The 65,307-nt window shown below is 54.2% G+C and overlaps 1 long non-coding RNA gene across 4 annotated transcripts; it reads left to right on the forward strand.

Annotated features, from left to right (window-relative positions):
• The first annotated feature begins 32,088 nt into the window (after positions 1 to 32,088).
• On the forward strand, positions 32,089 to 60,247 carry LOC144590575 (uncharacterized). Of its 4 annotated transcripts, none has more exons than XR_013546446.1 (8): positions 32,089 to 32,243; positions 36,131 to 36,249; positions 38,018 to 38,154; positions 42,042 to 42,160; positions 49,895 to 50,031; positions 53,919 to 54,037; positions 55,866 to 56,002; positions 59,890 to 60,245. It is a non-coding gene; the product is annotated as an uncharacterized LOC144590575 (long non-coding RNA). The 4 variants fall into 4 exon arrangements; XR_013546448.1 differs by lacking the exon at positions 32,089 to 32,243 and adding an exon at positions 35,017 to 35,078 and having other exon boundaries at positions 59,890 to 60,247; XR_013546447.1 differs by lacking the exon at positions 32,089 to 32,243 and adding an exon at positions 35,027 to 35,180 and having other exon boundaries at positions 59,890 to 60,246.
• Positions 60,248 to 65,307: the final 5,060 nt, after the last annotated feature.

A 65,307-nucleotide genomic window follows, 5' to 3' on the forward strand; every position in this document is an offset into this window, starting at 1 on the left:
GGTCTTGTCCGGTCTTGTCCGGTCTTGTCTGGGTCTTGTCCGGTCTTGTCCGGTCTTGTCTGGGTCTTGTCCGGTCTTGACTGGGTCTTGTCCGGTCTTGTCCGGTCTTGTCTTGTCTGGGTCTTGTCCGGTCTTGTCCGGTCTTGTCTGGGTCTTGTCCGGTCTTGTCTGGGTCTTGTCCGGTCTTGTCTGGGTCTTGTCCGGTCTTGTCTGGGTCTTGTCCGGTCTTGTCCGGTCTTGTCTGGGTCTTGTCCGGTCTTATCTGGGTCTTGTCCGGTCTTGTCTGGTTCTTGTCCGGTCTTGTCCGGTGTTGTCTGGGTCTTGTCCGGTCTTGTCCGGTCTTGTCTGGGTCTCGTCCGGTCTTGTCCGGTCTTGTCTGGGTCTCGTCCGGTCTTGTCCGGTCTTGTCCGGGTCTTGTCCGGTCTTGTCTGGTCTTGTCCGGTCTTGTCCGGGTCTTGTCTGGGTCTTGTCCGGTCTTGACTGGGTCTTGTCCGGTCTTGTCCGGTCTTGTCCGGTCTTGTCTGGGTCTTGTCCGGTCTTGTCCGGTCTTGTCTGGGTCTTGTCCGGTCTTGTCTGGGTCTTGTCCGGTCTTGTCCGGTCTTGTCTGGGTCTTGTCCGGTCTTGTCCGGTCTTGTCTGGGTCTTGTCCGGTCTTGTCCGGTCTTGTCTGGTTCTTGTCCGGTCTTGTCCGGTCTTGTCTGGGTCTTGTCCGGTCTTGTCCGGTCTTGACTGGGTCTTGACTGGGTCTTGTCCGGTCTTGTCTGGTTCTTGTCCGGTCTTGTCCTGTCTTGTCTGGGTCTTGTCCGGTCTTGTCAGGTCTTGTCTGGGTCTTGTCCGGTCTTGTCCGGTCTTGTCTGGGTCTTGTCCGGTCTTGTCCGGTCTTGTCTGGGTCTTGTCCGGTCTTGTCCGGTCTTGTCTGGGTCTTGTCCGGTCTTGTCCGGTCTTGTCCGGTCTTGTCCGGTCTTGTCCGGTCTTGTCTGGGTCTTGTCTGGGTCTTGTCTGGGTCTTGTCCGGTCTTGTCCGGTCTTGTCCGAGTCTTGTCCTGTCTTGTCTGGGTCTTGTCCGGTCTTGTCCGGTCTTGTCTGGGTCTTGTCCGGTCTTGTCCGGTCTTGTCTGGGTCTTGTCCGGTCTTGTCCGGTCTTGTCCGGTCTTGTCCGGTCTTGTCCGGTCTTGTCCGGTCTTGTCCGGTCTTGTCCGGGTCTTGTCCGGTCTTGTCCGGTCTTGTCTGCGTCTTGTCCGGTCTTGTCTGGGTCTTGTCCGGTCTTGTCCGGTCTTGTCTGGGTCTTGTCCGGTCTTGTCTGGGTCTTGTCCAGTCTTGTCCGGTCTTGTCTGGGTCTTGTCCGGTCTTGTCCGGTCTTGTCTGGGTCTTGTCTGGTATTGTCCGATCTTGTCCGGTCTTGTCTGAGTCTCGTCCGGTCTTGTCCGGGTCTTGTCCGGTCTTGTCCGGCCTTGTCCGTGTCTTGTCCGGTCTTGTCCGGCCTTGTCCGGGTCTTGTCCGGCCTTGTCTGGGTGTTGTCCGGTCTTGTGCGGCCTTGTCTGGGTCTTGTCCGGTCTTGTCCGGCCTTGTCTGGTCTTGTCCGGTCTTGTCTGGGTCTCGTCCGGTCTTGTCCGGTCTTGTCTGGGTCTCGTCCGGTCTTGTCCGGTCATGTCAGGGTCTCGTCCGGTCTTGTCCGGTCTTGTCTGGGTCTCGTCCGGTCTTGTCCGGTCTTGTCTGGGTCTCGTCCGGTCTTGTCCGGTCTTGTCTGGGTCTCGTCCGGTCTTGTCCGGTCTTGTCTGGGTCTCGTCCGGTCTTGTCCGGTCTTGTCTGGGTCTCGTCCGGTCTTGTCCGGTCTTGTCCGGTCTTGTCTGGGTCTCGTCCGTTCTTGTCCGGTCTTGTCCGGTCTTGTCTGTGTCTTGTCCGGTCTTGTCTGGTCTTGTCTGGGTCTTGTCCGGTCTTGTCCGGTCTTGTCTGGGTCTTGTCCGGTCTTGTCCGTGTCTTGTCCGTGTCTTGTCCGGTCTTGTCCGATCTTGTCTGGGTCTTGTCCGGTCTTGTCCGGTCTTGTCCGGGTCTTGTCCGGTCTTGTCCGGTCTTGTCCGGGTCTTGTCCGGTCTTGTCCGGTCTTGTCCGGGTCTTGTCCGGTCTTGTCTGGGTCTTGTCCGGTCTTGTCCGATCTTGTCCGGGTTTTGTCTGGGTCTTGTCCGGTCTTGTCTGCGTTTTGTCCGGTCTTGTCCGGTCTTGTCCGGTCTTGTCTGGGTCTTGTCTCGGTCTTGTCCGGTCTTGTCTGGGTCTTGTCCGGTCTTGTCCGGTCTTGTCTGGGTCTTGTCCGGTCTTGTCTGGGTCTTGTCCGGTCTTGTCTGTGTCTTGTCCGGTCTTGTCTGGGTCTTGTCCGGTCTTGTCTGGGTCTTGTCTGGGTCTTGTCCGGTCTTGTCCGGTCTTGTCCGGTCTTGTCTGGGTCTCGTCCGGTCTTGTCCGGTCTTGTCCGGGTCTTGTCCGGTCTTGTCCGGTCTTGTCCGGTCTTGTCCGGTATTGTCTGGGTCTTGTCCGGTCTTGACTGGGTCTTGTCCGGTCTTGTCCGGTCTTGTCTTGTCTGGGTCTTGTCCGGTCTTGTCCGGTCTTGTCTGGGTCTTGTCCGGTCTTGTCTGGGTCTTGTCCGGTCTTGTCCGGTCTTGTCCGGTCTTGTCTGGGTCTTGTCCGGTCTTGTCTGGGTCTTGTGCGGTCTTGTCCGGTCTTGTCTGGGTCTTGTCCGGTCTTATCTGGGTCTTGTCCGGTCTTGTCTGGTTCTTGTCCGGTCTTGTCCGGTGTTGTCTGGGTCTCGTCCGGTCTTGTCCGGTCTTGTCTGGGTCTCGTCCGGTCTTGTCCGGTCTTGTCTGGGTCTCGTCCGGTCTTGTCCGGTCTTGTCCGGGTCTTGTCCGGTCTTCTCCGGTCTTGTCCTGTCTTGTCTGGGTCTTGTCTGGGTCTTGTCCGGTCTTGTCTGGGTCTTGTACGGTCTTGTCCGGTCTTGTCCGGTCTTGTCCGGTCTTGTCTGGGTCTTGTCCGGTCTTGTCCGGTCTTGTCTGGGTCTTGTCCGGTCTTGTCTGGGTCTTGTCCGGTCTTGTCCGTTCTTGTCTGGGTCTTGTCCAGTCTTGTCCGGTCTTGTCTGGGTCTTGTCCGGTCTTGTCCGGTCTTGTCTGGGTCTTGTCCGGTCTTGTCCGGTCTTGTCTGGGTCTTGTCCGGTCTTGTCCGGTCTTGTCCGGTCTTGTCTGGGTCTTGTCCGGTCTTGTCTGGGTCTTGTCCAGTCTTGTCCGGTCTTGTCTGGGTCTTGTCCAGTCTTGACTGGGTCTTGTCCGGTCTTGTCCGGTCTTGTCTTGTCTGGGTCTTGTCCGGTCTTGTCCGGTCTTATCTGGGTCTTGTCCGGTCTTGTCTGGGTCTTGTCCGGTCTTGTCCGGTCTTGTCTGGGTCTTGTCCGGTCTTGTCTGGTCTTGTCTGGGTCTTGTCCGGTCTTATGTGGGTCTTGTCCGGTCTTGTCTGGGTCTTGTCCGGTCTTGTCCGGTCTTTTCTGGGTCTTGTCCGGTCTTGTCCGGTCTTGTCTGGGTCTTGTCCGGTCTTGTCCGGGTCTTGTCCGGTCTTGTCCGGTCTTGTCCGGTCTTGTCCGGTCTTGTCCGGTCATGTCCGGTCTTGTCCGGTCTTGTCCGGTCTTGTCTGGGTCTCGTCCGGTCTTGTCCGGTCTTGTCTGGGTCTCGTCCGGTCTTGTCCGGTCTTGTCCGATCTTGTCTGGGTCTTGTCCGGTCTTGTCCGGTCTTGTCTGGGTCTTGTCCGATCTTGTCCGGTCTTGTCTGGGTCTTGTCCGGTCTTGTCCGGTCTTGTCCGGTCTTGTCCGGTCTTGTCCGGGTCTTGTCCGGTCTTGTCCGGTCTTGTCTGGTTCTCGTCCGGTCTTGTCCGGTCTTGTCCGATCTTGTCTGGGTCTTGTCCGGTCTTGTCCGGTCTTGTCTGGGTCTTGTCCAGTCTTGTCCGGTCTTGTCTGGGTCTTGTCCGGTCTTGTCCGGTCTTGTCTCGGTCTTGTCTGGGTCTTGTCCGGTCTTGTCCGGTCTTGTCTGGGTCTTGTCCGGTCTTGTCCGGTCTTGTCTGGGTCTTGCCCGGTCTTGTCTGGGTCTTGTCCGGTCTTGTCCGGTCTTGTCTGGGTCTTGTCCGGTCTTTTCCGGTCTTGTCTGGGTCTTGTCCGGTCTTGTCCGGTCTTGTCTGGGTCTTGTCCGGTCTTGTCCGGTCTTGTCTTGGTCTTGTCCGGTCTTGTCCGGTCTTGTCTGGGTCTTGTCCGGTCTTGTCCGGTCTTGTCCGGTGTTGTCTGGGTCTTGTCCGGTCTTGTCTGGGTCTTGTCCGGTCTTGTCCGGTCTTGTCCGATCTTGTCTGGGTCTTGTCCGGTCTTGTCCGGTCTTGTCTGGGTCTTGTCCGGTCTTGTCCGGTCTTGTCTGGGTCTTGTCTGGGTCTTGTCCGGTCTTGTCCGGTCTTGTCTGAGTCTTGTCAGGTCTTGTCCGGTCTTGTCTGGGTCTTGTCCGGTCTTGTCTGGTCTTGTCTGGTTCTTGTCCGGTCTTGTCCCGTCTTGTCTGGGTCTTGTCGGGTCTTGTCCCGTCTTGTCTGGGTCTTGTCCGGTCTCGTCCGGTCGTGTCCGGTCTTGTCCGATCTTGTCTGTGTCTTGTCCGGTCTTGTCCGGTCTTGTCTGGGTCTTGTCCGGTCTTGTCCGGTCTTGTCTGTGTCTTGTCCGGTCTTGTCCGGTCTTTTCTGGGTCTTGTCCGGTCTTGTCCGGTCTTGTCTGGGTCTTGTCCGGTCTTGTCCGGGTCTTGTCCGGGTCTTGTCCGGTCTTGTCCGGTCTTGTCCGGTCTTGTCCGGTCTTGTCTGGGTCTTGTCCGGTCTTGTCCGGTCTTGTCTGGGTCTTGTCCGGTCTTGTCTGGGTCTTGTCCGGTCTTGTCCGGTCTTGTCTGGGTCTTGTCCAGTCTTGTCCGGTCTTGTCTGGGTCTTGTCCGGTCTTGTCCGGTCTTGTCTGGGTCTTGTCCGGTCTTGTCCGGTCTTGTCTGGGTCTTGTCCGGTCTTGTCCGGTCTTGTCCGGTCTTGTCTGGGTTTTGTCCGGTCTTGTCTGGGTCTTGTCCAGTCTTGTCCGGTCTTGTCTGGGTCTTGTCCTGTCTTGACTGGGTCTTGTCCGGTCTTGTCCGGTCTTGTCTTGTCTGGGTCTTGTCCGGTCTTGTCTGGGTCTTGTCCAGTCTTGTCCGGTCTTGTCTGGGTCTTGTCCGGTCTTGACTGGGTCTTGTCCGGTCTTGTCCGGTCTTGTCTTGTCTGGGTCTTGTCCGGTCTTGTCCGGTCTTATCTGGGTCTTGTCCGGTCTTGTCTGGGTCTTGTCCGGTCTTGTCCGGTCTTGTCTGGGTCTTGTCCGGTCTTGTCTGGGTCTTGTCCGGTCTTGTCCGGTCTTGTCTGGGTCTTGTCCGGTCTTATGTGGGTCTTGTCCGGTCTTGTCTGGGTCTTGTCCGGTCTTGTCCGGTCTTTTCTGGGTCTTGTCCGGTCTTGTCCGGTCTTGTCTGGGTCTTGTCCGGTCTTTTCCGGGTCTTGTCCGGTCTTGTCCTGTCTTGTCCGGTCTTGTCCGGTCTTGTCCGTTCTTGTCCGGTCTTGTCCGGTCTTGTCCGGTCTTGTCTGGGTCTCGTCCGGTCTTGTCCGGTCTTGTCTGGGTCTCGTCCGGTCTTGTCCGGTCTTGTCCGATCTTGTCTGGGTCTTGTCCGGTCTTGTCCGGTCTTGTCTGGGTATTGTCCGGTCTTGTCCGGTCTTGTCTGGGTCTTGTCCGGTCTTGTCCGGTCTTGTCTGGGTCTTGTCCGGTCTTGTCCGGTCTTTTCTGGGTCTTGTCCGGTCTTGTCCGGTCTTGTCTGGTTCTTGTCCGGTCTTGTCCGGGTCTTGTCCGGTCTTGTCCGGTCTTGTCCGTTCTTGTCCGGGTCTTGTCCGGTCTTGTCCGGTCTTGTCTGGGTCTTGTCCGGTCTTGTCCGGTCTTGTCTGGGTCTTGTCCGGTCTTGTCCGGTCTTGTCTGGGTCTTGTCCGGTCTTGTCCGTTCTTGTCTGGGTCTTGTCCGGTCTTGTCCGGTCTTTTCTGGGTCTTGTCCGGTCTTGTCCGGTCTTGTCCGGTCTTGTCTGGGTCTTGTCCGGTCTTGTGCGGTCTTGTCCGGTCTTGTCCGGTCTTGTCTGGGTCTCGTCCGGTCTTGTCCGGTCTTGTCTGGTTCTCGTCCGGTCTTGTCCGGTCTTGTCCGATCTTGTCTGGGTCTTGTCCGGTCTTGTCCGGTCTTGTCTGGGTCTTGTCCAGTCTTGTCCGGTCTTGTCTGGGTCTTGTCCGGTCTTGTCCGGTCTTGTCTCGGTCTTGTCTGGGTCTTGTCCGGTCTTGTCCGGTCTTGTCTGGGTCTTGTCCGGTCTTGTCCGGTCTTGTCTGGGTCTTGCCCGGTCTTGTCTGGGTCTTGTCCGGTCTTGTCCGGTCTTGTCTGGGTCTTGTCCGGTCTTTTCCGGTCTTGTCTGGGTCTTGTCCGGTCTTGTCCGGTCTTGTCTGGGTCTTGTCCGGTCTTGTCCGGTCTTGTCTTGGTCTTGTCCGGTCTTGTCCGGTCTTGTCTGGGTCTTGTCCGGTCTTGTCCGGTCTTGTCTGGGTCTTGTCCGGTCTTGTGTGGTCTTGTCCGGTCTTGTCCGGTCTTGTCTGGGTCTTGTCCGGTCTTGTCCGGGTCTTGTCCGGGTCTTGTCCGGTCTTGTCCGGTCTTGTCCGGTCTTGTCCGGTCTTGTCTGGGTCTTGTCCGGTCTTGTCCGGTCTTGTCTGGGTCTTGTCCGGTCTTGTCTGGGTCTTGTCCGGTCTTGTCCGGTCTTGTCTGTGTCTTGTCCAGTCTTGTCCGGTCTTGTCTGGGTCTTGTCCGGTCTTGTCCGGTCTTGTCTGTGTCTTGTCCAGTCTTGTCCGGTCTTGTCTGGGTCTTGTCCGGTCTTGTCCGGTCTTGTCTGGGTCTTGTCCGGTCTTGTCCGGTCTTGTCTGGGTCTTGTCCGGTCTTGTCCGGTCTTGTCCGGTCTTGTCTGGGTCTTGTCCGGTCTTGTCTGGGTCTTGTCCAGTCTTGTCCGGTCTTGTCTGGGTCTTGTCCGGTCTTGACTGGGTCTTGTCCGGTCTTGTCCGGTCTTGTCTTGTCTGGGTCTTGTCCGGTCTTGTCCGGTCTTATCTGGGTCTTGTCCGGTCTTGTCTGGGTCTTGTCCGGTCTTGTCCGGTCTTGTCTGGGTCTTGTCCGGTCTTGTCTGGGTCTTGTCCGGTCTTGTCCGGTCTTGTCTGGGTCTTGTCCGGTCTTATGTAGGTCTTGTCCGGTCTTGTCTGGGTCTTGTCCGGTCTTGTCCGGTCTTTTCTGGGTCTTGTCCGGTCTTGTCCGGTCTTGTCTGGGTCTTGTCCGGTCTTGTCCGGGTCTTGTCCGTTCTTGTCCGGTCTTGTCCGGTCTTGTCCGGTCTTGTCCGGTCTTGTCCGGTCTTGTCCGGTCTTGTCCGGTCTTGTCTGGGTCTCGTCCGGTCTTGTCCGGTCTTGTCTGGGTCTCGTCCGGTCTTGTCCGGTCTTGTCCGATCTTGTCTGGGTCTTGTCCGGTCTTGTCGGGTCTTGTCTGGGTCTTGTCCGGTCTTGTCCGGTCTTGTCTGGGTCTTGTCCGGTCTTGTCCGGTCTTGTCTGGGTCTTGTCCGGTCTTGTCCGGTCTTTTCTGGGTCGTGTCCGGTCTTGTCCGGTCTTGTCTGGGTCTTGTCCGGTCTTGTCCGGGTCTTGTCCGGTCTTGTCCGGTCTTGTCCGGTCTTGTCCGGGTCTTGTCCGGTCTTGTCCGGTATTGTCTGGGTCTTGTCCGGTCTTGTCCGGTCTTGTCTGGGTCTTGTCCGGTCTTGTCCGGTCTTGTCTGGGTCTTGTCCGGTCTTGTCCGTTCTTGTCTGGGTCTTGTCCGGTCTTGTCCGGTCTTTTCTGGGTCTTGTCCGGTCTTGTCCGGTCTTGTCTGGGTCTTGTCCGGTCTTGTGCGGTCTTGTCCGGTCTTGTCCGGTCTTGTCTGGGTCTCGTCCGGTCTTGTCCGGTCTTGTCTGGTTCTCGTCCGGTCTTGTCCGGTCTTGTCCGATCTTGTCTGGGTCTTGTCCGGTCTTGTCCGGTCTTGTCTGGGTCTTGTCCAGTCTTGTCCGGTCTTGTCTGGGTCTTGTCCGGTCTTGTCCGGTCTTGTCTCGGTCTTTTCTGGGTCTTGTCCGGTCTTGTCCGGTCTTGTCTGGGTCTTGTCCGGTCTTGTCCGGTCTTGTCTGGGTCTTGCCCGGTCTTGTCTGGGTCTTGTCCGGTCTTGTCCGGTCTTGTCTGGGTCTTGTCCGGTCTTTTCCGGTCTTGTCTGGGTCTTGTCCGGTCTTGTCCGGTCTTGTCTGGGTCTTGTCCGGTCTTGTCCGGTCTTGTCTTGGTCTTGTCTTGGTCTTGTCTTGGTCTTGTCCGGTCTTGTCCGGTCTTGTCTGGGTCTTGTCCGGTCTTGTCCGGTCTTGTCCGGTGTTGTCTGGGTCTTGTCCGGTCTTGTCTGGGTCTTGTCCGGTCTTGTACGGTCTTGTCCGATCTTGTCTGGGTCTTGTCCGGTCTTGTCCGGTCTTGTCTGGGTCTTGTCCGGTCTTGTCCGGTCTTGTCTGGGTCTTGTCCGGTCTTTTCCGGTCTTGTCTGGGTCTTGTCCGGTCTTGTCCGGTCTTGTCTGAGTCTTGTCAGGTCTTGTCCGGTCTTGTCTGGGTCTTGTCCGGTCTTGTCTGGTCTTGTCTGGGTCTTGTCCGGTCTTGTCCCGTCTTGTCTGGGTCTTGTCGGGTCTTGTCCCGTCTTGTCTGGGTCTTGTCCGGTCTCGTCCGGTCTTGTCCGATCTTGTCTGGGTCTTGTCCGGTCTTGTCCGGTCTTGTCTGGGTCTTGTCCGGTCTTGTCCGGTCTTGTCTGGGTCTTGTCCGTTCTTGTCCGGTCTTGTCTGGGTCTTGTCCGGTCTTGTCCGGTCTTTTCTGGGTCTTGTCCGGTCTTGTCCGGTCTTGTCTGGGTCTTGTCCGGTCTTGTCCGGGTCTTGTCCGGTCTTGTCCGGTCTTGTCCGGTCTTGTCCGGGTCTTGTCCGGTCTTGTCCGGTCTTGTCTGGGTCTTGTCCGGTCTTGTCCGGTCTTGTCTGGGTCTTGTCCGGTCTTGTCTGGGTCTTGTCCGGTCTTGTCCGGTCTTGTCTGGGTCTTGTCCGGTCTTGTCCGGTCTTTTCTGGGTCTTGTCCGGTCTTGTCCGGTCTTGTCTGGGTCTTGTCCGGTCTTGTCCGGTCTTGTCCGGTCTTGTCCGGTCTTGTCTGGGTCTCGTCCGGTCTTGTCCGGTCTTGTCTGGTTCTCGTCCGGTCTTGTCCGGTCTTGTCCGATCTTGTCTGGGTCTTGTCCGGTCTTGTCCGGTCTTGTCTGGGTCTTGTCCGGTCTTGTCCGGTCTTGTCTGGGTCTTGTCCGGTCTTGTCCGGTCTTGTCTCGGTCTTGTCTGGGTCTTGTCCGGTCTTGTCCGGTCTTGTCTGGGTCTTGTCCGGTCTTGCCGGTCTTGTCTGGGTCTTGCCCGGTCTTGTCTGGGTCTTGTCCGGTCTTGTCTGGGTCTTGTCCGGTCTTTTCCGGTCTTGTCTGGGTCTTGTCCGGTCTTGTCCGGTCTTGTCTGGGTGTGGTCCTGTCTTGTCCGGTCTTGTCTTGGTCTTGTCCGGTCTTGTCCGGTCTTGTCTGGGTCTTGTCCGGTGTTGTCCGGTCTTGTCCGGTGTTGTCTGGGTCTTGTCCGGTCTTGTCTGGGTCTTGTCCGGTCTTGTCCGATCTTGTCTGGGTCTTGTCCGGTCTTGTCCGGTCTTGTCTGGGTCTTGTCCTGTCTTGTCCGGTCTTGTCTGGGTCTTGTCCGGTCTTGTCCGGTCTTGTCTGGGTCTTGTCCGGTCTTGTCCGGTCTTGTCTGAGTCTTGTCAGGTCTTGTCCGGTCTTGTCTGGGTCTTGTCCGGTCTTGTCTGGTCTTGTCTGAGTCTTGTCCGGTCTTGTCCCGTCTTGTCTGGGTCTTGTCGGGTCTTGTCCCGTCTTGTCTGGGTCTTGTCCGGTCTTGTCCAGTCTTGTCTGGGTCTTGTCCGGTCTTGGCTGGGTCTTGTCCGGTCTTGACCGGTCTTGTCTGGGTCTTGTCCGGTCTTGTCCGTTCTTGTCTGGGACTTGTCCGGTCTTGTCCGGTCTTGTCTGGGTCTTGTCCGGTCTTGTCCGGTCTTGTCTGGGTCTTGTCCGGTCTTGTCCGGTCTTGTCTGGGTCTTGTCCGGTCTTGTCCGGGTCTTGTCCGGTCTTGTCCGGTCTTGTCCGGTCTTGTCCGGGTCTTGTCCGGTCTTGTCCGGTCTTGTCTGGGTCTTGTCCGGTCTTGTCCGGTCTTGTCTGGGTCTTGTCCGGTCTTGGCCGGTCTTGTCCGGTCTTGTCTGGGTCTTGTCCGGACTTGTCTGGGTCTTGTCCGGTCTTGTCCGGTCTTGTCTGGGTCTTGTCCGGACTTGTCCGGTCTTGTCTGGGTCTTGTCCGGTCTTGTCCGGTCTTGTCTGGGTCTGGTCCGGTCTTGTCCGGTCTTGTCTGGGTCTTGTCCGGTCTTGTCCGGTCTTGTCCTGTCTTGTCTGGGTCTCGTCCGGTCTTGTCCGGTCTTGTCTGGGTCTCGTCCGGTCTTGTCCGGTCTTGTCCGGTCTTGTCCGGTCTTGTCTGGGTCTCGTCCGGTCTTGTCCGGTCTTGTCTGGGTCTTGTCCGGTCTTGTCCGGTATGTCTGGGTCTCGTCCGGTCTTGTCCGGTCTTGTCTGGGTCTCGTCCGGTCTTGTCCGGTCTTGTCTGGGTCTCGTCCGGTCTTGTCCGGTCTTGTCTGGGTCTCGTCCGGTCTTGTCCGGTCTTGTCCGGGACTCGTCCGGTCTTGTCCGGTCTTGTCTGGGTCTCGTCCGGTCTTGTCCAGTCTTGTCTGGGTCTCGTCCGGTCTTGTCCGGTCTTGTCTGGGTCTTGTCCGGTCTTGTCCGGTCTTGTCTGGGTCTTGTCCGGTCTTGTCTGGGTCTTGTCCGGTCTTGTCCGGACTTGTCTGGGTCTTGTCCGGTCTTGTCCGGTCTTGTCTGAGTCTTGTCCGGTCTTGTCCGGTCTTGTCCGGTCTTGTCCGGTCTTGTCTGGGTCTTGTCCGGTCTTGTCTGTGTCTTGTCCGGTCTTGTCCGGTCTTGTTTGGGTCTTGTCCGGTCTTGTCCGGTCTTGTCTGTGTCTTGTCCGGTCTTGTCCGGTCTTGTCTGGGTCTTGTCCGGTCTTGTCCGGTCTTGTCTGGGTCTTGTCCGGTCATGTCCGGTCTTGTCTGGGTCTTGTCCGGTCTTGACTGGGTCTTGTCCGGTCTTGTCCGGTCTTGTCTGGGTCTTGTCCGGTCTTGTCCGGTCTTGTCTGGGTCTTGTCTGGTCTTGTCTGGGTCTTGTCCGGTCTTGTCCGGTCTTGTCCGGTCTTGTCTGGGTCTTGTCCGGTCTTGTCTGGGTCTTGTCCGGTCTTGTCCGGTCTTGTCTGGGTGTTGTCCGTTCTTATGTGGGTCTTGTCCGGTCTTGTCTGGGTCTTGTCCGGTCTTGTCCGGTCTTGTCCGGTCTTGTTTGTGTCTTGTCCGGTCTTGTCCGGTCTTATCTGGGTCTTGTCCGGTCTTGTCCGGGTCTTGTCCGGTCTTGTCCGGTCTTGTCCGGTCTTGTCCGGGTCTTGTCCGGTCTTGTCCGGTCTTGTCCAGTCTTGTCCGGTCTTGTCCGGTCTTGTCCGGTCTTGCCTGGATCTCGTCCGGTCTTGTCCGGTCTTGTCCGGTCTTGTCTGGGTCTTGTCCGGTCTTGTCCAGTGTTGTCTGGGTCTTGTCCGGTCTTGTCCGGTGTTGTCTGGGTCTTGTCCGGTCTTGTCCGGTGTTGTCTGGGTCTTGTCCGGTCTTGTCAGGTCTTGTCTGTGTCTTGTCCGGTCTTGTCCGGTCTTGTCTGGGTCTTGTCCGGTCTTGTCCGGTCTTGTCTGGGTCTTGTCCGGACTTGTCTGGGTCTTGTCCGGTCTTGTCCGGTCTTGTCTGGGTCTTGTCCGGTCTTGTCCGGTCTTGTCTGGGTCTTGTCCGGTCTTGTCCGGTCTTGTCTAGGTCTGGTCCGGTCTTGTCCGGTCTTGTCTGGGTCTTGTCCGGTCTTGTCCGGTCTTGTCCTGTCTTGTCTGGGTCTCGTCCGGTCTTGTCCGGTCTTGTCTGGGTCTCGTCCGGTCTTGTCCGGTCTTGTCCGGTCTTGTCCGGTCTTGTCTGGGTCTCGTCCGGTCTTGTCCGGTCTTGTCTGGGTCTTGTCCGGTCTTGTCCGGTATGTCTGGGTCTCGTCCGGTCTTGTCCGGTCTTGTCTGGGTCTCGTCCGGTCTTGTCCGGTCTTGTCTGGGTCTCGTCCGGTCTTGTCCGGTCTTGTCTGGGTCTCGTCCGGTCTTGTCCGGTCTTGTCCGGGACTCGTCCGGTCTTGTCCGGTCTTGTCTGGGTCTCGTCCGGTCTTGTCCAGTCTTGTCTGGGTCTCGTCCGGTCTTGTCCGGTCTTGTCTGGGTCTTGTCCGGTCTTGTCCGGTCTTGTCTGGGTCTTGTCCGGTCTTGTCTGGGTCTTGTCCGGTCTTGTCTGGGTCTTGTCCGGTCTTGTCCGGACTTGTCTGGGTCTTGTCCGGTCTTGTCCGGTCTTGTCTGAGTCTTGTCCGGTCTTGTCCGGTCTTGTCCGGTCTTGTCCGGTCTTGTCTGGGTCTTGTCCGGTCTTGTCTGTGTCTTGTCCGGTCTTGTCCGGTCTTGTTTGGGTCTTGTCCGGTCTTGTCCGGTCTTGTCTGTGTCTTGTCCGGTCTTGTCCGGTCTTGTCTGGGTCTTGTCCGGTCTTGTCCGGTCTTGTCTGGGTCTTGTCCGGTCATGTCCGGTCTTGTCTGGGTCTTGTCCGGTCTTGACTGGGTCTTGTCCGGTCTTGTCCGGTCTTGTCTGGGTCTTGTCCGGTCTTGTCCAGTCTTGTCTGGGTCTTGTCTGGTCTTGTCTGGGTCTTGTCCGGTCTTGTCCGGTCTTGTCCGGTCTTGTCTGGGTCTTGTCCGGTCTTGTCTGGGTCTTGTCCGGTCTTGTCCAGTCTTGTCTGGGTGTTGTCCGTTCTTATGTGGGTCTTGTCCGGTCTTGTCTGGGTCTTGTCCGGTCGTGTCCGGTCTTGTCCGGTCTTGTTTGTGTCTTGTCCGGTCTTGTCCGGTCTTATCTGGGTCTTGTCCGGTCTTGTCCGGGTCTTGTCCGGTCTTGTCCGGTCTTGTCCGGTCTTGTCCGGGTCTTGTCCGGTCTTGTCCGGTCTTGTCCAGTCTTGTCCGGTCTTGTCCGGTCTTGTCCGGTCTTGCCTGGATCTCGTCCGGTCTTGTCCGGTCTTGTCCGGTCTTGTCTGGGTCTTGTCCGGTCTTGTCCGGTGTTGTCTGGGTCTTGTCCGGTCTTGTCCGGTGTTGTCTGGGTCTTGTCCGGTCTTGTCCGGTGTTGTCTGGGTCTTGTCCGGTCTTGTCCGGTCTTGTCTGTGTCTTGTCCGGTCTTGTCCGGTCTTGTCTGGGTCTTGTCCGGTCTTGTCCGGTCTTGTCTGGGCCTTGTCCGGTCTTGTCCGGTCTTGTCTTGGTCTTGTCCGGTCTTGTCCGGTCTTGTCTGGGTCTTGTCCGGTCTTGTCCGGTCTTGTCCGGTGTTGTCTGGGTCTTGTCCGGTCTTGTCTGGGTCTTGTCCGGTCTTGTCCGGTCTTGTCCGATCTTGACTGGGTCTTGTCCGGTCTTGTCCGGTCTTGTCTGGGTCTTGTCCGGTCTTGTCCGGTCTTGTCTGGGTCTTGTCCGGTCTTGTCCGGTCTTGTCTGGGTCTTGTCCGGTCTTGTCCGGTCTTGTCTGAGTCTTGTCAGGTCTTGTCCGGTCTTGTCTGGGTCTTGTCCGGTCTTGTCTGGTCTTGTCTGGGTCTTGTCCGGTCTTGTCCCGTCTTGTCTGGGTCTTGTCGGGTCTTGTCCCGTCTTGTCTGGGTCTTGTCCGGTCTCGTCCGGTCTTGTCCGAACTTGTCTGGGTCTTGTCCGGTCTTGTCCGGTCTTGTCTGGGTCTTGTCCGGTCTTGTCCGGTCTTGTCTGGGTCTTGTCCGTTCTTGTCCGGTCTTGTCTGGGTCTTGTCCGGTCTTGTCCGGTCTTTTCTGGGTCTTGTCCGGTCTTGTCCGGTCTTGTCTGGGTCTTGTCCGGTCTTGTCCGGGTCTTGTCCGGTCTTGTCCGGTCTTGTCCGGTCTTGTCCGGGTCTTGTCCGGTCTTGTCCGGTCTTGTCTGGGTCTTGTCCGGTCTTGTCTGGGTCTTGTCCGGTCTTGTCTGGGTCTTGTCCGGTCTTGTCCGGACTTGTCTGGGTCTTGTCCGGTCTTGTCCGGTCTTGTCTGAGTCTTGTCCGGTCTTGTCCGGTCTTGTCCGGTCTTGTCCGGTCTTGTCTGGGTCTTGTCCGGTCTTGTCTGTGTCTTGTCCGGTCTTGTCCGGTCTTGTTTGGGTCTTGTCCGGTCTTGTCCGGTCTTGTCTGTGTCTTGTCCGGTCTTGTCCGGTCTTGTCTGGGTCTTGTCCGGTCTTGTCCGGTCTTGTCTGGGTCTTGTCCGGTCATGTCCGGTCTTGTCTGGGTCTTGTACGGTCTTGACTGGGTCTTGTCCGGTCTTGTCCGGTCTTGTCTGGGTCTTGTCCGGTCTTGTCCGGTCTTGTCTGGGTGTTGTCCGTTCTTATGTGGGTCTTGTCCGGTCTTGTCTGGGTCTTGTCCGGTCTTGTCCGGTCTTGTCCGGTCTTGTTTGTGTCTTGTCCGGTCTTGTCCGGTCTTATCTGGGTCTTGTCCGGGTCTTGTCCGGGTCTTGTCCGGTCTTGTCCGGTCTTGTCCGGTCTTGTCCGGGTCTTGTCCGGTCTTGTCCGGTCTTGTCCAGTCTTGTCCGGTCTTGTCCGGTCTTGTCCGGTCTTGCCTGGATCTCGTCCGGTCTTGTCCGGTCTTGTCCGGTCTTGTCTGGGTCTTGCCCGGTCTTGTCCGGTGTTGTCTGTGTCTTGTCCGGTCTTGTCCGGTGTTGTCTGGGTCTTGTCCGGTCTTGTCCGGTGTTGTCTGGGTCTTGTCCGGTCTTGTCCGGTCTTGTCTGTGTCTTGTCCGGTCTTGTCCGGTCTTGTCTGGGTCTTGTCCGGTCTTGTCCGGTCTTGTCTGGGCCTTGTCCGGTCTTGTCCGGTCTTGTCTTGGTCTTGTCCGGTCTTGTCCGGTCTTGTCTGGGTCTTGTCCGGTCTTGTCCGGTCTTGTCCGGTGTTGTCTGGGTCTTGTCCGGTCTTGTCTGGGTCTTGTCCGGTCTTGTCCGGTCTTGTCCGATCTTGTCTGGGTCTTGTCCGGTCTTGTCCGGTCTTGTCTGGGTCTTGTCCGGTCTTGTCTGGTCTTGTCTGGGTCTTGTCCGGTCTTGTCCGGTCTTGTCTGGGTCTTGTCCGGTCTTGTCCGGTCTTGTCTGAGTCTTGTCAGGTCTTGTCCGGTCTTGTCTGGGTCTTGTCCGGTCTTGTCTGGTCTTGTCTGGGTCTTGTCCGGTCTTGTCCCGTCTTGTCTGGGTCTTGTCTGGTCTTGTCCCGTCTTGTCTGGGTCTTGTCCGGTCTCGTCCGGTCTTGTCCGATCTTGTCTGGGTCTTGTCCGGTCTTGTCCGGTCTTGTCTGGGTCTTGTCCGGTCTTGTCCGGTCTTGTCTGGGTCTTGTCCGTTCTTGTCCGGTCTTGTCTGGGTCTTGTCCGGTCTTGTCCGGTCTTGTCTGGGTCTTGTCCGGTCTTGTCTGGGTCTTGTCCGGTCTTGTCCGGTCTTGTCCGGTCTTGTCTGGGTCTTGTCCGGTCTTGTCTGGGTCTTGTCCGGTCTTGTCCGGTCTTGTCTGGGTGTTGTCCGTTCTTATGTGGGTCTTGTCCGGTCTTGTCTGGGTCTTGTCCGGTCTTGTCCGGTCTTGTCCGGTCTTGTTTGTGTCTTGTCCGGTCTTGTCCGGTCTTGTCTGGGTCTTGTCCGGTCTTGTCCGGGTCTTGTCCGGTCTTGTCCGGTCTTGTCCGGTCTTGTCCGGGTCTTGTCCGGTCTTGTCCGGTCTTGTCCAGTCTTGTCCGGTCTTGTCCGGTCTTGTCCGGTCTTGCCTGGATCTCGTCCGGTCTTGTCCGGTCTTGTCCGGTCTTGTCTGGGTCTTGTCCGGTCTTGTCCGGTGTTGTCTGGGTCTTGTCCGGTCTTGTCCGGTGTTGTCTGGGTCTTGTCCGGTCTTGTCCGGTGTTGTCTGGGTCTTGTCCGGTCTTGTCCGGTCTTGTCTGTGTCTTGTCCGGTCTTGTCCGGTCTTGTCTGGGTCTTGTCCGGTCTTGTCCGGTCTTGTCTGGGCCTTGTCCGGTCTTGTCCGGTCTTGTCTTGGTCTTGTCCGGTCTTGTCCGGTCTTGTCTGGGTCTTGTCCGGTCTTGTCCGGTCTTGTCCGATGTTGTCTGGGTCTTGTCCGGTCTTGTCTGGGTCTTGTCCGGTCTTGTCCGGTCTTGTCCGATCTTGTCTGGGTCTTGTCCGGTCTTGTCCGGTCTTGTCTGGGTCTTGTCCGGTCTTGTCCGGTCTTGTCTGGGTCTTGTCCGGTCTTGTCCGGTCTTGTCTGGGTCTTGTCCGGTCTTGTCCGGTGTTGTCTGGGTCTTGTCCGGTCTTGTCCGGTGTTGTCTGGGTCTTGTCCGGTCTTGTCCGGTCTTGTCTGTGTCTTGTCCGGTCTTGTCCGGTCTTGTCTGGGTCTTGTCCGGTCTTGTCCGGTCTTGTCTGGGCCTTGTCCGGTCTTGTCCGGTCTTGTCTTGGTCTTGTCCGGTCTTGTCCGGTCTTGTCTGGGTCTTGTCCGGTCTTGTCCGGTCTTGTCCGATGTTGTCTGGGTCTTGTCCGGTCTTGTCTGGGTCTTGTCCGGTCTTGTCCGGTCTTGTCCGATCTTGTCTGGGTCTTGTCCGGTCTTGTCCGGTCTTGTCTGGGTCTTGTCCGGTCTTGTCCGGTCTTGTCTGGGTCTTGTCCGGTCTTGTCCGGTCTTGTCTGGGTCTTGTCCGGTCTTGTCCGGTCTTGTCTGAGTCTTGTCAGGTCTTGTCCGGTCTTGTCTGGGTCTTGTCCGGTCTTGTCTGGTCTTGTCTGGGTCTTGTCCGGTCTTGTCCCGTCTTGTCTGGGTCTTGTCGGGTCTTGTCCCGTCTTGTCTGGGTCTTGTCCGGTCTCGTCCGGTCTTGTCCGATCTTGTCTGGGTCTTGTCCGGTCTTGTCCGGTCTTGTCTGGGTCTTGTCCGGTCTTGTCCGGTCTTGTCTGGGTCTTGTCCGTTCTTGTCCGGTCTTGTCTGGGTCTTGTCCGGTCTTGTCCGGTCTTTTCTGGGTCTTGTCCGGTCTTGTCCGGTCTTGTCTGGGTCTTGTCCGGTCTTGTCCGGGTCTTGTCCGGTCTTGTCCGGTCTTGTCCGGTCTTGTCCGGGTCTTGTCCGGTCTTGTCCGGTCTTGTCTGGGTCTTGTCCGGTCTTGTCCGGTCTTGTCTGGGTCTTGTCCGGTCTTGTCTGGGTCTTGTCCGGTCTTGTCCGGTCTTGTCTGGGTCTTGTCCGGTCTTGTCCGGTCTTTTCTGGGTCTTGTCCGGTCTTGTCCGGTCTTGTCTGGGTCTTGTCCAGTCTTGTCCGGTCTTGTCCGGTCTTGTCCGGTCTTGTCTGGGTCTCGTCCAGTCTTGTCCGTTCTTGTCTGGTTCTCATCCGGTCTTGTCCGGTCTTGTCCGATCTTGTCTGGGTCTTGTCCGGTCTTGTCCGGTCTTGTCTGGGTCTTGTCCGGTCTTGTCCGGTCTTGTCTGGGTCTTGTCCGGTCTTGTCCGGTCTTGTCTCGGTCTTGTCTTGGTCTTGTCCGGTCTTGTCCGGTCTTGTCTGGGTCTTGTCCGGTCTTGTCTGGGTCTTGTCCGGTCTTGTCCGGTCTTGTCTGGGTCTTGCCCGGTCTTGTCTGGGTCTTGTCCGGTCTTGTCCGGTCTTGTCTGGGTCTTGTCCGGTCTTTTCCGGTCTTGTCTGGGTCTTGTCCGGTCTTGTCCGGTCTTGTCTGGGTCTTGTCCGGTCTTGTCCGGTCTTGTCTTGGTCTTGTCCGGTCTTGTCCGGTCTTGTCTGGGTCTTGTCCGTTGTTGTCCGGTCTTGTCCGGTGTTGTCTGGGTCTTGTCCGGTCTTGTCTGGGTCTTGTCCGGTCTTGTCCGATCTTGTCTGTGTCTTGTCCGGTCTTGTCCGGTCTTGTCTGTGTCTTGTCCGGTCTTGTCCGGTCTTGTCTGGGTCTTGTCCGGTCTTCTCCGGTCTTGTCTGGGTCTTGTCCGGTCTTGTCCGGTCTTGTCTGAGTCTTGTCAGGTCTTGTCCGGTCTTGTCTGGGTCTTGTCCGGTCTTGTCTGGTCTTGTCTGGGTCTTGTCCGGTCTTGTCCCGTCTTGTCTGGGTCTTGTCGGGTCTTGTCCCGTCTTGTCTGGGTCTTGTCCGGTCTTGTCCGGTCTTGTCCGGTCTTGACCGGTCTTGTCTGGGTCTTGTCCGGTCTTGTCCGTTCTTGTCTGGGACTTGTCCGGTCTTGTCCGGTCTTGTCTGGGTCTTGTCCGGTCTTGTCCGGTCTTGTCTGGGTCTTGTCCGGTCTTGTCCGGTCTTGTCTGGGTCTTGTCCGGTCTTGTCCGGGTCTTGTCCGGTCTTGTCCGGGTCTTGTCCGGTCTTGTCTGGGTCTTGTCCGGTCTTGTCCGGTCTTGTCTGGGTCTTGTCCGTTCTTGTCCGGTCTTGTCTGGGTCTTGTCCGGTCTTGTCCGGTCTTTTCTGGGTCTTGTCCGGTCTTGTCCGGTCTTGTCTGGGTCTTGTCCGGTCTTGTCCGGGTCTTGTCCGGTCTTGTCCGGTCTTGTCCGGTCTTGTCCGGGTCTTGTCCGGTCTTGTCCGGTCTTGTCTGGGTCTTGTCCGGTCTTGTCTGGGTCTTGTCCGGTCTTGTCTGGGTCTTGTCCGGTCTTGTCCGGACTTGTCTGGGTCTTGTCCGGTCTTGTCCGGTCTTGTCTGAGTCTTGTCCGGTCTTGTCCGGTCTTGTCCGGTCTTGTCCGGTCTTGTCTGGGTCTTGTCCGGTCTTGTCTGTGTCTTGTCCGGTCTTGTCCGGTCTTGTTTGGGTCTTGTCCGGTCTTGTCCGGTCTTGTCTGTGTCTTGTCCGGTCTTGTCCGGTCTTGTCTGGGTCTTGTCCGGTCTTGTCCGGTCTTGTCTGGGTCTTGTCCGGTCATGTCCGGTCTTGTCTGGGTCTTGTCCGGTCTTGACTGGGTCTTGTCCGGTCTTGTCCGGTCTTGTCTGGGTCTTGTCCGGTCTTGTCCGGTCTTGTCTGGGTCTTGTCCGGTCTTGTCTGGGTCTTGTCCGGTCTTGTCCGGTCTTGTCCGGTCTTGTCTGGGTCTTGTCCGGTCTTGTCTGGGTCTTGTCCGGTCTTGTCCGGTCTTGTCTGGGTGTTGTCCGTTCTTATGTGGGTCTTGTCCGGTCTTGTCTGGGTCTTGTCCGGTCTTGTCCGGTCTTGTCCGGTCTTGTTTGTGTCTTGTCCGGTCTTGTCCGGTCTTGTCTGGGTCTTGTCCGGTCTTGTCCGGGTCTTGTCCGGTCTTGTCCGGTCTTGTCCGGTCTTGTCCGGGTCTTGTCCGGTCTTGTCCGGTCTTGTCCAGTCTTGTCCGGTCTTGTCCGGTCTTGTCCGGTCTTGCCTGGATCTCGTCCGGTCTTGTCCGGTCTTGTCCGGTCTTGTCTGGGTCTTGTCCGGTCTTGTCCGGTGTTGTCTGGGTCTTGTCCGGTCTTGTCCGGTGTTGTCTGGGTCTTGTCCGGTCTTGTCCGGTGTTGTCTGGGTCTTGTCCGGTCTTGTCCGGTCTTGTCTGTGTCTTGTCCGGTCTTGTCCGGTCTTGTCTGGGTCTTGTCCGTTCTTGTCCGGTCTTGTCTGGGCCTTGTCCGGTCTTGTCCGGTCTTGTCTTGGTCTTGTCCGGTCTTGTCCGGTCTTGTCTGGGTCTTGTCCGGTCTTGTCCGGTCTTGTCCGGTGTTGTCTGGGTCTTGTCCGGTCTTGTCTGGGTCTTGTCCGGTCTTGTCCGGTCTTGTCCGATCTTGTCTGGGTCTTGTCCGGTCTTGTCCGGTCTTGTCTGGGTCTTGTCCGGTCTTGTCCGGTGTTGTCTGGGTCTTGTCCGGTCTTGTCCGGTGTTGTCTGGGTCTTGTCCGGTCTTGTCCGGTGTTGTCTGGGTCTTGTCCGGTCTTGTCCGGTCTTGTCTGTGTCTTGTCTGGTCTTGTCCGGTCTTGTCTGGGTCTTGTCCGTTCTTGTCCGGTCTTGTCTGGGCCTTGTCCGGTCTTGTCCGGTCTTGTCTTGGTCTTGTCCGGTCTTGTCCGGTCTTGTCTGGGTCTTGTCCGGTCTTGTCCGGTCTTGTCCGGTGTTGTCTGGGTCTTGTCCGGTCTTGTCTGGGTCTTGTCCGGTCTTGTCCGGTCTTGTCCGATCTTGTCTGGGTCTTGTCCGGTCTTGTCCGGTCTTGTCTGGGTCTTGTCCGGTCTTGTCCGGTCTTGTCTGGGTCTTGTCCGGTCTTGTCCGGTCTTGTCTGGGTCTTGTCCGGTCTTGTCCGGTCTTGTCTGAGTCTTGTCAGGTCTTGTCCGGTCTTGTCTGGGTCTTGTCCGGTCTTGTCTGGTCTTGTCTGGGTCTTGTCCGGTCTTGTCCCGTCTTGTCTGGGTCTTGTCGGGTCTTGTCCCGTCTTGTGTGGGTCTTGTCCGGTCTCGTCCGGTCTTGTCCGATCTTGTCTGGGTCTTGTCCGGTCTTGTCCGGTCTTGTCTGGGTCTTGTCCGGTCTTGTCCGGTCTTGTCTGGGTCTTGTCCGTTCTTGTCCGGTCTTGTCTGGGTCTTGTCCGGTCTTGTCCGGTCTTTTCTGGGTCTTGTCCGGTCTTGTCCGGTCTTGTCTGGGTCTTGTCCGGTCTTGTCCGGGTCTTGTCCGGTCTTGTCCGGTCTTGTCCGGTCTTGTCCGGGTCTTGTCCGGTCTTGTCCGGTCTTGTCTGGGTCTTGTCCGGTCTTGTCCGGTCTTGTCTGGGTCTTGTCCGGTCTTGTCTGGGTCTTGTCCGGTCTTGTCCGGTCTTGTCTGGATCTTGTCCGGTCTTGTCCGGTCTTTTCTGGGTCTTGTCCGGTCTTGTCCGGTCTTGTCTGGGTCTTGTCCGGTCTTGTCCGGTCTTGTCCGGTCTTGTCCGGTCTTGTCTGGGTCTCGTCCGGTCTTGTCCGGTCTTGTCTGGTTCTCGTCCGGTCTTGTCCGGTCTTGTCCGATCTTGTCTGGGTCTTGTCCGGTCTTGTCCGGTCTTGTCTGGGTCTTGTCCGGTCTTGTCCGGTCTTGTCTGGGTCTTGTCCGGTCTTGTCCGGTCTTGTCCGGTCTTGTCTGGGTCTTGTCCGGTCTTGTCTGTGTCTTGTCCGGTCTTGTCCGGTCTTGTTTGGGTCTTGTCCGGTCTTGTCCGGTCTTGTCTGTGTCTTGTCCGGTCTTGTCCGGTCTTGTCTGGGTCTTGTCCGTTCTTGTCCGGTCTTGTCTGGGTCTTGTCCGGTCATGTCCGGTCTTGTCTGGGTCTTGTCCGGTCTTGACTGGGTCTTGTCCGGTCTTGTCCGGTCTTGTCTGGGTCTTGTCCGGTCTTGTCCGGTCTTGTCTGGGTCTTGTCCGGTCTTGTCTGGGTCTTGTCCGGTCTTGTCCGGTCTTGTCCGGTCTTGTCTGGGTCTTGTCCGGTCTTGTCTGGGTCTTGTCCGGTCTTGTCCGGTCTTGTCTGGGTGTTGTCCGTTCTTATGTGGGTCTTGTCCGGTCTTGTCTGGGTCTTGTCCGGTCTTGTCCGGTCTTGTCCGGTCTTGTTTGTGTCTTGTCCGGTCTTGTCCGGTCTTGTCTGGGTCTTGTCCGGTCTTGTCCGGGTCTTGTCCGGTCTTGTCCGGTCTTGTCCGGTCTTGTCCGGGTCTTGTCCGGTCTTGTCCGGTCTTGTCCAGTCTTGTCCGGTCTTGTCCGGTCTTGTCCGGTCTTGCCTGGATCTCGTCCGGTCTTGTCCGGTCTTGTCCGGTCTTGTCTGGGTCTTGTCCGGTCTTGTCCGGTGTTGTCTGGGTCTTGTCCGGTCTTGTCCGGTGTTGTCTGGGTCTTGTCCGGTCTTGTCCGGTGTTGTCTGGGTCTTGTCCGGTCTTGTCCGGTCTTGTCTGTGTCTTGTCCGGTCTTGTCCGGTCTTGTCTGGGTCTTGTCCGGTCTTGTCCGGTCTTGTCTGGGCCTTGTCCGGTCTTGTCCGGTCTTGTTTTGGTCTTGTCCGGTCTTGTCCGGTCTTGTCTGGGTCTTGTCCGGTCTTGTCCGGTCTTGTCCGTTGTTGTCTGGGTCTTGTCCGGTCTTGTCTGGGTCTTGTCCGGTCTTGTCCGGTCTTGTCCGATCTTGTCTGGGTCTTGTCCGGTCTTGTCCGGTCTTGTCTGGGTCTTGTCCGGTCTTGTCTGGTCTTGTCTGGGTCTTGTCCGGTCTTGTCCCGTCTTGTCTGGGTCTTGTCGGGTCTTGTCCCGTCTTGTCTGGGTCTTGTCCGGTCTCGTCCGGTCTTGTCCGATCTTGTCTGGGTCTTGTCCGGTCTTGTCCGGTCTTGTCTGGGTCTTGTCCGGTCTTGTCCGGTCTTGTCTGGGTCTTGTCCGTTCTTGTCCGGTCTTGTCTGGGTCTTGTCCGGTCTTGTCCGGTCTTTTCTGGGTCTTGTCCGGTCTTGTCCGGTCTTGTCTGGGTCTTGTCCGGTCTTGTCCGGGTCTTGTCCGGTCTTGTCCGGTCTTGTCCGGTCTTGTCCGGGTCTTGTCCGGTCTTGTCCGGTCTTGTCTGGGTCTTGTCCGGTCTTGTCCGGTCTTGTCTGGGTCTTGTCCGGTCTTGTCTGGGTCTTGTCCGGTCTTGTCCGGTCTTGTCTGGATCTTGTCCGGTCTTGTCCGGTCTTTTCTGGGTCTTGTCCGGTCTTGTCCGGTCTTGTCTGGGTCTTGTCCGGTCTTGTCCGGTCTTGTCCGGTCTTGTCCGGTCTTGTCTGGGTCTCGTCCGGTCTTGTCCGGTCTTGTCTGGTTCTCGTCCGGTCTTGTCCGGTCTTGTCCGATCTTGTCTGGGTCTTGTCCGGTCTTGTCCGGTCTTGTCTGGGTCTTGTCCGGTCTTGTCCGGTCTTGTCTGGGTCTTGTCCGGTCTTGTCCGGTCTTGACTCGGTCTTGTCTGGGTCTTGTCCGGTCTTGTCCGGTCTTGTCTGGGTCTTGTCCGGTCTTGTCTGGGTCTTGTCCGGTCTTGTCCGGTCTTGTCTGGGTCTTGCCCGGTCTTGTCTGGGTCTTGTCCGGTCTTGTCCGGTCTTGTCTGGGTCTTGTCCGGTCTTTTCCGATCTTGTCTGGGTCTTGTCCGGTCTTGTCCGGTCTTGTCTGGGTCTTGTCCGGTCTTGTCCGGTCTTGTCTTGGTCTTGTCCGGTCTTGTCCGGTCTTGTCTGGGTCTTGTCCGTTGTTGTCCGGTCTTGTCCGGTGTTGTCTGGGTCTTGTCCGGTCTTGTCTGGGTCTTGTCCGGTCTTGTCCGATCTTGTCTGTGTCTTGTCCGGTCTTGTCCGGTCTTGTCTGTGTCTTGTCCGGTCTTGTCCGGTCTTGTCTGGGTCTTGTCCGGTCTTCTCCGGTCTTGTCTGGGTCTTGTCCGGTCTTGTCCGGTCTTGTCTGAGTCTTGTCAGGTCTTGTCCGGTCTTGTCTGGGTCTTGTCCGGTCTTGTCTGGTCTTGTCTGGGTCTTGTCCGGTCTTGTCCCGTCTTGTCTGGGTCTTGTCGGGTCTTGTCCCGTCTTGTCTGGGTCTTGTCCGGTCTTGTCCGGTCTTGTCTGGGTCTTGTCCGGTCTTGGCTGGGTCTTGTCCGGTCTTGACCGGTCTTGTCTGGGTCTTGTCCGGTCTTGTCCGTTCTTGTCTGGGACTTGTCCGGTCTTGTCCGGTCTTGTCTGGGTCTTGTCCGGTCTTGTCCGGTCTTGTCTGGGTCTTGTCCGGTCTTGTTCGGTCTTGTCTGGGTCTTGTCCGGTCTTGTCCGGGTCTTGTCCGGTCTTGTCCGGTCTTGTCCGGTCTTGTCCGGGTCTTGTCCGGTCTTGTCCGGTCTTGTCCGGGTCTTGTCCGGTCTTGTCCGATCTTGTCTGGGTCTTGTCCGGTCTTGTCCGGTCTTGTCTGTGTCTTGTCCGGTCTTGTCCGGTCTTGTCTGGGTCTTGTCTGGTCTTGTCCGGTCTTGTCTGGGTCTTGTCCGGTCTTGTCCGGTCTTGTCTGAGTCTTGTCAGGTCTTGTCCGGTCTTGTCTGGGTCTTGTCCGGTCTTGTCTGGTCTTGTCTGGGTCTTGTCCGGTCTTGTCCCGTCTTGTCTGGGTCTTGTCGGGTCTTGTCCCGTCTTGTCTGGGTCTTGTCCGGTCTTGTCCGGTCTTGTCTGGGTCTTGTCCGGTCTTGGCTGGGTCTTGTCCGGTCTTGACCGGTCTTGTCTGTGTCTTGTCCGGTCTTGTCCGTTCTTGTCTGGGACTTGTCCGGTCTTGTCCGGTCTTGTCTGGGTCTTGTCCGGTCTTGTCCGGTCTTGTCTGGGTCTTGTCCGGTCTTGTCCGGTCTTGTCTGGGTCTTGTCCGGTCTTGTCCGGGTCTTGTCCGGTCTTGTCCGGTCTTGTCCGGTCTTGTCCGGGTCTTGTCCGGTCTTGTCCGGTCTTGTCTGGGTCTTGTCCGGTCTTGTCCGGTCTTGTCTGGGTCTTGTCCGGTCTTGTCCGGTCTTGTCTGGGTCTTGTCCGGTCTTGTCCGGTCTTGTCCGGTCTTGTCTGGGTCTTGTCCGGACTTGTCTGGGTCTTGTCCGGTCTTGTCCGGTCTTGTCTGGGTCTTGTCCGGTCTTGTCCGGTCTTGTCTGGGTCTTGTCCGGTCTTGTCCGGTCTTGTCCGGTCTTGTCTGGGTCTGGTCCGGTCTTGTCCGGTCTTGTCTGGGTCTTGTCCGGTCTTGTCCGGTCTTGTCCTGTCTTGTCTGGTTCTCGTCCGGTCTTGTCCGGTCTTGTCTGTGTCTCGTCCGGTCTTGTCCGGTCTTGTCCGGTCTTGTCCGGTCTTGTCTGGGTCTCGTCCGGTCTTGTCCGGTCTTGTCTGGGTCTTGTCCGGTCTTGTCCGGTATGTCTGGGTCTCGTCCGGTCTTGTCCGGTCTTGTCTGGGTCTCGTCCGGTCTTGTCCGGTCTTGTCTGGGTCTCGTCCGGTCTTGTCCGGTCTTGTATGGGTCTCGTCCGGTCTTGTCCGGTCTTGTCTGGGACTCGTCCGGTCTTGTCCGGTCTTGTCTGGGTCTCGTCCGGTCTTGTCCAGTCTTGTCTGGGTCTTGTCCGGTCTTGTCCGGTCTTGTCTGGGTCTTGTCCGGTCTTGTCCGGGTCTTGTCCGGTCTTGTCCGGTCTTGTCCGTTCTTGTCCGGGTCTTGTCCGGTCTTGTCCGGTCTTGTCTGGGTCTTGTCCGGTCTTGTCCGGTCTTGTCTGGGTCTTGTCCGGTCTTGTCCGGTCTTGTCTGGGTCTTGTCCGGTCTTGTCCGGTCTTGTCCGGTCTTGTCTGGGTCTTGTCCGGACTTGTCTGGGTCTTGTCCGGTCTTGTCCGATCTTGTCTGGGTCTTGTCCGGTCTTGTCCGGTCTTGTCTGGGTCTTGTCCGGTCTTGTCCGGTCTTGTCTGGGTCTGGTCCGGTCTTGTCCGGTCTTGTCTGGGTCTTGTCCGGTCTTGTCCGGTCTTGTCCTGTCTTGTCTGGGTCTCGTCCGGTCTTGTCCGGTCTTGTCTGTGTCTCGTCCGGTCTTGTCCGGTCTTGTCCGGTCTTGTCCGGTCTTGTCTGGGTCTCGTCCGGTCTTGTCCGGTCTTGTCTGGGTCTTGTCCGGTCTTGTCCGGTATGTCTGGGTCTCGTCCGGTCTTGTCCGGTCTTGTCTGGGTCTCGTCCGGTCTTGTCCGGTCTTGTCTGGGTCTCGTCCGGTCTTGTCCGGTCTTGTCTGGGTCTCGTCCGGTCTTGTCCGGTCTTGTCTGGGACTCGTCCGGTCTTGTCCGGTCTTGTCTGGGTCTCGTCCGGTCTTGTCCAGTCTTGTCTGGGTCTCGTCCGGTCTTGTCCGGTCTTGTCTGGGTCTTGTCCGGTCTTGTCCGGTCTTGTCTGGGTCTTGTCCGGTCTTGTCTGGGTCTTGTCCGGTCTTGTCTGGGTCTTGTCCGGTCTTGTCCGGACTTGTCTGGGTCTTGTCCGGTCTTGTCCGGTCTTGTCTGAGTCTTGTCCGGTCTTGTCCGGTCTTGTCCGGTCTTGTCCGGTCTTGTCTGGGTCTTGTCCGGTCTTGTCTGTGTCTTGTCCGGTCTTGTCCGGTCTTATTTGGGTCTTGTCCGGTCTTGTCCGGTCTTGTCTGGGTCTTGTCCGGTCTTGTCCGGTCTTGTCTGGGTCTTGTCCGGTCTTGTCCGGTCTTGTCTGGGTCTTGTCCGGTCATGTCCGGTCTTGTCTGGGTCTTGTCCGGTCTTGACTGGGTCTTGTCCGGTCTTGTCCGGTCTTGTCTGGGTCTTGTCCGGTCTTGTCCGGTCTTGTCTGGGTCTTGTCCGGTCTTGTCTGGGTCTTGTCCGGTCTTGTCCGGTCTTGTCCGGTCTTGTCTGGGTCTTGTCCGGTCTTGTCTGGGTCTTGTCCGGTCTTGTCCGGTCTTGTCTGGGCCTTGTCCGGTCTTGTCCGGGCCTTGTCCGGTCTTGTCCGGTCTTGTCTGGGTCTTGTCCGGTCTTGTCCGGTCTTGTCTGGGTCTTGTCCGGTCTTGTCCGGTCTTGTCTGGGTCTTGTCCGGTCTTGTCCGGTCTTGTCTGGGTCTTGTCCGGTCTTGTCCGGTCTTGTCTGGGTCTTGTCCGGTCTTGTCCGGTCTTGTCTGGGTCTTGTCCGGTCTTGTCCGGTCTTGTCTGGTCTTGTCCGGTCTTGTCCGGTCTTGTCCGGTCTTGTCTGGGTCTTGTCCGGTCTTGTGCGGTCTTGTCCGGGTCTTGTCCGGTCTTGTCCGGTCTTGTCCGGTCTTGTCAGGTCTTGTCCGGGTCTTGTCCGGGTCTTGTCCGGGTCTTGTCCGGGTCTTGTCCGGTCTTGTCCGGGTCTTGTCCGGTCTTGTCCGGTCTTGTCTGGGTCTTGTCCGGTCTTGTCCGGTCTTGTCTGGGTCTTGTCCGGTCTTGTCCGGTCTTGTCTGAGTCTTGTCAGGTCTTGTCTGTGTCTTGTCCGGTCTTGTCCGGTCTTGTCCGGTCTTGTCCGGTCTTGTCAGGTCTTGTCCGGTCTTGTCCGATCTTGTCTGGGTCTTGTCCGGTCTTGTCCGGTCTTGTCTGTGTCTTGTCCGGTCTTGTCCGGTCTTGTCTGGGTCTTGTCCGGTCTTGTCCGGTCTTGTCTGGGTCTTGTCCGGTCTTGTCCGGTCTTGTCTGAGTCTTGTCAGGTCTTGTCCGGTCTTGTCTGGGTCTTGTCCGGTCTTGTCTGGGTCTTGTCCGGTCTTGTCTGGTCTTGTCTGGGTCTTGTCCGGTCTTGTCCCGTCTTGTCTGGGTCTTGTCGGGTCTTGTCCCGTCTTGTCTGGGTCTTGTCCGGTCTTGTCCGGTCTTGTCTGGGTCTTGTCCGGTCTTGGCTGGGTCTTGTCTGGTCTTGACCGGTCTTGTCTGGGTCTTGTCCGGTCTTGTCCTTTCTTGTCTGGGACTTGTCCGGTCTTGTCCGGTCTTGTCTGGGTCTTGTCCGGTGTTGTCCGGTCTTGTCTGGGTCTTGTCCGGTCTTGTCCGGTCTTGTCTGGGTCTTGTCCGGTCTTGTCCGGGTCTTGTCCGATCTTGTCCGGTCTTGTCCGGTCTTGTCCGGGTCTTGTCCGGTCTTGTCCGGTCTTGTCTGGGTCTTGTCCGGTCTTGTCCGGTCTTGTCTGGGTCTTGTCCGGTCTTGTCCGGTCTTGTCTGAGTCTTGTCAGGTCTTGTCCGGTCTTGTCTGGGTCTTGTCCGGTCTTGTCTGGTCTTGTCTGGGTCTTGTCCGGTCTTGTCCCTTCTTGTCTGGGTCTTGTCGGGTCTTGTCCCGTCTTGTCTGGGTCTTGTCCGGTCTTGTCCGGTCTTGTCCGGGTCTTGTCCGGTCTTGTCCGGTCTTGTCCGGTCTTGTCCGGGTCTTGTCCGGTCTTGTCCGGTCTTGTCTGGGTCTTGTCCGGTCTTGTCCGGTCTTGTCTGGGTCTTGTCCGGTCTTGTCCGGTCTTGTCTGGGTCTTGTCCGGTCTTGTCCGGTCTTGTCCGGTCTTGTCTGGGTCTTGTCCGGACTTGTCTGGGTCTTGTCCGGTCTTGTCCGGTCTTGTCTGGGTCTTGTCCGGTCTTGTCCGTTCTTGTCTGGGTCTTGTCCGGTCTTGTCCGGTCTTGTCTGGGTCTGGTCCGGTCTTGTCCGGTCTTGTCTGGGTCTTGTCCGGTCTTGTCCGGTCTTGTCCTGTCTTGTCTGGGTCTCATCCGGTCTTGTCCGTTCTTGTCTGTGTCTCGTCCGGTCTTGTCCGGTCTTGTCCGGTCTTGTCCGGTCTTGTCTGGGTCTCGTCCGGTCTTGTCCGGTCTTGTCTGGGTCTTGTCCGGTCTTGTCCGGTATGTCTGGGTCTCTTCCGGTCTTGTCCGGTCTTGTCTGGGTCTCGTCCGGTCTTGTCCGGTGTTGTCTGGGTCTCGTCCGGTCTTGTCCGGTCTTGTCTGCGTCTCGTCCGGTCTTGTCCGGTCTTGTCTGGGTCTTGTCCGGTCTTGTCTGGGTCTTGTCCGGTCTTGTCCGGTCTTGTCCGGTCTTGTCTGGGTCTTGTCCGGTCTTGTCTGGGTCTTGTCCGGTCTTGTCCGGTCTTGTCTGGGTCTTGTCCGTTCTTATGTGGGTCTTGTCCGGTCTTGTCTGGGTCTTGTCCGGTCTTGTCCGGTCTTGTCCGTTCTTGTTTGTGTCTTGTCCGGTCTTGTCCGGTCTTGTCCGGTCTTGTCTGGGTCTTGTCCGGTCTTGTCCGGGTCTTGTCCGGTCTTGTCCGGTCTTGTCCGGTCTTGTCCGGGTCTTGTCCGGTCTTGTCCGGTCTTGTCCAGTCTTGTCCGGTCTTGTCCGGTCTTGTCCGGTCTTGCCTGGATCTCGTCCGGTCTTGTCCGGTTTTGTCCGGTCTTGTCTGGGTCTTGTCCGGTCTTGTCCGGTGTTGTCTGGGTCTTGTCCGGTCTTGTCCGGTGTTGTCTGGGTCTTGTCCGGTCTTGTCCGGTGTTGTCTGGGTCTTGTCCGGTCTTGTCCGGTCTTGTCTGTGTCTTGTACGGTCTTGTCCGGTCTTGTCTGGGTCTTGTCCGGTCTTGTCCGGTCTTGTCTGGGCCTTGTCCGGTCTTGTCCGGGCCTTGTCCGGTCTTGTCCGGTCTTGTCTGGGTCTTGTCCGGTCTTGTCCGGTCTTGTCTGGGTCTTGTCCGGTCTTGTCCGGTCTTGTCCGGTCTTGTACGGTCTTGTCCGGTCTTGTCCGGGTCTTGTCCGGTCTTGTCCGGTCTTGTCTGGGTCTTGTCCGGTCTTGTCCGGTCTTGTCTGGGTCTTGTCCGGTCTTGTCCGGTCTTGTCTGGGTCTTGTCCGGTCTTGTCCGGTCTTGTCCGGTCTTGTCCGGTCTTGTCCGGTCTTGTCTGGGTCTTGTCCGGACTTGTCTGGGTCTTGTCCGGTCTTGTCCGGTCTTGTCTGTGTCTTGTCCGGTCTTGTCCGGTCTTGTCTGGGTCTTGTCCGGTCTTGTCCGGTCTTGTCTGGGTCTGGTCCGGTCTTGTCCGGTCTTGTCTGGGTCTTGTCCGGTCTTGTCCGGTCTTGTCCTGTCTTGTCTGGGTCTCGTCCGGTCTTGTCCGGTCTTGTCTGTGTCTCGTCCGGTCTTGTCCGGTCTTGTCCGGTCTTGTCCGGTCTTGTCTGGGTCTCGTCCGTTCTTGTCTGGTCTTGTCTGGGTCTTGTCCGGTCTTGTCCGGTATGTCTGGGTCTCGTCCGGTCTTGTCCGGTCTTGTCTGGGTCTCGTCCGGTCTTGTCCGGTCTTGTCTGGGTCTCGTCCGGTCTTGTCCGGTCTTGTCTGGGTCTCGTCCGGTCTTGTCCGGTCTTGTCTGGGACTCGTCCGGTCTTGTCCGGTCTTGTCTGGGTCTCGTCCGGTCTTGTCCAGTCTTGTCTGGGTCTCGTCCGGTCTTGTCCGGTCTTGTCTGGGTCTTGTCCGGTCTTGTCCGGTCTTGTCTGGGTCTTGTCCGGTCTTGTCTGGGTCTTGTCCGGTCTTGTCTGGGTCTTGTCCGGTCTTGTCCGGACTTGTATGGGTCTTGTCCGGTCTTGTCCGGTCTTGTCTGAGTCTTGTCCGGTCTTGTCCGGTCTTGTCCGGTCTTGTCCGGTCTTGTCTGGGTCTTGTCCGGTCTTGTCTGTGTCTTGTCCGGTCTTGTCCGGTCTTATTTGGGTCTTGTCCGGTCTTGTCCGGTCTTGTCTGGGTCTTGTCCGGTCTTGTCCGGTCTTGTCTGGGTCTTGTCCGGTCTTGTCCGGTCTTGTCTGGGTCTTGTCCGGTCATGTCCGGTCTTGTCTGGGTCTTGTCCGGTCTTGACTGGGTCTTGTCCGGTCTTGTCCGGTCTTGTCTGGGTCTTGTCCGGTCTTGTCCGGTCTTGTCTGGGTCTTGTCCGGTCTTGTCTGGGTCTTGTCCGGTCTTGTCCGGTCTTGTCCGGTCTTGTCTGGGTCTTGTCCGGTCTTGTCTGGGTCTTGTCCGGTCTTGTCCGGTCTTGTCTGGGTCTTGTCCGTTCTTATGTGGGTCTTGTCCGGTCTTGTCTGGGTCTTGTCCGGTCTTGTCCGGTCTTGTCCGGTCTTGTTTGTGTCTTGTCCGGTCTTGTCCGGTCTTGTCTGGGTCTTGTCCGGTCTTGTCCGGTCTTGTCTGGGTCTTGTCCGGTCTTGTCCGGTCTTGTCCGGTCTTGTCCGGGTCTTGTCCGGTCTTGTTCGGTCTTGTCCAGTCTTGTCCGGTCTTGTCCGGTCTTGTCCGGTCTTGCCTGGATCTCGTCCGGTCTTGTCCGGTCTTGTCCGGTCTTGTCTGGGTCTTGTCCGGTCTTGTCCGGTGTTGTCTGGGTCTTGTCCGGTCTTGTCCGGTGTTGTCTGGGTCTTGTCCGGTCTTGTCCGGTGTTGTCTGGGTCTTGTCCGGTCTTGTCCGGTCTTGTCTGTGTCTTGTCCGGTCTTGTCCGGTCTTGTCTGGGTCTTGTCCGGTCTTGTCCGGTCTTGTCTGGGCCTTGTCCGGTCTTGTCCGGGCCTTGTCCGGTCTTGTCCGGTCTTGTCTGGGTCTTGTCCGGTCTTGTCCGGTCTTGTCTGGGTCTTGTCCGGTCTTGTCCGGTCTTGTCTGGGTCTTGTCCGGTCTTGTCCGGTCTTGTCTGGGTCTTGTCCGGTCTTGTCCGGTCTTGTCTGGGTCTTGTCCGGTCTTGTCCGGTCTTGTCTGGGTCTTGTCCGGTCTTGTCCGGTCTTGTCTGGTCTTGTCCGGTCTTGTCCGGTCTTGTCCGGTCTTGTCTGGGTCTTGTCCGGTCTTGTCCGGTCTTGTCCGGGTCTTGTCCGGTCTTGTCCGGTCTTGTCCGGTCTTGTCAGGTCTTGTCCGGGTCTTGTCCGGGTCTTGTCCGGGTCTTGTCCGGGTCTTGTCCGGTCCTTGTCCGGTCTTGTCCGGGTCTTGTCCGGTTTTGTCCGGTCTTGTCCGGGTCTTGTCCGGTCTTGTCCGGTCTTGTCCGGGACTTGTCCGGTCTTGTCCGGTCTTGTCCGGTCTTGTCCGGTCTTGTCTGGTCTTGTCCGGTCTTGTCCGGTCTTGTCCGGTCTTGTCTGGGTCTTGTCCGGTCTTGTCCGGTCTTGTCCGGGTCTTGTCCGGTCTTGTCCGGTCTTGTCCGGTCTTGTCAGGTCTTGTCCGGGTCTTGTCCGGGTCTTGTCCGGGTCTTGTCCGGGTCTTGTCCGGTCTTGTCCGGGTTAGGGTTAGGGTTAGGGTTAGGGTTAGGGTTAGGGTTAGGGTTAGGGTTAGGTTGTGATTTGTCGGACAGTAGGCCAAAATGCCCTCTGGCGCTTAATGATCTCCCCCTGGAGATTCCTTTTCGCCATATACTGCCACTTTAGTCTGGCCCACGGTCTCATCACCCTTGTCCAAATCTGTTCGCCTTTTAACTTGCCCTTCTGTCGATTTTTAGGAGTCAGTCAGGTTCCACCCTGAGTTTGAGTTTATGCTAGGTTCAGGCCATTGGGTTCTTTCGTCTGTAACGCTTTGATCCATAGCCTCTCTGCCCTCTTCCTACGCCCGGTTGACCAATTTACATTTGTTTCCAGACCCATGATCTCAAGGGACTGGACCCCGTGCTGTTGGAAGTGTCTGCTAATGGGGACGGACTGGTCTCCCCTCGTGATGTTGCTGATGTGTCCTGTCAGTCTGACTCTGAGGCTGTTGCCTGTTTCGCCAATGTACAGTAAGTGGCACTGCTTACATTTAATTGCATACACTACATTCTTTTGCTCGCAGGTTATTCTCTGTGCTATCTGCTTTCTCTTTCCCGTCACAGTGTTCTCTATGTTTTTGGCTATTGTCAAGTGAATGCAGGCCCTACATTGCCTTTGACCGCAGCCTGAGCTCGTTTGGAGGCTAGTACTGACCAAGATATCCTTCAGGTTTTTAGCCCTCTTGAACGCTGACATTGCTTTGTATCCCTGCAGTGTGACAAATCCTCTTTGGAATTGTTCAAAGCGGCCCTTGACTATTTTGTGGGCCTGGACGGCCATGCTACCGTACCCTGTTATTAGTGGCAAGTTGCGTGTCAAGCCTGGCCTGGGTCTGGGTCCTTGCGTGCCTTTTAGGAAGTCTGCCTTAATGTGTCTTAATCTACGTCTGCAGTACCCCCTCTGCCTGAGAGCGGTGAAAAGGGTGGTGGTGGCCTGGGCAAAGTCCTCCTCCCTGGTGCATATCCGGTGAAAGCGTGTCAGTTGTGACTTGACAATACCCCTAAAGGTGTGTTTTGGGTGGTGGCTCGTGGTGTGTAAAAGGGTGTGGGTGTCTGTGGGTTTGAAAAAGACTTTGGTGGCTAGTTTTTGGACTTGGTCGTCAGCTGACGGTAGTTTAAAGACTGTAGTGTCGAGGAAGTCTACCCTCTCCCTGCTTGTCAAAGCATTAATTTTGATGGAAGGGTGGTGGGCATTAAGTATGTCGATGAACCCCTCTAACTCCCCTTCTGAGTGTGTCCACACTCCCCAGATGTCATCTAAGAACCTGTAGTAGCACATGGGGCGCTTGGGGCATTTCAGGAAGGCCGTCTCTTCCCACTCTGCCATGTATATGTTGGCATAAGCCGGGGCAAACTTCTTCCCCATTGCCGTCCCTTTAACTTGTAGGTAGAACTCCCCGTTAAATTCAAAATCGTTCTTTGTCAATCCCAGGTAAAGTAATTTGACTAAGGCCTCGTCTGGTCTCTCCAGGTCAGGATTTCTCTGCAGGGTGTTTTTAACCGCCTCTATCCCCCTGTCTGTCTCTATGTTTGTGTACAGGCTTTCCACATCCATGGTAAAGAGTATCGCATCGGGTGGTATGCTAAGGGAGTTGACTATTCGAGTGAAGTGGTAGGTGTCTTTAATGTAGCTGGGGTGTTGCTGTGCCAGTGGATTGAGATAGTGGTCAATGTATTCTGCTACCCCGTAGGATTCGCTACTGCAGTCTGACACAATGGGCCTACCTGGAGGTATTTCTCCAGGCACCGTCCACGTGTCTGGGTTTTTGTGTATCTTTGGGAGCATGTAGAATTTCCTCGCCCTGGGTTGTGCTCCTGTTAGGTATTCTACTTGTTTCTGTTGGATGTATCCTGACGTCCTAAGCTCCTCCAAGATTTCCCCTATTTCCTCTTGTGTTTCTCTATATATAGGCTCATCTAACTTGGTGTAGTGTTCTACCTTGTTCAGTTGTCTGTGCGCCTCGAACAGGTACTGTTGTCTGTCCATGATGACGATACTGCTCCCCTTGTCTGCTGGTTTGATCACTATCTCATTGTTGTCCCTCAGTTCTGCCATGGCCTCCCTCTCTTTTCTAGTGAGATTGGGCCTATCCTTTGTCATGGGCATGTCCCTGATGGCCGATGCTGTTTCTGTCATGAATTCTGTGATCTCTCTAGGGACCTGATCCTCATCTGGGGTCCATCCTGTGCGTGGGGTGAAGGGTAATCTTTCCCCCGACTCCACGTCACAAAAGTGGTGTATTAACATGATGGCTCGATAGAATCTAAACAGGTCCCCCTGTACTTGTTCTTTGTGCGATTTTGGAGTAGGGACGAAGGTGAGGCCCCTGTTCAATACTCTCTCTTGGATTTTGGTGAGGGTGAATGTCTGGGAAAGGTTGATGATGGTTTTACCTAATTGTAGGCCCTGCCTCTCTTGGCATGGTGTCCCCATTAGTTTAAAGACTTCATCCACTCTCGGATCATGGCTCGGGCCGTGTTCTCTGTCCAGTGAATGTGATCTGGGCCTACTCTGAACTGGCCGGGAGGGAGAGCGGGTATGTGCCTCTTGGTCTGTATGTGGTCGTTGAGCTGCCTGAGTGTTGCCTGCTCTGGTGCTGGGAGAGACTGGCTGAAGTTGATGACCGGGACCCATATGCTAGCATTAGGGAATTTACGACTGGCCATCTTTACTAGTGCTTGGAGTTGTTTGATGGCCGTCAGTGGTCTTTGTGTCCGATTATTGATGCCCATTGAAAGAACCACTTTCTGAGTTTCTGGGCATTCCCCTAATTTCTCGAGGATGGCAGTGCCATGTATAAATTTGGCTCCTGGATAGCTGTCCAATTGTGTGTTGTCGTTGGGACATTTTGGGATCCTAGAAATGTTGGAATCTCCAATTATTAAAACGGGCTTACTGGGCTGGAGTTTCCAGGTTACATTCTTCTGTTTTGAATTGGGATGCCTAGTTACTTCAGCCTGTCTCTGCCTGTTATTTACCGGACCTCCCTATGTGTGCTGCTGGAAGTCGTCCTGTGAGTCCCTCACTGTGTCGGTGGTCGGGGCCGTGGGGACCCTATGCTGTTGTGTGCAGGTCCTGCGTGCTGGTCTCTCCCTGGGTGATGGGACCCTGTGTGTGGATGTGGAAGGAGCCGGTGGGGGAGAGGGAACTGTCGGGCGGGAGGGAACTGTCGGGGGGGACAAGGTTGCCTGTTGCAACGGGGCAGTGACGTCATTTCCGGGCTGAGGCCCTGCAGGCTGCGCGTTCGATTCGGTCTCACTCCGGGAAGGTCTCCGCTGTACCCGTGGTCTACGGGGCAACTGGGCGTGAGTGTCGGGGCCCCGGTGGATCGGGGCTGACGTGCTGGGTGATTCGGTGCTCGGGCAACATGTCCAGTCCTCTGATCGGACCGCGCTGTCCCACTGGAGGTGGGCCTGGGGGTCGAGTGGCGGGGAGCCGGCCTGCGCCAGGAGGTCCAGCCGCCGCAACACTACGATCTCGGGGCTGATGGGTGGGCGCACCGGGGTGGTGGGGGGAGTAATGTCGGGGCTGCGGGGAGCAGGAGCGGGTCGGGGCGCCGTCCGGGCGGTCGTCCATTCGGCCTGGGGTCGGTCGATCCGGCTCTCCTGCGAAACAGTAAACAACGCCTGCGGTATGTGTACCGCAACATTGGAAGTTGCGGCGGTGTGCCTGCGGGGCTGGGGCTCCCGCAGGCTGCCTCTCTGTCTCAGTCCCGTCTCTGAGGTTAGGCCCAAGACTCGTTCTCTCAAATCCTCAATTCGGATTTTAAATTTATCCCCCAAATTTTTCTTGTTCCAAATTAAGGCTTTGGCGACCGCCTCCTGGACCCGATTGGTCGGTTCGCCCTCCAGGTACACTTTGTCCAGATCATACAAGCTGTTTTGGTAATGTTCAACCAAAATTTGTCGTGTTTGTTCTGCCCAGGTGTCAGCATTAGAGGCCAATTTTTGTAATGTTGCCTGGGTGGGATTAGCCGGTTTTATAAAGTGTGTCAATATCCTCGCCTGTCTCCTGATACCTCTAGGAGGTTGGCTCTGCTCTTGCAGAACCCTCAGATGGTGTAGAGTCTGGGCCATTTTATAAATCACTCGAACAGCGACTGCAAAGGAATCCCTCGGTCTCGATTGATTCCTGTGCTGGTCAAGATTCCCATTGTTAAACTCTGCCCCCCCTACCATCTGCATGCTATTACTCATTTCAGGTTTGGTTAGTACAGTGTGGAGAAAACTTATACTGTAATAAACTGTACTGTAATGCTAGTGCAGTAAACTATAAATATCAATTCTTTACATCAATTATTTCTAGCTGCGTAAGGTTAACACCAAGGTGCTCACCAAGTCTTTGGTTTTCTTTCCAGCTTGCGGGGACCGCTTGCCGAACTCTTCCCGACTGGGCAACGACTTTTCCAGTTTCGCTATCGCTGTAGCTTCATCAGGGAAAGAGATCTACTTCTGGTCGGTGTGTGGTTTATAAAGGGTGGGTTGAAAGTACCTCCCTTTCTGGGTTTATTCCTCCCATGTGTTGTCTTAGGACCGGTCACTTTGGTTGGGACTGCTGATGTCATACCTATTCTTTGTCTCAATTCGTCGGTCCACTTCTTTGTGTTCTTTGGTTGTGTTCCTGGCCTCCTGCTTTTTGATCTGCTGTTAATGTTTTCTGCATTCCTCTGGCCTCCTGTCTATTATCATGTTCTGCAATCTTTGTTGTGAGTGAGTGTGCTTTGCAAACCCATACCTGGTCTGTGGCCATTGTGTGATGGGGGGGGGGGGGGTTTGTGGCTGAGGTGGGAGTGGGCATCGTGTTGTGAGTGTGTAAGGGTCCTATCGCTCCCTTCAATAGTCCATCTTTTCTGGGGGAGCTAGCTGTGTTCCAGGTGTGATGGGGGGTCTCTGGGTCTAAGGGGTCCTCTGATGCAGGTTGAATCATCTATTTACAAAGGTTTAAGATCCTCTTTTGGGGGTCTTTTGGGTTGTTTGGGGAGGGCCTATGCAACCCGATGTTACGGTTAGTTTCTGGGGGTGGGGGTTATAGCCTATCCTTGTTGAGTTGAGGGTAGGTGCCAAGGGTCTTTTTGGGACTGTTTGGGGTGATCCAGTGCAGTCCGCTGTTAGGGTTAGGTTTGGGGGGTGGGCACAGGGGCCATCTCTGGCGTGAGGATGGAGGGTGCCGCCTAACTTGCTGCGGTTTGAGGGTGGGTGCCTAGGGTTTTTTGGGGACTGTTTGGGGTGGTCTGGTCTAGTCTGGTGTTAGGGTTAGGTTTATGGGTGGGGAAGGGAGCATAGGGACCCCCTCTGGGGTGAGGGTGGAGGGTATGATCTATCCTTGTGAGGTAGGGGTATAGGTGTCAAGGGTCTTTTGGGTTGTTTGGGGTGATCTGGGATGAGGGTGGGGGGGTATTGCCATTCTTGTTGGGGTGAGTGTTGAGAGTTGTAATAGTTGAGGGTAGGTGCCAAGGGTCTTTTGGGGACTGTTTGGGGTGATCCAGTGCAGTCCGCTGTTAGGGTTAGGTTTGGGGGGTGGGCACAGGGGCCATCTCTGGCGTGAGGATGCATTAGGGTTAGGGTTAGGGTTAGGGTTAGGGTTAGGGTTAGGGTTAGGGTTAGGGTTAGGGTTAGGGTTAGGGTTAGGGTTAGGGTTAGGGTTAGGGTTAGGGTTAGGGTTAGGGTTAGGGTTAGGGTTAGGGTTAGGGTTAGGGTTAGGGTTAGGGTTAGGGTTAGGGTTAGGGTTAGGGTTAGGGTTAGGGTTAGGGTTAGGGTTAGGGTTAGGGTTAGGGTTAGGGTTAGGGTTAGGGTTAGGGTTAGGGTTAGGGTTAGGGTTAGGGTTAGGGTTAGGGTTAGGGTTAGGGTTAGGGTTAGGGTTAGGGTTAGGGTTAGGGTTAGGGTTAGGGTTAGGGTTAGGGTTAGGGTTAGGGTTAGGGTTAGGGTTAGGGTTAGGGTTAGGGTTAGGTTGTGATTTGTCGGACAGTAGGCCAAAATGCCCTCTGGCGCTTAATGATCTCCCCCTGGAGATTCCTTTTCGCCATATACTGCCACTTTAGTCTGGCCCACGGTCTCATCACCCTTGTCCAAATCTGTTCGCCTTTTAACTTGCCCTTCTGTCGATTTTTAGGAGTCAGTCAGGTTCCACCCTGAGTTTGAGTTTATGCTAGGTTCAGGCCATTGGGTTCTTTCGTCTGTAACGCTTTGATCCATAGCCTCTCTGCCCTCTTCCTACGCCCGGTTGACCAATTTACATTTGTTTCCAGACCCATGATCTCAAGGGACTGGACCCCGTGCTGTTGGAAGTGTCTGCTAATGGGGACGGACTGGTCTCCCCTCGTGATGTTGCTGATGTGTCCTGTCAGTCTGACTCTGAGGCTGTTGCCTGTTTCGCCAATGTACAGTAAGTGGCACTGCTTACATTTAATTGCATACACTACATTCTTTTGCTCGCAGGTTATTCTCTGTGCTATCTGCTTTCTCTTTCCCGTCACAGTGTTCTCTATGTTTTTGGCTATTGTCAAGTGAATGCAGGCCCTACATTGCCTTTGACCGCAGCCTGAGCTCGTTTGGAGGCTAGTACTGACCAAGATATCCTTCAGGTTTTTAGCCCTCTTGAACGCTGACATTGCTTTGTATCCCTGCAGTGTGACAAATCCTCTTTGGAATTGTTCAAAGCGGCCCTTGACTATTTTGTGGGCCTGGACGGCCATGCTACCGTACCCTGTTATTAGTGGCAAGTTGCGTGTCAAGCCTGGCCTGGGTCTGGGTCCTTGCGTGCCTTTTAGGAAGTCTGCCTTAATGTGTCTTAATCTACGTCTGCAGTACCCCCTCTGCCTGAGAGCGGTGAAAAGGGTGGTGGTGGCCTGGGCAAAGTCCTCCTCCCTGGTGCATATCCGGTGAAAGCGTGTCAGTTGTGACTTGACAATACCCCTAAAGGTGTGTTTTGGGTGGTGGCTCGTGGTGTGTAAAAGGGTGTGGGTGTCTGTGGGTTTGAAAAAGACTTTGGTGGCTAGTTTTTGGACTTGGTCGTCAGCTGACGGTAGTTTAAAGACTGTAGTGTCGAGGAAGTCTACCCTCTCCCTGCTTGTCAAAGCTTTAATTTTGATGGAAGGGTGGTGGGCATTAAGTATGTCGATGAACCCCTCTAACTCCCCTTCTGAGTGTGTCCACACTCCCCAGATGTCATCTAAGAACCTGTAGTAGCACATGGGGCGCTTGGGGCATTTCAGGAAGGCCGTCTCTTCCCACTCTGCCATGTATATGTTGGCATAAGCCGGGGCAAACTTCTTCCCCATTGCCGTCCCTTTAACTTGTAGGTAGAACTCCCCGTTAAATTCAAAATCGTTCTTTGTCAATCCCAGGTAAAGTAATTTGACTAAGGCCTCGTCTGGTCTCTCCAGGTCAGGATTTCTCTGCAGGGTGTTTTTAACCGCCTCTATCCCCCTGTCTGTCTCTATGTTTGTGTACAGGCTTTCCACATCCATGGTAAAGAGTATCGCATCGGGTGGTATGCTAAGGGAGTTGACTATTCGAGTGAAGTGGTAGGTGTCTTTAATGTAGCTGGGGTGTTGCTGTGCCAGTGGATTGAGATAGTGGTCAATGTATTCTGCTACCCCGTAGGATTCGCTACTGCAGTCTGACACAATGGGCCTACCTGGAGGTATTTCTCCAGGCACCGTCCACGTGTCTGGGTTTTTGTGTATCTTTGGGAGCATGTAGAATTTCCTCGCCCTGGGTTGTGCTCCTGTTAGGTATTCTACTTGTTTCTGTTGGATGTATCCTGACGTCCTAAGCTCCTCCAAGATTTCCCCTATTTCCTCTTGTGTTTCTCTATATATAGGCTCATCTAACTTGGTGTAGTGTTCTACCTTGTTCAGTTGTCTGTGCGCCTCGAACAGGTACTGTTGTCTGTCCATGATGACGATACTGCTCCCCTTGTCTGCTGGTTTGATCACTATCTCATTGTTGTCCCTCAGTTCTGCCATGGCCTCCCTCTCTTTTCTAGTGAGATTGGGCCTATCCTTTGTCATGGGCATGTCCCTGATGGCCGATGCTGTTTCTGTCATGAATTCTGTGATCTCTCTAGGGACCTGATCCTCATCTGGGGTCCATCCTGTGCGTGGGGTGAAGGGTAATCTTTCCCCCGACTCCACGTCACAAAAGTGGTGTATTAACATGATGGCTCGATAGAATCTAAACAGGTCCCCCTGTACTTGTTCTTTGTGCGATTTTGGAGTAGGGACGAAGGTGAGGCCCCTGTTCAATACTCTCTCTTGGATTTTGGTGAGGGTGAATGTCTGGGAAAGGTTGATGATGGTTTTACCTAATTGTAGGCCCTGCCTCTCTTGGCATGGTGTCCCCATTAGTTTAAAGACTTCATCCACTCTCGGATCATGGCTCGGGCCGTGTTCTCTGTCCAGTGAATGTGATCTGGGCCTACTCTGAACTGGCCGGGAGGGAGAGCGGGTATGTGCCTCTTGGTCTGTATGTGGTCGTTGAGCTGCCTGAGTGTTGCCTGCTCTGGTGCTGGGAGAGACTGGCTGAAGTTGATGACCGGGACCCATATGCTAGCATTAGGGAATTTACGACTGGCCATCTTTACTAGTGCTTGGAGTTGTTTGATGGCCGTCAGTGGTCTTTGTGTCCGATTATTGATGCCCATTGAAAGAACCACTTTCTGAGTTTCTGGGCATTCCCCTAATTTCTCGAGGATGGCAGTGCCATGTATAAATTTGGCTCCTGGATAGCTGTCCAATTGTGTGTTGTCGTTGGGACATTTTGGGATCCTAGAAATGTTGGAATCTCCAATTATTAAAACGGGCTTACTGGGCTGGAGTTTCCAGGTTACATTCTTCTGTTTTGAATTGGGATGCCTAGTTACTTCAGCCTGTCTCTGCCTGTTATTTACCGGACCTCCCTATGTGTGCTGCTGGAAGTCGTCCTGTGAGTCCCTCACTGTGTCGGTGGTCGGGGCCGTGGGGACCCTATGCTGTTGTGTGCAGGTCCTGCGTGCTGGTCTCTCCCTGGGTGATGGGACCCTGTGTGTGGATGTGGAAGGAGCCGGTGGGGGAGAGGGAACTGTCGGGCGGGAGGGAACTGTCGGGGGGGACAAGGTTGCCTGTTGCAACGGGGCAGTGACGTCATTTCCGGGCTGAGGCCCTGCAGGCTGCGCGTTCGATTCGGTCTCACTCCGGGAAGGTCTCCGCTGTACCCGTGGTCTACGGGGCAACTGGGCGTGAGTGTCGGGGCCCCGGTGGATCGGGGCTGACGTGCTGGGTGATTCGGTGCTCGGGCAACATGTCCAGTCCTCTGATCGGACCGCGCTGTCCCACTGGAGGTGGGCCTGGGGGTCGAGTGGCGGGGAGCCGGCCTGCGCCAGGAGGTCCAGCCGCCGCAACACTACGATCTCGGGGCTGATGGGTGGGCGCACCGGGGTGGTGGGGGGAGTAATGTCGGGGCTGCGGGGAGCAGGAGCGGGTCGGGGCGCCGTCCGGGCGGTCGTCCATTCGGCCTGGGGTCGGTCGATCCGGCTCTCCTGCGAAACAGTAAACAACGCCTGCGGTATGTGTACCGCAACATTGGAAGTTGCGGCGGTGTGCCTGCGGGGCTGGGGCTCCCGCAGGCTGCCTCTCTGTCTCAGTCCCGTCTCTGAGGTTAGGCCCAAGACTCGTTCTCTCAAATCCTCAATTCGGATTTTAAATTTATCCCCCAAATTTTTCTTGTTCCAAATTAAGGCTTTGGCGACCGCCTCCTGGACCCGATTGGTCGGTTCGCCCTCCAGGTACACTTTGTCCAGATCATACAAGCTGTTTTGGTAATGTTCAACCAAAATTTGTCGTGTTTGTTCTGCCCAGGTGTCAGCATTAGAGGCCAATTTTTGTAATGTTGCCTGGGTGGGATTAGCCGGTTTTATAAAGTGTGTCAATATCCTCGCCTGTCTCCTGATACCTCTAGGAGGTTGGCTCTGCTCTTGCAGAACCCTCAGATGGTGTAGAGTCTGGGCCATTTTATAAATCACTCGAACAGCGACTGCAAAGGAATCCCTCGGTCTCGATTGATTCCTGTGCTGGTCAAGATTCCCATTGTTAAACTCTGCCCCCCCTACCATCTGCATGCTATTACTCATTTCAGGTTTGGTTAGTACAGTGTGGAGAAAACTTATACTGTAATAAACTGTACTGTAATGCTAGTGCAGTAAACTATAAATATCAATTCTTTACATCAATTATTTCTAGCTGCGTAAGGTTAACACCAAGGTGCTCACCAAGTCTTTGGTTTTCTTTCCAGCTTGCGGGGACCGCTTGCCGAACTCTTCCCGACTGGGCAACGACTTTTCCAGTTTCGCTATCGCTGTAGCTTCATCAGGGAAAGAGATCTACTTCTGGTCGGTGTGTGGTTTATAAAGGGTGGGTTGAAAGTACCTCCCTTTCTGGGTTTATTCCTCCCATGTGTTGTCTTAGGACCGGTCACTTTGGTTGGGACTGCTGATGTCATACCTATTCTTTGTCTCAATTCGTCGGTCCACTTCTTTGTGTTCTTTGGTTGTGTTCCTGGCCTCCTGCTTTTTGATCTGCTGTTAATGTTTTCTGCATTCCTCTGGCCTCCTGTCTATTATCATGTTCTGCAATCTTTGTTGTGAGTGAGTGTGCTTTGCAAACCCATACCTGGTCTGTGGCCATTGTGTGATGGGGGGGGGGGGGTTTGTGGCTGAGGTGGGAGTGGGCATCGTGTTGTGAGTGTGTAAGGGTCCTATCGCTCCCTTCAATAGTCCATCTTTTCTGGGGGAGCTAGCTGTGTTCCAGGTGTGATGGGGGGTCTCTGGGTCTAAGGGGTCCTCTGATGCAGGTTGAATCATCTATTTACAAAGGTTTAAGATCCTCTTTTGGGGGTCTTTTGGGTTGTTTGGGGAGGGCCTATGCAACCCGATGTTACGGTTAGTTTCTGGGGGTGGGGGTTATAGCCTATCCTTGTTGAGTTGAGGGTAGGTGCCAAGGGTCTTTTTGGGACTGTTTGGGGTGATCCAGTGCAGTCCGCTGTTAGGGTTAGGTTTGGGGGGTGGGCACAGGGGCCATCTCTGGCGTGAGGATGGAGGGTGCCGCCTAACTTGCTGCGGTTTGAGGGTGGGTGCCTAGGGTTTTTTGGGGACTGTTTGGGGTGGTCTGGTCTAGTCTGGTGTTAGGGTTAGGTTTATGGGTGGGGAAGGGAGCATAGGGACCCCCTCTGGGGTGAGGGTGGAGGGTATGATCTATCCTTGTGAGGTAGGGGTATAGGTGTCAAGGGTCTTTTGGGTTGTTTGGGGTGATCTGGGATGAGGGTGGGGGGGTATTGCCATTCTTGTTGGGGTGAGTGTTGAGAGTTGTAATAGTTGAGGGTAGGTGCCAAGGGTCTTTTGGGGACTGTTTGGGGTGATCCAGTGCAGTCCGCTGTTAGGGTTAGGTTTGGGGGGTGGGCACAGGGGCCATCTCTGGCGTGAGGATGCATTAGGGTTAGGGTTAGGGTTAGGGTTAGGGTTAGGGTTAGGGTTAGGGTTAGGGTTAGGGTTAGGGTTAGGGTTAGGGTTAGGGTTAGGGTTAGGGTTAGGGTTAGGGTTAGGGTTAGGGTTAGGGTTAGGGTTAGGGTTAGGGTTAGGGTTAGGGTTAGGGTTAGGGTTAGGGTTAGGGTTAGGGTTAGGGTTAGGGTTAGGGTTAGGGTTAGGGTTAGGGTTAGGGTTAGGGTTAGGGTTAGGGTTAGGGTTAGGGTTAGGGTTAGGGTTAGGGTTAGGGTTAGGGTTAGGGTTAGGGTTAGGGTTAGGGTTAGGGTTAGGGTTAGGGTTAGGGTTAGGGTTAGGGTTAGGGTTAGGGTTAGGGTTAGGGTTAGGGTTAGGGTTAGGGTTAGGGTTAGGGTTAGGGTTAGGGTTAGGGTTAGGGTTAGGGTTAGGGTTAGGGTTAGGGTTAGGGTTAGGGTTAGGGTTAGGGTTAGGGTTAGGGTTAGGGTTAGGGTTAGGGTTAGGGTTAGGGTTAGGGTTAGGGTTAGGGTTAGGGTTAGGGTTAGGGTTAGGGTTAGGGTTAGGGTTAGGGTTAGGGTTAGGGTTAGGGTTAGGGTTAGGGTTAGGGTTAGGGTTAGGGTTAGGGTTAGGGTTAGGGTTAGGGTTAGGGTTAGGGTTAGGGTTAGGGTTAGGGTTAGGGTTAGGGTTAGGGTTAGGGTTAGGGTTAGGGTTAGGGTTAGGGTTAGGGTTAGGGTTAGGGTTAGGGTTAGGGTTAGGGTTAGGGTTAGGGTTAGGGTTAGGGTTAGGGTTAGGGTTAGGGTTAGGGTTAGGGTTAGGGTTAGGGTTAGGGTTAGGGTTAGGGTTAGGGTTAGGGTTAGGGTTAGGGTTAGGGTTAGGGTTAGGGTTAGGGTTAGGGTTAGGGTTAGGGTTAGGGTTAGGGTTAGGGTTAGGGTTAGGGTTAGGGTTAGGGTTAGGGTTAGGGTTAGGGTTAGGGTTAGGGTTAGGGTTAGGGTTAGGGTTAGGGTTAGGGTTAGGGTTAGGGTTAGGGTTAGGGTTAGGGTTAGGGTTAGGGTTAGGGTTAGGGTTAGGGTTAGGGTTAGGGTTAGGGTTAGGGTTAGGGTTAGGGTTAGGGTTAGGGTTAGGGTTAGGGTTAGGGTTAGGGTTAGGGTTAGGGTTAGGGTTAGGGTTAGGGTTAGGGTTAGGGTTAGGGTTAGGGTTAGGGTTAGGGTTAGGGTTAGGGTTAGGGTTAGGGTTAGGGTTAGGGTTAGGGTTAGGGTTAGGGTTAGGGTTAGGGTTAGGGTTAGGGTTAGGGTTAGGGTTAGGGTTAGGGTTAGGGTTAGGGTTAGGGTTAGGGTTAGGGTTAGGGTTAGGGTTAGGGTTAGGGTTAGGGTTAGGGTTAGGGTTAGGGTTAGGGTTAGGGTTAGGGTTAGGGTTAGGGTTAGGGTTAGGGTTAGGGTTAGGGTTAGGGTTAGGGTTAGGGTTAGGGTTAGGGTTAGGGTTAGGGTTAGGGTTAGGGTTAGGGTTAGGGTTAGGGTTAGGGTTAGGGTTAGGGTTAGGGTTAGGGTTAGGGTTAGGGTTAGGGTTAGGGTTAGGGTTAGGGTTAGGGTTAGGGTTAGGGTTAGGGTTAGGGTTAGGGTTAGGGTTAGGGTTAGGGTTAGGGTTAGGGTTAGGGTTAGGGTTAGGGTTAGGGTTAGGGTTAGGGTTAGGGTTAGGGTTAGGGTTAGGGTTAGGGTTAGGGTTAGGGTTAGGGTTAGGGTTAGGGTTAGGGTTAGGGTTAGGGTTAGGGTTAGGGTTAGGGTTAGGGTTAGGGTTAGGGTTAGGGTTAGGGTTAGGGTTAGGGTTAGGGTTAGGGTTAGGGTTAGGGTTAGGGTTAGGGTTAGGGTTAGGGTTAGGGTTAGGGTTAGGGTTAGGGTTAGGGTTAGGGTTAGGGTTAGGGTTAGGGTTAGGGTTAGGGTTAGGGTTAGGGTTAGGGTTAGGGTTAGGGTTAGGGTTAGGGTTAGGGTTAGGGTTAGGGTTAGGGTTAGGGTTAGGGTTAGGGTTAGGGTTAGGGTTAGGGTTAGGGTTAGGGTTAGGGTTAGGGTTAGGGTTAGGGTTAGGGTTAGGGTTAGGGTTAGGGTTAGGGTTAGGGTTAGGGTTAGGGTTAGGGTTAGGGTTAGGGTTAGGGTTAGGGTTAGGGTTAGGGTTAGGGTTAGGGTTAGGGTTAGGGTTAGGGTTAGGGTTAGGGTTAGGGTTAGGGTTAGGGTTAGGGTTAGGGTTAGGGTTAGGGTTAGGGTTAGGGTTAGGGTTAGGGTTAGGGTTAGGGTTAGGGTTAGGGTTAGGGTTAGGGTTAGGGTTAGGGTTAGGGTTAGGGTTAGGGTTAGGGTTAGGGTTAGGGTTAGGGTTAGGGTTAGGGTTAGGGTTAGGGTTAGGGTTAGGGTTAGGGTTAGGGTTAGGGTTAGGGTTAGGGTTAGGGTTAGGGTTAGGGTTAGGGTTAGGGTTAGGGTTAGGGTTAGGGTTAGGGTTAGGGTTAGGGTTAGGGTTAGGGTTAGGGTTAGGGTTAGGGTTAGGGTTAGGGTTAGGGTTAGGGTTAGGGTTAGGGTTAGGGTTAGGGTTAGGGTTAGGGTTAGGGTTAGGGTTAGGGTTAGGGTTAGGGTTAGGGTTAGGGTTAGGGTTAGGGTTAGGGTTAGGGTTAGGGTTAGGGTTAGGGTTAGGGTTAGGGTTAGGGTTAGGGTTAGGGTTAGGGTTAGGGTTAGGGTTAGGGTTAGGGTTAGGGTTAGGGTTAGGGTTAGGGTTAGGGTTAGGGTTAGGGTTAGGGTTAGGGTTAGGGTTAGGGTTAGGGTTAGGGTTAGGGTTAGGGTTAGGGTTAGGGTTAGGGTTAGGGTTAGGGTTAGGGTTAGGGTTAGGGTTAGGGTTAGGGTTAGGGTTAGGGTTAGGGTTAGGGTTAGGGTTAGGGTTAGGGTTAGGGTTAGGGTTAGGGTTAGGGTTAGGGTTAGGGTTAGGGTTAGGGTTAGGGTTAGGGTTAGGGTTAGGGTTAGGGTTAGGGTTAGGGTTAGGGTTAGGGTTAGGGTTAGGGTTAGGGTTAGGGTTAGGGTTAGGGTTAGGGTTAGGGTTAGGGTTAGGGTTAGGGTTAGGGTTAGGGTTAGGGTTAGGGTTAGGGTTAGGGTTAGGGTTAGGGTTAGGGTTAGGGTTAGGGTTAGGGTTAGGGTTAGGGTTAGGGTTAGGGTTAGGGTTAGGGTTAGGGTTAGGGTTAGGGTTAGGGTTAGGGTTAGGGTTAGGGTTAGGGTTAGGGTTAGGGTTAGGGTTAGGGTTAGGGTTAGGGTTAGGGTTAGGGTTAGGGTTAGGGTTAGGGTTAGGGTTAGGGTTAGGGTTAGGGTTAGGGTTAGGGTTAGGGTTAGGGTTAGGGTTAGGGTTAGGGTTAGGGTTAGGGTTAGGGTTAGGGTTAGGGTTAGGGTTAGGGTTAGGGTTAGGGTTAGGGTTAGGGTTAGGGTTAGGGTTAGGGTTAGGGTTAGGGTTAGGGTTAGGGTTAGGGTTAGGGTTAGGGTTAGGGTTAGGGTTAGGGTTAGGGTTAGGGTTAGGGTTAGGGTTAGGGTTAGGGTTAGGGTTAGGGTTAGGGTTAGGGTTAGGGTTAGGGTTAGGGTTAGGGTTAGGGTTAGGGTTAGGGTTAGGGTTAGGGTTAGGGTTAGGGTTAGGGTTAGGGTTAGGGTTAGGGTTAGGGTTAGGGTTAGGGTTAGGGTTAGGGTTAGGGTTAGGGTTAGGGTTAGGGTTAGGGTTAGGGTTAGGGTTAGGGTTAGGGTTAGGGTTAGGGTTAGGGTTAGGGTTAGGGTTAGGGTTAGGGTTAGGGTTAGGGTTAGGGTTAGGGTTAGGGTTAGGGTTAGGGTTAGGGTTAGGGTTAGGGTTAGGGTTAGGGTTAGGGTTAGGGTTAGGGTTAGGGTTAGGGTTAGGGTTAGGGTTAGGGTTAGGGTTAGGGTTAGGGTTAGGGTTAGGGTTAGGGTTAGGGTTAGGGTTAGGGTTAGGGTTAGGGTTAGGGTTAGGGTTAGGGTTAGGGTTAGGGTTAGGGTTAGGGTTAGGGTTAGGGTTAGGGTTAGGGTTAGGGTTAGGGTTAGGGTTAGGGTTAGGGTTAGGGTTAGGGTTAGGGTTAGGGTTAGGGTTAGGGTTAGGGTTAGGGTTAGGGTTAGGGTTAGGGTTAGGGTTAGGGTTAGGGTTAGGGTTAGGGTTAGGGTTAGGGTTAGGGTTAGGGTTAGGGTTAGGGTTAGGGTTAGGGTTAGGGTTAGGGTTAGGGTTAGGGTTAGGGTTAGGGTTAGGGTTAGGGTTAGGGTTAGGGTTAGGGTTAGGGTTAGGGTTAGGGTTAGGGTTAGGGTTAGGGTTAGGGTTAGGGTTAGGGTTAGGGTTAGGGTTAGGGTTAGGGTTAGGGTTAGGGTTAGGGTTAGGGTTAGGGTTAGGGTTAGGGTTAGGGTTAGGGTTAGGGTTAGGGTTAGGGTTAGGGTTAGGGTTAGGGTTAGGGTTAGGGTTAGGGTTAGGGTTAGGGTTAGGGTTAGGGTTAGGGTTAGGGTTAGGGTTAGGGTTAGGGTTAGGGTTAGGGTTAGGGTTAGGGTTAGGGTTAGGGTTAGGGTTAGGGTTAGGGTTAGGGTTAGGGTTAGGGTTAGGGTTAGGGTTAGGGTTAGGGTTAGGGTTTAGGGTTAGGGTTAGGGTTAGGGTTTAGGGTTAGGGTTAGGGTTAGGGTTTAGGGTTAGGGTTAGGGTTAGGGTTAGGGTTAGGGTTAGGGTTAGGGTTAGGGTTAGGGTTAGGGTTAGGGTTAGGGTTAGGGTTAGGGTTAGGGTTAGGGTTAGGGTTAGGGTTAGGGTTAGGGTTAGGGTTAGGGTTAGGGTTAGGGTTAGGGTTAGGGTTAGGGTTAGGGTTAGGGTTAGGGTTAGGGTTAGGGTTAGGGTTAGGGTTAGGGTTAGGGTTAGGGTTAGGGTTAGGGTTAGGGTTAGGGTTAGGGTTAGGGTTAGGGTTAGGGTTAGGGTTAGGGTTAGGGTTAGGGTTAGGGTTAGGGTTAGGGTTAGGGTTAGGGTTAGGGTTAGGGTTAGGGTTAGGGTTAGGGTTAGGGTTAGGGTTAGGGTTAGGGTTAGGGTTAGGGTTAGGGTTAGGGTTAGGGTTAGGGTTAGGGTTAGGGTTAGGGTTAGGGTTAGGGTTAGGGTTAGGGTTAGGGTTAGGGTTAGGGTTAGGGTTAGGGTTAGGGTTAGGGTTAGGGTTAGGGTTAGGGTTAGGGTTAGGGTTAGGGTTAGGGTTAGGGTTAGGGTTAGGGTTAGGGTTAGGGTTAGGGTTAGGGTTAGGGTTAGGGTTAGGGTTAGGGTTAGGGTTAGGGTTAGGGTTAGGGTTAGGGTTAGGGTTAGGGTTAGGGTTAGGGTTAGGGTTAGGGTTAGGGTTAGGGTTAGGGTTAGGGTTAGGGTTAGGGTTAGGGTTAGGGTTAGGGTTAGGGTTAGGGTTAGGGTTAGGGTTAGGGTTAGGGTTAGGGTTAGGGTTAGGGTTAGGGTTAGGGTTAGGGTTAGGGTTAGGGTTAGGGTTAGGGTTAGGGTTAGGGTTAGGGTTAGGGTTAGGGTTAGGGTTAGGGTTAGGGTTAGGGTTAGGGTTAGGGTTAGGGTTAGGGTTAGGGTTAGGGTTAGGGTTAGGGTTAGGGTTAGGGTTAGGGTTAGGGTTAGGGTTAGGGTTAGGGTTAGGGTTAGGGTTAGGGTTAGGGTTAGGGTTAGGGTTAGGGTTAGGGTTAGGGTTAGGGTTAGGGTTAGGGTTAGGGTTAGGGTTAGGGTTAGGGTTAGGGTTAGGGTTAGGGTTAGGGTTAGGGTTAGGGTTAGGGTTAGGGTTAGGGTTAGGGTTAGGGTTAGGGTTAGGGTTAGGGTTAGGGTTAGGGTTAGGGTTAGGGTTAGGGTTAGGGTTAGGGTTAGGGTTAGGGTTAGGGTTAGGGTTAGGGTTAGGGTTAGGGTTAGGGTTAGGGTTAGGGTTAGGGTTAGGGTTAGGGTTAGGGTTAGGGTTAGGGTTAGGGTTAGGGTTAGGGTTAGGGTTAGGGTTAGGGTTAGGGTTAGGGTTAGGGTTAGGGTTAGGGTTAGGGTTAGGGTTAGGGTTAGGGTTAGGGTTAGGGTTAGGGTTAGGGTTAGGGTTAGGGTTAGGGTTAGGGTTAGGGTTAGGGTTAGGGTTAGGGTTAGGGTTAGGGTTAGGGTTAGGGTTAGGGTTAGGGTTAGGGTTAGGGTTAGGGTTAGGGTTAGGGTTAGGGTTAGGGTTAGGGTTAGGGTTAGGGTTAGGGTTAGGGTTAGGGTTAGGGTTAGGGTTAGGGTTAGGGTTAGGGTTAGGGTTAGGGTTAGGGTTAGGGTTAGGGTTAGGGTTAGGGTTAGGGTTAGGGTTAGGGTTAGGGTTAGGGTTAGGGTTAGGTTGTGATTTGTCGGACAGTAGGCCAAAATGCCCTCTGGCGCTTAATGATCTCCCCCTGGAGATTCCTTTTCGCCATATACTGCCACTTTAGTCTGGCCCACGGTCTCATCACCCTTGTCCAAATCTGTTCGCCTTTTAACTTGCCCTTCTGTCGATTTTTAGGAGTCAGTCAGGTTCCACCCTAAGTTTGAGTTTATGCTAGGTTCAGGCCATTGGGTTCTTTCGTCTGTAACGCTTTGATCCATAGCCTCTCTGCCCTCTTCCTACGCCCGGTTGACCAATTTACATTTGTTTCCAGACCCATGATCTCAAGGGACTGGACCCCGTGCTGTTGGAAGTGTCTGCTAATGGGGACGGACTGGTCTCCCCTCGTGATGTTGCTGATGTGTCCTGTCAGTCTGACTCTGAGGCTGTTGCCTGTTTCGCCAATGTACAGTAAGTGGCACTGCTTACATTTAATTGCATACACTACATTCTTTTGCTCGCAGGTTATTCTCTGTGCTATCTGCTTTCTCTTTCCCGTCACAGTGTTCTCTATGTTTTTGGCTATTGTCAAGTGAATGCAGGCCCTACATTGCCTTTGACCGCAGCCTGAGCTCGTTTGGAGGCTAGTACTGACCAAGATATCCTTCAGGTTTTTAGCCCTCTTGAACGCTGACATTGCTTTGTATCCCTGCAGTGTGACAAATCCTCTTTGGAATTGTTCAAAGCGGCCCTTGACTATTTTGTGGGCCTGGACGGCCATGCTACCGTACCCTGTTATTAGTGGCAAGTTGCGTGTCAAGCCTGGCCTGGGTCTGGGTCCTTGCGTGCCTTTTAGGAAGTCTGCCTTAATGTGTCTTAATCTACGTCTGCAGTACCCCCTCTGCCTGAGAGCGGTGAAAAGGGTGGTGGTGGCCTGGGCAAAGTCCTCCTCCCTGGTGCATATCCGGTGAAAGCGTGTCAGTTGTGACTTGACAATACCCCTAAAGGTGTGTTTTGGGTGGTGGCTCGTGGTGTGTAAAAGGGTGTGGGTGTCTGTGGGTTTGAAAAAGACTTTGGTGGCTAGTTTTTGGACTTGGTCGTCAGCTGACGGTAGTTTAAAGACTGTAGTGTCGAGGAAGTCTACCCTCTCCCTGCTTGTCAAAGCATTAATTTTGATGGAAGGGTGGTGGGCATTAAGTATGTCGATGAACCCCTCTAACTCCCCTTCTGAGTGTGTCCACACTCCCCAGATGTCATCTAAGAACCTGTAGTAGCACATGGGGCGCTTGGGGCATTTCAGGAAGGCCGTCTCTTCCCACTCTGCCATGTATATGTTGGCATAAGCCGGGGCAAACTTCTTCCCCATTGCCGTCCCTTTAACTTGTAGGTAGAACTCCCCGTTAAATTCAAAATCGTTCTTTGTCAATCCCAGGTAAAGTAATTTGACTAAGGCCTCGTCTGGTCTCTCCAGGTCAGGATTTCTCTGCAGGGTGTTTTTAACCGCCTCTATCCCCCTGTCTGTCTCTATGTTTGTGTACAGGCTTTCCACATCCATGGTAAAGAGTATCGCATCGGGTGGTATGCTAAGGGAGTTGACTATTCGAGTGAAGTGGTAGGTGTCTTTAATGTAGCTGGGGTGTTGCTGTGCCAGTGGATTGAGATAGTGGTCAATGTATTCTGCTACCCCGTAGGATTCGCTACTGCAGTCTGACACAATGGGCCTACCTGGAGGTATTTCTCCAGGCACCGTCCACGTGTCTGGGTTTTTGTGTATCTTTGGGAGCATGTAGAATTTCCTCGCCCTGGGTTGTGCTCCTGTTAGGTATTCTACTTGTTTCTGTTGGATGTATCCTGACGTCCTAAGCTCCTCCAAGATTTCCCCTATTTCCTCTTGTGTTTCTCTATATATAGGCTCATCTAACTTGGTGTAGTGTTCTACCTTGTTCAGTTGTCTGTGCGCCTCGAACAGGTACTGTTGTCTGTCCATGATGACGATACTGCTCCCCTTGTCTGCTGGTTTGATCACTATCTCATTGTTGTCCCTCAGTTCTGCCATGGCCTCCCTCTCTTTTCTAGTGAGATTGGGCCTATCCTTTGTCATGGGCATGTCCCTGATGGCCGATGCTGTTTCTGTCATGAATTCTGTGATCTCTCTAGGGACCTGATCCTCATCTGGGGTCCATCCTGTGCGTGGGGTGAAGGGTAATCTTTCCCCCGACTCCACGTCACAAAAGTGGTGTATTAACATGATGGCTCGATAGAATCTAAACAGGTCCCCCTGTACTTGTTCTTTGTGCGATTTTGGAGTAGGGACGAAGGTGAGGCCCCTGTTCAATACTCTCTCTTGGATTTTGGTGAGGGTGAATGTCTGGGAAAGGTTGATGATGGTTTTACCTAATTGTAGGCCCTGCCTCTCTTGGCATGGTGTCCCCATTAGTTTAAAGACTTCATCCACTCTCGGATCATGGCTCGGGCCGTGTTCTCTGTCCAGTGAATGTGATCTGGGCCTACTCTGAACTGGCCGGGAGGGAGAGCGGGTATGTGCCTCTTGGTCTGTATGTGGTCGTTGAGCTGCCTGAGTGTTGCCTGCTCTGGTGCTGGGAGAGACTGGCTGAAGTTGATGACCGGGACCCATATGCTAGCATTAGGGAATTTACGACTGGCCATCTTTACTAGTGCTTGGAGTTGTTTGATGGCCGTCAGTGGTCTTTGTGTCCGATTATTGATGCCCATTGAAAGAACCACTTTCTGAGTTTCTGGGCATTCCCCTAATTTCTCGAGGATGGCAGTGCCATGTATAAATTTGGCTCCTGGATAGCTGTCCAATTGTGTGTTGTCGTTGGGACATTTTGGGATCCTAGAAATGTTGGAATCTCCAATTATTAAAACGGGCTTACTGGGCTGGAGTTTCCAGGTTACATTCTTCTGTTTTGAATTGGGATGCCTAGTTACTTCAGCCTGTCTCTGCCTGTTATTTACCGGACCTCCCTATGTGTGCTGCTGGAAGTCGTCCTGTGAGTCCCTCACTGTGTCGGTGGTCGGGGCCGTGGGGACCCTATGCTGTTGTGTGCAGGTCCTGCGTGCTGGTCTCTCCCTGGGTGATGGGACCCTGTGTGTGGATGTGGAAGGAGCCGGTGGGGGAGAGGGAACTGTCGGGCGGGAGGGAACTGTCGGGGGGGACAAGGTTGCCTGTTGCAACGGGGCAGTGACGTCATTTCCGGGCTGAGGCCCTGCAGGCTGCGCGTTCGATTCGGTCTCACTCCGGGAAGGTCTCCGCTGTACCCGTGGTCTACGGGGCAACTGGGCGTGAGTGTCGGGGCCCCGGTGGATCGGGGCTGACGTGCTGGGTGATTCGGTGCTCGGGCAACATGTCCAGTCCTCTGATCGGACCGCGCTGTCCCACTGGAGGTGGGCCTGGGGGTCGAGTGGCGGGGAGCCGGCCTGCGCCAGGAGGTCCAGCCGCCGCAACACTACGATCTCGGGGCTGATGGGTGGGCGCACCGGGGTGGTGGGGGGAGTAATGTCGGGGCTGCGGGGAGCAGGAGCGGGTCGGGGCGCCGTCCGGGCGGTCGTCCATTCGGCCTGGGGTCGGTCGATCCGGCTCTCCTGCGAAACAGTAAACAACGCCTGCGGTATGTGTACCGCAACATTGGAAGTTGCGGCGGTGTGCCTGCGGGGCTGGGGCTCCCGCAGGCTGCCTCTCTGTCTCAGTCCCGTCTCTGAGGTTAGGCCCAAGACTCGTTCTCTCAAATCCTCAATTCGGATTTTAAATTTATCCCCCAAATTTTTCTTGTTCCAAATTAAGGCTTTGGCGACCGCCTCCTGGACCCGATTGGTCGGTTCGCCCTCCAGGTACACTTTGTCCAGATCATACAAGCTGTTTTGGTAATGTTCAACCAAAATTTGTCGTGTTTGTTCTGCCCAGGTGTCAGCATTAGAGGCCAATTTTTGTAATGTTGCCTGGGTGGGATTAGCCGGTTTTATAAAGTGTGTCAATATCCTCGCCTGTCTCCTGATACCTCTAGGAGGTTGGCTCTGCTCTTGCAGAACCCTCAGATGGTGTAGAGTCTGGGCCATTTTATAAATCACTCGAACAGCGACTGCAAAGGAATCCCTCGGTCTCGATTGATTCCTGTGCTGGTCAAGATTCCCATTGTTAAACTCTGCCCCCCCTACCATCTGCATGCTATTACTCATTTCAGGTTTGGTTAGTACAGTGTGGAGAAAACTTATACTGTAATAAACTGTACTGTAATGCTAGTGCAGTAAACTATAAATATCAATTCTTTACATCAATTATTTCTAGCTGCGTAAGGTTAACACCAAGGTGCTCACCAAGTCTTTGGTTTTCTTTCCAGCTTGCGGGGACCGCTTGCCGAACTCTTCCCGACTGGGCAACGACTTTTCCAGTTTCGCTATCGCTGTAGCTTCATCAGGGAAAGAGATCTACTTCTGGTCGGTGTGTGGTTTATAAAGGGTGGGTTGAAAGTACCTCCCTTTCTGGGTTTATTCCTCCCATGTGTTGTCTTAGGACCGGTCACTTTGGTTGGGACTGCTGATGTCATACCTATTCTTTGTCTCAATTCGTCGGTCCACTTCTTTGTGTTCTTTGGTTGTGTTCCTGGCCTCCTGCTTTTTGATCTGCTGTTAATGTTTTCTGCATTCCTCTGGCCTCCTGTCTATTATCATGTTCTGCAATCTTTGTTGTGAGTGAGTGTGCTTTGCAAACCCATACCTGGTCTGTGGCCATTGTGTGATGGGGGGGGGGGGGGTTTGTGGCTGAGGTGGGAGTGGGCATCGTGTTGTGAGTGTGTAAGGGTCCTATCGCTCCCTTCAATAGTCCATCTTTTCTGGGGGAGCTAGCTGTGTTCCAGGTGTGATGGGGGGTCTCTGGGTCTAAGGGGTCCTCTGATGCAGGTTGAATCATCTATTTACAAAGGTTTAAGATCCTCTTTTGGGGGTCTTTTGGGTTGTTTGGGGAGGGCCTATGCAACCCGATGTTACGGTTAGTTTCTGGGGGTGGGGGTTATAGCCTATCCTTGTTGAGTTGAGGGTAGGTGCCAAGGGTCTTTTTGGGACTGTTTGGGGTGATCCAGTGCAGTCCGCTGTTAGGGTTAGGTTTGGGGGGTGGGCACAGGGGCCATCTCTGGCGTGAGGATGGAGGGTGCCGCCTAACTTGCTGCGGTTTGAGGGTGGGTGCCTAGGGTTTTTTGGGGACTGTTTGGGGTGGTCTGGTCTAGTCTGGTGTTAGGGTTAGGTTTATGGGTGGGGAAGGGAGCATAGGGACCCCCTCTGGGGTGAGGGTGGAGGGTATGATCTATCCTTGTGAGGTAGGGGTATAGGTGTCAAGGGTCTTTTGGGTTGTTTGGGGTGATCTGGGATGAGGGTGGGGGGGTATTGCCATTCTTGTTGGGGTGAGTGTTGAGAGTTGTAATAGTTGAGGGTAGGTGCCAAGGGTCTTTTGGGGACTGTTTGGGGTGATCCAGTGCAGTCCGCTGTTAGGGTTAGGTTTGGGGGGTGGGCACAGGGGCCATCTCTGGCGTGAGGATGCATTAGGGTTAGGGTTAGGGTTAGGGTTAGGGTTAGGGTTAGGGTTAGGGTTAGGGTTAGGGTTAGGGTTAGGGTTAGGGTTAGGGTTAGGGTTAGGGTTAGGGTTAGGGTTAGGGTTAGGGTTAGGGTTAGGGTTAGGGTTAGGGTTAGGGTTAGGGTTAGGGTTAGGGTTAGGGTTAGGGTTAGGGTTAGGGTTAGGGTTAGGGTTAGGGTTAGGGTTAGGGTTAGGGTTAGGGTTAGGGTTAGGGTTAGGGTTAGGGTTAGGGTTAGGGTTAGGGTTAGGGTTAGGGTTAGGGTTAGGGTTAGGGTTAGGGTTAGGGTTAGGGTTAGGGTTAGGGTTAGGGTTAGGGTTAGGGTTAGGGTTAGGGTTAGGGTTAGGGTTAGGGTTAGGGTTAGGGTTAGGGTTAGGGTTAGGGTTAGGGTTAGGGTTAGGGTTAGGGTTAGGGTTAGGGTTAGGTTGTGATTTGTCGGACAGTAGGCCAAAATGCCCTCTGGCGCTTAATGATCTCCCCCTGGAGATTCCTTTTCGCCATATACTGCCACTTTAGTCTGGCCCACGGTCTCATCACCCTTGTCCAAATCTGTTCGCCTTTTAACTTGCCCTTCTGTCGATTTTTAGGAGTCAGTCAGGTTCCACCCTGAGTTTGAGTTTATGCTAGGTTCAGGCCATTGGGTTCTTTCGTCTGTAACGCTTTGATCCATAGCCTCTCTGCCCTCTTCCTACGCCCGGTTGACCAATTTACATTTGTTTCCAGACCCATGATCTCAAGGGACTGGACCCCGTGCTGTTGGAAGTGTCTGCTAATGGGGACGGACTGGTCTCCCCTCGTGATGTTGCTGATGTGTCCTGTCAGTCTGACTCTGAGGCTGTTGCCTGTTTCGCCAATGTACAGTAAGTGGCACTGCTTACATTTAATTGCATACACTACATTCTTTTGCTCGCAGGTTATTCTCTGTGCTATCTGCTTTCTCTTTCCCGTCACAGTGTTCTCTATGTTTTTGGCTATTGTCAAGTGAATGCAGGCCCTACATTGCCTTTGACCGCAGCCTGAGCTCGTTTGGAGGCTAGTACTGACCAAGATATCCTTCAGGTTTTTAGCCCTCTTGAACGCTGACATTGCTTTGTATCCCTGCAGTGTGACAAATCCTCTTTGGAATTGTTCAAAGCGGCCCTTGACTATTTTGTGGGCCTGGACGGCCATGCTACCGTACCCTGTTATTAGTGGCAAGTTGCGTGTCAAGCCTGGCCTGGGTCTGGGTCCTTGCGTGCCTTTTAGGAAGTCTGCCTTAATGTGTCTTAATCTACGTCTGCAGTACCCCCTCTGCCTGAGAGCGGTGAAAAGGGTGGTGGTGGCCTGGGCAAAGTCCTCCTCCCTGGTGCATATCCGGTGAAAGCGTGTCAGTTGTGACTTGACAATACCCCTAAAGGTGTGTTTTGGGTGGTGGCTCGTGGTGTGTAAAAGGGTGTGGGTGTCTGTGGGTTTGAAAAAGACTTTGGTGGCTAGTTTTTGGACTTGGTCGTCAGCTGACGGTAGTTTAAAGACTGTAGTGTCGAGGAAGTCTACCCTCTCCCTGCTTGTCAAAGCTTTAATTTTGATGGAAGGGTGGTGGGCATTAAGTATGTCGATGAACCCCTCTAACTCCCCTTCTGAGTGTGTCCACACTCCCCAGATGTCATCTAAGAACCTGTAGTAGCACATGGGGCGCTTGGGGCATTTCAGGAAGGCCGTCTCTTCCCACTCTGCCATGTATATGTTGGCATAAGCCGGGGCAAACTTCTTCCCCATTGCCGTCCCTTTAACTTGTAGGTAGAACTCCCCGTTAAATTCAAAATCGTTCTTTGTCAATCCCAGGTAAAGTAATTTGACTAAGGCCTCGTCTGGTCTCTCCAGGTCAGGATTTCTCTGCAGGGTGTTTTTAACCGCCTCTATCCCCCTGTCTGTCTCTATGTTTGTGTACAGGCTTTCCACATCCATGGTAAAGAGTATCGCATCGGGTGGTATGCTAAGGGAGTTGACTATTCGAGTGAAGTGGTAGGTGTCTTTAATGTAGCTGGGGTGTTGCTGTGCCAGTGGATTGAGATAGTGGTCAATGTATTCTGCTACCCCGTAGGATTCGCTACTGCAGTCTGACACAATGGGCCTACCTGGAGGTATTTCTCCAGGCACCGTCCACGTGTCTGGGTTTTTGTGTATCTTTGGGAGCATGTAGAATTTCCTCGCCCTGGGTTGTGCTCCTGTTAGGTATTCTACTTGTTTCTGTTGGATGTATCCTGACGTCCTAAGCTCCTCCAAGATTTCCCCTATTTCCTCTTGTGTTTCTCTATATATAGGCTCATCTAACTTGGTGTAGTGTTCTACCTTGTTCAGTTGTCTGTGCGCCTCGAACAGGTACTGTTGTCTGTCCATGATGACGATACTGCTCCCCTTGTCTGCTGGTTTGATCACTATCTCATTGTTGTCCCTCAGTTCTGCCATGGCCTCCCTCTCTTTTCTAGTGAGATTGGGCCTATCCTTTGTCATGGGCATGTCCCTGATGGCCGATGCTGTTTCTGTCATGAATTCTGTGATCTCTCTAGGGACCTGATCCTCATCTGGGGTCCATCCTGTGCGTGGGGTGAAGGGTAATCTTTCCCCCGACTCCACGTCACAAAAGTGGTGTATTAACATGATGGCTCGATAGAATCTAAACAGGTCCCCCTGTACTTGTTCTTTGTGCGATTTTGGAGTAGGGACGAAGGTGAGGCCCCTGTTCAATACTCTCTCTTGGATTTTGGTGAGGGTGAATGTCTGGGAAAGGTTGATGATGGTTTTACCTAATTGTAGGCCCTGCCTCTCTTGGCATGGTGTCCCCATTAGTTTAAAGACTTCATCCACTCTCGGATCATGGCTCGGGCCGTGTTCTCTGTCCAGTGAATGTGATCTGGGCCTACTCTGAACTGGCCGGGAGGGAGAGCGGGTATGTGCCTCTTGGTCTGTATGTGGTCGTTGAGCTGCCTGAGTGTTGCCTGCTCTGGTGCTGGGAGAGACTGGCTGAAGTTGATGACCGGGACCCATATGCTAGCATTAGGGAATTTACGACTGGCCATCTTTACTAGTGCTTGGAGTTGTTTGATGGCCGTCAGTGGTCTTTGTGTCCGATTATTGATGCCCATTGAAAGAACCACTTTCTGAGTTTCTGGGCATTCCCCTAATTTCTCGAGGATGGCAGTGCCATGTATAAATTTGGCTCCTGGATAGCTGTCCAATTGTGTGTTGTCGTTGGGACATTTTGGGATCCTAGAAATGTTGGAATCTCCAATTATTAAAACGGGCTTACTGGGCTGGAGTTTCCAGGTTACATTCTTCTGTTTTGAATTGGGATGCCTAGTTACTTCAGCCTGTCTCTGCCTGTTATTTACCGGACCTCCCTATGTGTGCTGCTGGAAGTCGTCCTGTGAGTCCCTCACTGTGTCGGTGGTCGGGGCCGTGGGGACCCTATGCTGTTGTGTGCAGGTCCTGCGTGCTGGTCTCTCCCTGGGTGATGGGACCCTGTGTGTGGATGTGGAAGGAGCCGGTGGGGGAGAGGGAACTGTCGGGCGGGAGGGAACTGTCGGGGGGGACAAGGTTGCCTGTTGCAACGGGGCAGTGACGTCATTTCCGGGCTGAGGCCCTGCAGGCTGCGCGTTCGATTCGGTCTCACTCCGGGAAGGTCTCCGCTGTACCCGTGGTCTACGGGGCAACTGGGCGTGAGTGTCGGGGCCCCGGTGGATCGGGGCTGACGTGCTGGGTGATTCGGTGCTCGGGCAACATGTCCAGTCCTCTGATCGGACCGCGCTGTCCCACTGGAGGTGGGCCTGGGGGTCGAGTGGCGGGGAGCCGGCCTGCGCCAGGAGGTCCAGCCGCCGCAACACTACGATCTCGGGGCTGATGGGTGGGCGCACCGGGGTGGTGGGGGGAGTAATGTCGGGGCTGCGGGGAGCAGGAGCGGGTCGGGGCGCCGTCCGGGCGGTCGTCCATTCGGCCTGGGGTCGGTCGATCCGGCTCTCCTGCGAAACAGTAAACAACGCCTGCGGTATGTGTACCGCAACATTGGAAGTTGCGGCGGTGTGCCTGCGGGGCTGGGGCTCCCGCAGGCTGCCTCTCTGTCTCAGTCCCGTCTCTGAGGTTAGGCCCAAGACTCGTTCTCTCAAATCCTCAATTCGGATTTTAAATTTATCCCCCAAATTTTTCTTGTTCCAAATTAAGGCTTTGGCGACCGCCTCCTGGACCCGATTGGTCGGTTCGCCCTCCAGGTACACTTTGTCCAGATCATACAAGCTGTTTTGGTAATGTTCAACCAAAATTTGTCGTGTTTGTTCTGCCCAGGTGTCAGCATTAGAGGCCAATTTTTGTAATGTTGCCTGGGTGGGATTAGCCGGTTTTATAAAGTGTGTCAATATCCTCGCCTGTCTCCTGATACCTCTAGGAGGTTGGCTCTGCTCTTGCAGAACCCTCAGATGGTGTAGAGTCTGGGCCATTTTATAAATCACTCGAACAGCGACTGCAAAGGAATCCCTCGGTCTCGATTGATTCCTGTGCTGGTCAAGATTCCCATTGTTAAACTCTGCCCCCCCTACCATCTGCATGCTATTACTCATTTCAGGTTTGGTTAGTACAGTGTGGAGAAAACTTATACTGTAATAAACTGTACTGTAATGCTAGTGCAGTAAACTATAAATATCAATTCTTTACATCAATTATTTCTAGCTGCGTAAGGTTAACACCAAGGTGCTCACCAAGTCTTTGGTTTTCTTTCCAGCTTGCGGGGACCGCTTGCCGAACTCTTCCCGACTGGGCAACGACTTTTCCAGTTTCGCTATCGCTGTAGCTTCATCAGGGAAAGAGATCTACTTCTGGTCGGTGTGTGGTTTATAAAGGGTGGGTTGAAAGTACCTCCCTTTCTGGGTTTATTCCTCCCATGTGTTGTCTTAGGACCGGTCACTTTGGTTGGGACTGCTGATGTCATACCTATTCTTTGTCTCAATTCGTCGGTCCACTTCTTTGTGTTCTTTGGTTGTGTTCCTGGCCTCCTGCTTTTTGATCTGCTGTTAATGTTTTCTGCATTCCTCTGGCCTCCTGTCTATTATCATGTTCTGCAATCTTTGTTGTGAGTGAGTGTGCTTTGCAAACCCATACCTGGTCTGTGGCCATTGTGTGATGGGGGGGGGGGGGTTTGTGGCTGAGGTGGGAGTGGGCATCGTGTTGTGAGTGTGTAAGGGTCCTATCGCTCCCTTCAATAGTCCATCTTTTCTGGGGGAGCTAGCTGTGTTCCAGGTGTGATGGGGGGTCTCTGGGTCTAAGGGGTCCTCTGATGCAGGTTGAATCATCTATTTACAAAGGTTTAAGATCCTCTTTTGGGGGTCTTTTGGGTTGTTTGGGGAGGGCCTATGCAACCCGATGTTACGGTTAGTTTCTGGGGGTGGGGGTTATAGCCTATCCTTGTTGAGTTGAGGGTAGGTGCCAAGGGTCTTTTTGGGACTGTTTGGGGTGATCCAGTGCAGTCCGCTGTTAGGGTTAGGTTTGGGGGGTGGGCACAGGGGCCATCTCTGGCGTGAGGATGGAGGGTGCCGCCTAACTTGCTGCGGTTTGAGGGTGGGTGCCTAGGGTTTTTTGGGGACTGTTTGGGGTGGTCTGGTCTAGTCTGGTGTTAGGGTTAGGTTTATGGGTGGGGAAGGGAGCATAGGGACCCCCTCTGGGGTGAGGGTGGAGGGTATGATCTATCCTTGTGAGGTAGGGGTATAGGTGTCAAGGGTCTTTTGGGTTGTTTGGGGTGATCTGGGATGAGGGTGGGGGGGTATTGCCATTCTTGTTGGGGTGAGTGTTGAGAGTTGTAATAGTTGAGGGTAGGTGCCAAGGGTCTTTTGGGGACTGTTTGGGGTGATCCAGTGCAGTCCGCTGTTAGGGTTAGGTTTGGGGGGTGGGCACAGGGGCCATCTCTGGCGTGAGGATGCATTAGGGTTAGGGTTAGGGTTAGGGTTAGGGTTAGGGTTAGGGTTAGGGTTAGGGTTAGGGTTAGGGTTAGGGTTAGGGTTAGGGTTAGGGTTAGGGTTAGGGTTAGGGTTAGGGTTAGGGTTAGGGTTAGGGTTAGGGTTAGGGTTAGGGTTAGGGTTAGGGTTAGGGTTAGGGTTAGGGTTAGGGTTAGGGTTAGGGTTAGGGTTAGGGTTAGGGTTAGGGTTAGGGTTAGGGTTAGGGTTAGGGTTAGGGTTAGGGTTAGGGTTAGGGTTAGGGTTAGGGTTAGGGTTAGGGTTAGGGTTAGGGTTAGGGTTAGGGTTAGGGTTAGGGTTAGGGTTAGGGTTAGGGTTAGGGTTAGGGTTAGGGTTAGGGTTAGGGTTAGGGTTAGGGTTAGGGTTAGGGTTAGGGTTAGGGTTAGGGTTAGGGTTAGGGTTAGGGTTAGGGTTAGGGTTAGGGTTAGGGTTAGGGTTAGGGTTAGGGTTAGGGTTAGGGTTAGGGTTAGGGTTAGGGTTAGGGTTAGGGTTAGGGTTAGGGTTAGGGTTAGGGTTAGGGTTAGGGTTAGGGTTAGGGTTAGGGTTAGGGTTAGGGTTAGGGTTAGGGTTAGGGTTAGGGTTAGGGTTAGGGTTAGGGTTAGGGTTAGGGTTAGGGTTAGGGTTAGGGTTAGGGTTAGGGTTAGGGTTAGGGTTAGGGTTAGGGTTAGGGTTAGGGTTAGGGTTAGGGTTAGGGTTAGGGTTAGGGTTAGGGTTAGGGTTAGGGTTAGGGTTAGGGTTAGGGTTAGGGTTAGGGTTAGGGTTAGGGTTAGGGTTAGGGTTAGGGTTAGGGTTAGGGTTAGGGTTAGGGTTAGGGTTAGGGTTAGGGTTAGGGTTAGGGTTAGGGTTAGGGTTAGGGTTAGGGTTAGGGTTAGGGTTAGGGTTAGGGTTAGGGTTAGGGTTAGGGTTAGGGTTAGGGTTAGGGTTAGGGTTAGGGTTAGGGTTAGGGTTAGGGTTAGGGTTAGGGTTAGGGTTAGGGTTAGGGTTAGGGTTAGGGTTAGGGTTAGGGTTAGGGTTAGGGTTAGGGTTAGGGTTAGGGTTAGGGTTAGGGTTAGGGTTAGGGTTAGGGTTAGGGTTAGGGTTAGGGTTAGGGTTAGGGTTAGGGTTAGGGTTAGGGTTAGGGTTAGGGTTAGGGTTAGGGTTAGGGTTAGGGTTAGGGTTAGGGTTAGGGTTAGGGTTAGGGTTAGGGTTAGGGTTAGGGTTAGGGTTAGGGTTAGGGTTAGGGTTAGGGTTAGGGTTAGGGTTAGGGTTAGGGTTAGGGTTAGGGTTAGGGTTAGGGTTAGGGTTAGGGTTAGGGTTAGGGTTAGGGTTAGGGTTAGGGTTAGGGTTAGGGTTAGGGTTAGGGTTAGGGTTAGGGTTAGGGTTAGGGTTAGGGTTAGGGTTAGGGTTAGGGTTAGGGTTAGGGTTAGGGTTAGGGTTAGGGTTAGGGTTAGGGTTAGGGTTAGGGTTAGGGTTAGGGTTAGGGTTAGGGTTAGGGTTAGGGTTAGGGTTAGGGTTAGGGTTAGGGTTAGGGTTAGGGTTAGGGTTAGGGTTAGGGTTAGGGTTAGGGTTAGGGTTAGGGTTAGGGTTAGGGTTAGGGTTAGGGTTAGGGTTAGGGTTAGGGTTAGGGTTAGGGTTAGGGTTAGGGTTAGGGTTAGGGTTAGGGTTAGGGTTAGGGTTAGGGTTAGGGTTAGGGTTAGGGTTAGGGTTAGGGTTAGGGTTAGGGTTAGGGTTAGGGTTAGGGTTAGGGTTAGGGTTAGGGTTAGGGTTAGGGTTAGGGTTAGGGTTAGGGTTAGGGTTAGGGTTAGGGTTAGGGTTAGGGTTAGGGTTAGGGTTAGGGTTAGGGTTAGGGTTAGGGTTAGGGTTAGGGTTAGGGTTAGGGTTAGGGTTAGGGTTAGGGTTAGGGTTAGGGTTAGGGTTAGGGTTAGGGTTAGGGTTAGGGTTAGGGTTAGGGTTAGGGTTAGGGTTAGGGTTAGGGTTAGGGTTAGGGTTAGGGTTAGGGTTAGGGTTAGGGTTAGGGTTAGGGTTAGGGTTAGGGTTAGGGTTAGGGTTAGGGTTAGGGTTAGGGTTAGGGTTAGGGTTAGGGTTAGGGTTAGGGTTAGGGTTAGGGTTAGGGTTAGGGTTAGGGTTAGGGTTAGGGTTAGGGTTAGGGTTAGGGTTAGGGTTAGGGTTAGGGTTAGGGTTAGGGTTAGGGTTAGGGTTAGGGTTAGGGTTAGGGTTAGGGTTAGGGTTAGGGTTAGGGTTAGGGTTAGGGTTAGGGTTAGGGTTAGGGTTAGGGTTAGGGTTAGGGTTAGGGTTAGGGTTAGGGTTAGGGTTAGGGTTAGGGTTAGGGTTAGGGTTAGGGTTAGGGTTAGGGTTAGGGTTAGGGTTAGGGTTAGGGTTAGGGTTAGGGTTAGGGTTAGGGTTAGGGTTAGGGTTAGGGTTAGGGTTAGGGTTAGGGTTAGGGTTAGGGTTAGGGTTAGGGTTAGGGTTAGGGTTAGGGTTAGGGTTAGGGTTAGGGTTAGGGTTAGGGTTAGGGTTAGGGTTAGGGTTAGGGTTAGGGTTAGGGTTAGGGTTAGGGTTAGGGTTAGGGTTAGGGTTAGGGTTAGGGTTAGGGTTAGGGTTAGGGTTAGGGTTAGGGTTAGGGTTAGGGTTAGGGTTAGGGTTAGGGTTAGGGTTAGGGTTAGGGTTAGGGTTAGGGTTAGGGTTAGGGTTAGGGTTAGGGTTAGGGTTAGGGTTAGGGTTAGGGTTAGGGTTAGGGTTAGGGTTAGGGTTAGGGTTAGGGTTAGGGTTAGGGTTAGGGTTAGGGTTAGGGTTAGGGTTAGGGTTAGGGTTAGGGTTAGGGTTAGGGTTAGGGTTAGGGTTAGGGTTAGGGTTAGGGTTAGGGTTAGGGTTAGGGTTAGGGTTAGGGTTAGGGTTAGGGTTAGGGTTAGGGTTAGGGTTAGGGTTAGGGTTAGGGTTAGGGTTAGGGTTAGGGTTAGGGTTAGGGTTAGGGTTAGGGTTAGGGTTAGGGTTAGGGTTAGGGTTAGGGTTAGGGTTAGGGTTAGGGTTAGGGTTAGGGTTAGGGTTAGGGTTAGGGTTAGGGTTAGGGTTAGGGTTAGGGTTAGGGTTAGGGTTAGGGTTAGGGTTAGGGTTAGGGTTAGGGTTAGGGTTAGGGTTAGGGTTAGGGTTAGGGTTAGGGTTAGGGTTAGGGTTAGGGTTAGGGTTAGGGTTAGGGTTAGGGTTAGGGTTAGGGTTAGGGTTAGGGTTAGGGTTAGGGTTAGGGTTAGGGTTAGGGTTAGGGTTAGGGTTAGGGTTAGGGTTAGGGTTAGGGTTAGGGTTAGGGTTAGGGTTAGGGTTAGGGTTAGGGTTAGGGTTAGGGTTAGGGTTAGGGTTAGGGTTAGGGTTAGGGTTAGGGTTAGGGTTAGGGTTAGGGTTAGGGTTAGGGTTAGGGTTAGGGTTAGGGTTAGGGTTAGGGTTAGGGTTAGGGTTAGGGTTAGGGTTAGGGTTAGGGTTAGGGTTAGGGTTAGGGTTAGGGTTAGGGTTAGGGTTAGGGTTAGGGTTAGGGTTAGGGTTAGGGTTAGGGTTAGGGTTAGGGTTAGGGTTAGGGTTAGGGTTAGGGTTAGGGTTAGGGTTAGGGTTAGGGTTAGGGTTAGGGTTAGGGTTAGGGTTAGGGTTAGGGTTAGGGTTAGGGTTAGGGTTAGGGTTAGGGTTAGGGTTAGGGTTAGGGTTAGGGTTAGGGTTAGGGTTAGGGTTAGGGTTAGGGTTAGGGTTAGGGTTAGGGTTAGGGTTAGGGTTAGGGTTAGGGTTAGGGTTAGGGTTAGGGTTAGGGTTAGGGTTAGGGTTAGGGTTAGGGTTAGGGTTAGGGTTAGGGTTAGGGTTAGGGTTAGGGTTAGGGTTAGGGTTAGGGTTAGGGTTAGGGTTAGGGTTAGGGTTAGGGTTAGGGTTAGGGTTAGGGTTAGGGTTAGGGTTAGGGTTAGGGTTAGGGTTAGGGTTAGGGTTAGGGTTAGGGTTAGGGTTAGGGTTAGGGTTAGGGTTAGGGTTAGGGTTAGGGTTAGGGTTAGGGTTAGGGTTAGGGTTAGGGTTAGGGTTAGGGTTAGGGTTAGGGTTAGGGTTAGGGTTAGGGTTAGGGTTAGGGTTAGGGTTAGGGTTAGGGTTAGGGTTAGGGTTAGGGTTAGGGTTAGGGTTAGGGTTAGGGTTAGGGTTAGGGTTAGGGTTAGGGTTAGGGTTAGGGTTAGGGTTAGGGTTAGGGTTAGGGT

Source organism: Rhinoraja longicauda, unplaced genomic scaffold, assembly GCF_053455715.1.
Source record: "Rhinoraja longicauda isolate Sanriku21f unplaced genomic scaffold, sRhiLon1.1 Scf000214, whole genome shotgun sequence".
Lineage (NCBI taxonomy): Eukaryota > Metazoa > Chordata > Chondrichthyes > Rajiformes > Arhynchobatidae > Rhinoraja > Rhinoraja longicauda.